At 30.3% G+C, this 72,089-nt stretch overlaps 5 protein-coding genes and 1 pseudogene across 8 annotated transcripts; 5 read left to right on the top strand and 1 right to left on the bottom strand.

Annotated features, from left to right (window-relative positions):
* The first annotated feature begins 5,291 nt into the window (after positions 1-5,291).
* On the top strand, positions 5,292-6,141 carry LOC114399619 (dirigent protein 1-like). The gene has a single exon (XM_028361822.1). The coding sequence runs from the start codon at positions 5,408-5,410 to the stop codon at positions 5,966-5,968; it is 561 nt and encodes a 186-aa protein (XP_028217623.1). The 5' UTR covers positions 5,292-5,407; the 3' UTR covers positions 5,969-6,141.
* Positions 6,142-21,395: 15,254 nt separating this feature from the next.
* Positions 21,396-22,251, top strand: LOC114399352 (dirigent protein 22-like). The gene has a single exon (XM_028361534.1). It carries the CDS (start codon positions 21,515-21,517, stop codon positions 22,064-22,066), a length of 552 nt encoding a protein of 183 aa, XP_028217335.1. The 5' UTR covers positions 21,396-21,514; the 3' UTR covers positions 22,067-22,251.
* A 950-nt stretch (positions 22,252-23,201) lies between these two features.
* On the top strand, positions 23,202-24,199 carry LOC114399406 (dirigent protein 22-like). Its single transcript, XM_028361588.1, has one exon. It carries the CDS (start codon positions 23,462-23,464, stop codon positions 24,035-24,037), a length of 576 nt encoding a protein of 191 aa, XP_028217389.1. The 5' UTR covers positions 23,202-23,461; the 3' UTR covers positions 24,038-24,199.
* A 5,037-nt stretch (positions 24,200-29,236) lies between these two features.
* On the top strand, positions 29,237-31,278 carry LOC114398432 (annotated as a pseudogene).
* A 6,791-nt stretch (positions 31,279-38,069) lies between these two features.
* On the bottom strand, positions 38,070-39,279 carry LOC114399573 (zinc finger protein GIS-like). The gene has a single exon (XM_028361772.1). The coding sequence runs from the start codon at positions 38,992-38,994 to the stop codon at positions 38,227-38,229; it is 768 nt and encodes a 255-aa protein (XP_028217573.1). The 5' UTR covers positions 38,995-39,279; the 3' UTR covers positions 38,070-38,226.
* A 19,043-nt stretch (positions 39,280-58,322) lies between these two features.
* On the top strand, positions 58,323-67,646 carry LOC114400034 (regulator of MON1-CCZ1 complex-like). Of its 4 annotated transcripts, XM_028362276.1 has the most exons (15): positions 58,323-58,476; positions 58,811-58,929; positions 59,276-59,377; positions 59,949-60,107; positions 60,204-60,415; positions 61,170-61,429; positions 62,117-62,270; positions 62,516-62,625; positions 62,719-62,806; positions 63,190-63,522; positions 63,598-63,672; positions 64,211-64,776; positions 65,117-65,225; positions 65,316-65,495; positions 67,064-67,646. In XM_028362276.1, the coding sequence occupies exons 5-15, from the start codon at positions 60,248-60,250 to the stop codon at positions 67,250-67,252; spliced, it is 2,232 nt and encodes a 743-aa protein (XP_028218077.1). In that variant the 5' UTR covers positions 58,323-58,476; positions 58,811-58,929; positions 59,276-59,377; positions 59,949-60,107; positions 60,204-60,247; the 3' UTR covers positions 67,253-67,646. The 4 variants fall into 4 exon arrangements, with proteins under 4 accessions (XP_028218077.1, XP_028218080.1, XP_028218079.1 ...); XM_028362279.1 differs by lacking the exon at positions 58,323-58,476 and having other exon boundaries at positions 58,911-58,929; positions 59,952-60,107; positions 63,190-63,471; XM_028362278.1 differs by lacking the exon at positions 58,323-58,476 and having other exon boundaries at positions 58,911-58,929; positions 59,952-60,107; positions 67,076-67,646.
* Positions 67,647-72,089: the final 4,443 nt, after the last annotated feature.

Genomic DNA, 72,089 nt, shown 5'->3' with positions numbered 1-72,089 from the left:
TCAGTCGGGTCTTCATCTAGGGAGAAAGATGACAACAAAGGTTTCAACTCGCATTTCTAACGAGATGAACGGACGAAGAAGAAGATGAACAGGAAAGTAAACAAAAATGTGAAATTTGCCGGCATGTATTCCGTTTTTCCTTAGTAAAGTGTAATTGTTTAAGTATTTTATTGATAATACAATATAATTTTTTTTTATAAATATGTTGTTAAACAAAAAGTCTTCTCATTTTTAATTATATTTAATGATATAAACAAACTAATTATATTTAGTAATATAATTATATTAAAAATAATTATATTAGAAAATTCAGATTTTAAATAAAAATATTCACCTAAAAAATATGTTAAGTAAATTAAATAATAAAACAAAAATAATTATATTTAATAATATCATTTTCTTTAAAAAAAATTAGAAACAAACTTATAAAATTTAATTTAATAAATAAGTAATTTTAAAACCAATTAAAAAAATTATATAATATAATATTTATATTTTATAATATTTTAAATTAAAAAAAACAAAAAGGAGAGAGAAAGTCTCAAGTAATATATATTGGAAATTAAATTACAAAGTAGTGTAGATTGGAAGAAAGCAGGAGAGAGAATATGTATTTACTGAAAAAAAAAAACTGCACGGATGCTCACTTAATAAGTGTTGCAAAATATTTTTTTATAATTTAAAATTTAAAATCAAAATATTTTTTTTATGAATTATGTTTTTAAAGATAATTGCTTTTAGAATTAGTTTATGTAAAAAACTAAAAACATCCCACTACTTATATTCCTATATGTTAAGAAGTTATATTTTACTTGGTCAATTTCCTTGGGTTACAAGTCTTTAACATTAAGAACCACTACTTATTTGTGTTTTTAAGTAAGAAATTCATCAAATGGATGTAAAAATTGTTTCTTTAAATGGTGAATTAGAAGAAGAAATTAATATGAGCCAACCTGAAGGCTTTGTAGAACCGGGTAAAGAAAAGAAAGTTTACAAATTTGTTAAATCTTTATATGGTTTGCAACAAGCTCTGACATAATGACATAAAAAGTTTGATCAAGTTGTTCTTTCATATGATTTTCGAATCAATAATAGTGATAAATGTGTGTATGTAAAACAATTTGATAATAATGGATGTGTCATTTTATGTTTGTATATGAATGACATATTGATATTTGGTAGTAATATGCATTTCATAAATGATGTGAAGTCTTTTTTGTCTAGTAATTTTGATATGAAGAACCTTTGTCTTGTAGATGTGATTTTAGGTATTGAGCTTATAAAGAAAAATGATGGCATGGTTTTAACCCAATCACATTATGTTGAAAAGTTATTGAGGAAGTTTAATTATTTTGATGTGAAACTGGTTTCTATTCTTTATGACTCATCTATTAAGTTAAAGAAAAAATTGACTAAAGGAATTTCTTCTCATAAATATTTTCAATTTATTGGTTCTTTGTTGCATTTGATAAACTTTTCTAGGTCTGACATTGCATATGCAGTTAGTAGATTAGAAAGGTATATTAATAATCATGATCATTCTCATTGGATTGTATTAGAAAGAGTTTTTAGATACTTAAAAGAAACCATTAATTATGACATTCATTATACATGTTTTCCTGTTGTTATTGAGAGATTTAGTAATGCAAATTGAATTTCTAATTCTGATGAAACAAAATTGAAAAATAGTTATGTCTTTACTTTAGATGGTGTTGCAATATCATGGAAATCTTTTAAACAAACTATTATTTCACATTCTACTATGGAAGCATGAATTATTGCTTTAGATACTGCTACTAGTGAGATTGAGTTTCTTAAAATTTTGTTATGTGATTTGTGGTTGTTGAATAAGCTAATACCTCTAATTTCAATGCATTGTGATAGTCAAGTTGCTATATCTAAAGTTACTAGCAAAAATTTTAATGAAAAAAATAAGACACTTAAGAGTGAGACATAAGTATATTAGAAATTTGATTTCTCATGGTGTTATTTCTCTTGACTTAGTGAGATCAGAAAACAATATTATGGATCCGCTTACAAAAGGGTTGACACGCCAACAAGTACTTGAATCGTTGAGGAGAATGAGACTAAAACTCATTATTTAGTTGCAACAATGGACACCTGTCTATGTGTAATTGGTGATCGCATGGATGAAGTTCAATGGGTAACAACGAAATTATTTGTTGACTAAAGTACACCAAAGTAATTTTTATAGAGTTGTTCCGTTTCTCATTCCTATATGATGAGGTGTATTATAAATTGTGACAATATTAAGGTTGTGGTATTTACATATGTGTATTTTTTGGTATTAAAAAAATACATCTTAATAAATCCGATGACAATTATTGTAGGGGTGAGGGTCACAAACCACTCTTTGAGGATTCACTTAGTGAGTGTGGTGGTGGAGCCGCCACTTTGAGATATGAGTTAATCTCTAAGCGACACTCATGAAACAACATACATGTGTAAGATCGTGTAATGCACAAACACTGATTAGAACCTAAATGAGCACCAATATTGTAGGGGTTGTGTACTAAAGTACGGTTAAATAAGATGTAGTTCAAAACAATTAAGTCTATACATTTTTCTTCGGTGAAAGTTCATATACATTAGCTATAAGGCTCAAACCCGGAAGGTTCCTTGTACTAAGATACAATATCACATACTCTTTCTTTTATGTTTCTATACAAATTGTGTTTTTTTAAACGTTTTTAAAATTTTTAATTATTTGGGGGAATGTTAGTAAATATTTGTTTTATACTTTAAAATTATAAAAATGTATTACTTATATTAATTCTATTTTTATAAAATAAAATATTTGTTTTAGAATCTATTATGTAAAACTAGAATTCCTATATTTTAAGATTTTGCTTTTAGTGAGTCAATTTGGTTTGTTAAGTGTTTTTTGTTTGCAGGTTGGTGGTTTCCAACGTCCAATAAGTGTGTTAGTTTTACTTTGAGTTTCTTGTGTTGTTGCATAAGGGTGGTCTATGTCTATATATATCTCTCCTCCTCTAGATAGAAACACAAGTAGAAACATAATTTGCATTTTTTTCACTCATAATCGAAACCAACGAGTTGTCGTATATTGAAACATGAGCGCAAATTTGTAATCAGATTTTCCTACTAGTAAAAACATTTATTCTCTAAGAATAACGTTTGCGAACTTCAATGTAAATTATTTAAAATTTCTTCCTTAAAAATTATTTTTCTTTGTATTTATCGTATCTTATATTGTATTATTAATCCATATTTTTTTTATATTCTAAAGTTATTTTGTTATTTAGATTAAAGTTTTGTATTTTCTTCTCATTTATTCTTTTTATTTTTCTAACAATAAGACACTAAACATTATTTAGATTAATAAATATAATTTAATCATTTATCACACGTAACTTATCTTATATTTCAGTTTCGAAAAAAAATAAAAATTAATTAACTTATTTTCTCTTCTTTTCCCCCCGCCGTTTTCGGCATCACTTCAATCGTACCCATCTGTTCTATATTTGCTTAGTTCTTAACGATATCCTCTCTTATGGCCAAATCCACTCTCTTCATCTGCCTTATCTTTTCTCTGGTCACGGGCACTTATTATTCAAGTTTAATCCCAACACTTCTGGGTTTTCGCGAGGAGAAGTTCACCCACCTTCACTTCTTCATCTATAACGTTGTGACGACCCCAAAGCCCAGCATGGTGTTTGTCGCCAAGCCCAACGGGAAAGCGAAGGATGCCCTTCCGTTTGGAAGCGTTGTGGCGATGGAAGATATTATTTGTAATAATTCTGAAGTTTGATTTATGGAAATATTATTTAACCTCAAAATGGATTGACCCTAGACTAATTGAGTATTAAATAAAATCTTAAGATAATTCTCAGTTATAAAAAAATAAAATATATTTTTAATCTCTTGAATATGTAATATTTTTTTTATCCCTCTTGTCGTGAAAAGTTATTGTCAAAAATCATTCTGAGAGGGATTAAAATAGTATATATTTTACAAATTTAAAAGACTAAAATATATAAATTTTAATTTGAAATTAAGACTTGAAAAGACAAATTCCAAATTTAAGAAAATAAAAATATATTTAAGCAACAAAAAATTATCATTAATATTCGCCGGAAAACAAATTAGCATTTGATCTTTATTTTGATCAGTGTTTTTTATTTTTTAATAAAAATAAAATGATAGAAAATTTTCTTATTTTCATATAATAATAAAATGAACCAAACACTTATGTACATGCTTTATTCACTTACAAAATAAATTTCGCAGCTTAACAGTTAGTTTTTTTAATAAATTTTTGTGAATATAAATTTTGTCTAAAAAATAAATTATTAGTATAACTATATAAATATCCATAAATAATAATATGTATTATATTAACAAATTAATAAATTTTTTATATATTAATTTCTTATGTTAATATAATTATTTATTAGATTAATCTAACATAAACATAATAAACTTATTTTTGGTATATAGCATAAATTTTATTTAAAATTAATTGTAATATTATCAATATGAACTTTATAATTTTATAAATAAAATTTATAAATTTTATATTGATAATATTATTTCTTTTAAATAAATTTTATACTAGAAAGAATAAGTTTATCATGTTGTGGAAAAGGGACAAATCTATTATTAATATATGAGTATCTTGCTTTCCTGCAACTGAACTTACCTGTGTAGACTTGTGATTGGTATTTGCCATTGCGCCATCACCTGTGTGTAAAATTCAACAAAGAAAGTTGCACATGTTTGAACTTGAATAACGGAACAGATTAATAAATTAATGAAAAGGTAAGGGCAGATGCAGACCGCAGACCCACCTTACAGCACGAACGGAAATCTCTTGAGCGCAGACTCACCTTATAATAATCGGAATACATGTGCACATCATTTAAGACACTATACATTCTCATATTTCAATTTCGCAAAATATGTACACATCTCTTCCTCTTATGTGCACAGACGCTCACATAAGACACTAAACATTGTTAAGATCAAGAAGTAGAATATTATATATATAATTTATACACATAAGTTTTTCTTATATTTCATTTTCGCAAAGAAAATTAATTAACTTATTTCTCTTGTTTTTTCCCCAGCGGTATTCAGCATCACTTCAATCGTATCGTACACATCTCTTCCTCTTGACATGTGTCAGATTTTTGTTTTTTCATTATTAGCTGGGGGGAAAATAATAGGAAAGTTAGTGTTGATTGAATTCTTCAGTTACAGTATTAGAAAATAATTGTTTAAGTAACCCTGAGTATTATATATATAGTTTGTCACAACTTAATGATTCTCACATCGAGTCCGAGAAGCATTCCTATAGCTAGTAGCGGGAAATCACTCTTCACTCTCTCTGGGCTATTTGCTTTCTTAGGGCATCTCCAGCAATATGGCCAAATCCACTTTCTTCATCTGCCTTAACCTTTCATTACTCTTCTCTCTAGTCACGGCCACTTACTACTCAAGTTTAACCCCAACGCTTCTGGGTTTTCGCGAGGAGAAGTTCACCCACCTACACTTCTTCTTCCATGATGTCGTGACGGGCCCAAAGCCCAGCATGGTGTTTGTCGCCGAGCCCAACGGGAAAGCGAAGGATGCCCTTCCGTTCGGAACGGTGGTGGCGATGGATGACCCTTTAACCGTGGGGCCCGATCATGACTCGAAACTTGTGGGCAAGGCACAAGGAATTTACACTTCAATATCGCAGGAAGAGATGGGGCTAATGATGGTGATGACGATGGCGTTCACCGATGGAGAGTTCAACGGAAGCACCATCAGTGTTTTGGGGAGGAACATGATCATGAGTGAACCTGTTAGGGAAATGGCTATTGTTGGTGGCACGGGGGCTTTTAGGTTTGCACGTGGCTACGCTCAGGCAAAGTTTTACTCTGTTGATTTCACCAAAGGAGATGCTATCGTGGAATACGATGTATTCGTCAACCATTATTAAGTCCTACGTACCCCTTTTATAGTGGAATACGATGTATTCGTGAAATAGGTGATAGCTGCTTAGAACACCTTGCATAAGACTTAAATTTCTTTGGGTCTTTGTTCTAAATTCCCTAATGTTATTTTCTTGACATTATTGTTAGCTAGTCCCTCCCCCTGATGTTTCCTTCTTAACTTTTTCCTTATTGTTAGCTAGTCCCTCCCTAATACTCATTTGAATGTTTTGGCCTTATATTTTAAGAAAAGGTTTTTTTATAAAAAAATGTTGAAAGTAACTAAAGAGATTTTAGGGTTTAGACTTTTTAAAGTTATCTTTAATCATATTTTTAATTTAAAAAATTACAAATTAAATTTTTTATTAACAATAATCAAGGACTAATTTGAAAAAATAAAATAATTAATGAGAATATGAAATATAATTTGATTGATTAACAAATTAATAATATCAAAACCCCCAAAATTCTCGGGACACCATAAGAACTCTCTATTTTTATATATGTTTGAATGCTCTTATTATAAAAAATAAGTTAATAGTAAATTTATATATAATTTTTTTCATCTAATAAAAAATTACTTAAATTCCTTTAACTTAAAATTAATTTTAAATTCAGAATTAAATCATTGACGTGAAATTAAATATATAAAAATTTATCTAAAATCTTGATAACTAATATTTTAGCAGGATTTTAGAGAATTCAACGTGAAAAAAACACTCATGTAATTGATGTCAAGAGTTATTTTAACAATAAATGAAATTAAAATTCTTATAATATTTATTTTTGTTACAAAATTCTATGTAACATATATGTAGATTGGTTTAGTTTAAGTCACTTTGAAAGCTAAGTAATGAAGTGAACACGGACAAACCATTGCTTAGGATTTGAATATTCATTGTCTACTATGCCTATTCATTTTTTTTTCTTTTCTATTTATTTCACTTTTTATTTTTTCTCTCTTAAAAAAATAAAAATTAATATGGCTAGTTAGTCCAAAAAATAATTTCATTGCATCTAATTCTTGAAATTTTTGAAAATTACTTCTTTAAGTCCTTTATTTAAGTCCATTAATATTATTTTGTTAAATCACCTGTTGTAGATAATATGATTGAGACTCAAACTGTTAAGATGGATGCACTTGTGGATGTTGTTCCTAAAATGAGGTTCCATTTTGGTAATATATAAATTGAATTGTATGTACTTGTTTAAGAATAGAGTTACAATTTGTTTTTTTTATTCTTGTAAAAGGCACACTGGATGCTAATGTTTGGAACAACTATTGTTGTAGATTTGTTTTTCATATTTTTGTTTAATTATTACTGTAAAAAAATGATAATATTTCAACTGATTTGTTTATAATATTTTGATTCTGTTTTTAAACAAAACACGAAAGAAGCTAAAGTCATAAGGCAATTAAGCTTTGCCTGGCTAACTACAAATAATATAAAATAAATATATATTGAGAATAATTAAGATCACAAATTAATTAATAATCATTTTAAAATATTAGATATATTTAACATTTAATTTAATAATATTTAATAATTTATATTAATTATTTTTATAAATAAAATAATAAAGCATTTTCACTCCTATATATATATATATATATATATATATATATATATATATATATATATATATATATATATAAACAATTAATTTCCTTGTTCCAAATTCCAATATAATGCTAAGAACCTGATTATTTAATTCATTCTTCCAATCCAATTTGACCAGGCATAGTGCACAGAGCCGCCGGCCGCCACTAGTAAGTTGAACAAGCATACGTGACAAATCAAGAGGGAAGATTCGATAGATACGAGGAGGGGTAGAAAAAAAAATGATTAATAAGTGAATTATTTAGTCAAGTATCTATCGTTAAATTTGTTTTTAATGCCATAAAAATATATTTATTAAGTATAGAAACTAAAATAGATAAATTTAAAAATTACAAAGATTAAATAAGTAATTAAATTTTTAAAAAATAACAACAGCTATAAATCATTAGTTAAGTACAACACAATAGTATAATTTCATGTATGCCACACTTCACAAGGCCATGGGAGCAAGAGGAATAACTCTGTTATTTGTATAATCTATTTTATAATTTCTATTTTATTTCTCATACGAGGAATAAAAATTTCATAATCGTTGCTCATTGATGACAAACTCCAATATTTTATTCCATCTTGTATTTTCTAATAATGTTTTGAGTGTCCTCTTACTTAAAAAGTTAGCATTGTCTTAATTCAAGATGATGAGATTGTCACACATGATAGAAATATATTCAAGTTAATTATTGAAAACTATTCATATGCATATTGAAAGTTAATGATGAAAGATCACCTCTACTAAAAGACTTTACAAGCCAATTACTAACAAGAACGAGGTAAAGGAGAAGTTTAACAAAGTTACTAATTGAGAGTTCCTAAATCAGACTGAGATCTAGAAATATATTGATCTAAACCTAGCTATTTAGTAATGACTCTACACACACCAATGCATATAAATGATGGAGAAAACTCAAGTTCATTATTCAAAAGAAGACATGCCTCAAAATAAAGGGAATCTTGTGTGAAGATTGGTAGAGTTAGAGATTATAGATGATCAAACACTAGAACACTTTCAAAGGACTCTTGAATTAATTGACAAGAAGTTGCACTAAAAAAAAAAATGCAATTTAGCACAAAATTGACTTACACAAATTGGTCTCAAATAGAGACCGATTTTGCAACCCTTTCTGTGTTAGACAAAAATAATTGTGTTACAACAACGACATTAGTTACTGATGTGTCAGTCACAACAAATTAAAACTAAAGTCGATTGCTAATTCGGTGGCGAATATATCATTAAAGGAAAATAATTATATGTAACGCTTTGTCACCAAACCTTTAGTGACTAATTATATTTAAGATTTCGTGACCGACATGTACAATTGCTAAATGTATAGTAAATGTACTTTGCAAGTGCGTTTTCTCTGTGGCTAATATCATCATAATAAATTTGGATTTGGAAATAAAGAAAAATATTAAAATAAAAGAATTAAAATTTTAAATATATTAAATATTAAAAACATTAAATATTAAACTATTTTACTATAATTATTCATATTATAATTTTAATTTTTTTTTATTAAAAAACATAAATAGATCTTATAATATGGTTTAGTTTTCTGTTCTAAAATGGCAGAGAGAACAAATTTGTCAACAAAAGGATCATATGCAACTTATGTTAGAGTATTTCAATATTAAGTTCCCATGTCAGGTTTTACTATAGCTACTACCCGTGTAGATGACATTTATGACGATGCCGATGATGTTAGAGTTGATTGAGTTGGAGGATCATTCATTACACTAGTTGGCAATATTTAACACCATGTTTATTTTTTATTTTATCAATATTTCATAGCTGCACTAGATGTCTCTTAGAAAAAATTATCAAACCAAGTTATAGAATTAATTTAATGACCAAAATTGTGACTACTTTTTGTTGCTTTTAGCGACCGAAACAACCACCACTTTGGTTTTACGAAATTAGTATTTATAATATTTTTATATTTCAGTTGTTGAAACTATTTAGTTGCTACACAATGACCAACATTATTATCAGAAAACATTATTTAAAATAACACAAATTAAACGTAGAGACCAGATTAGAGGTAGAAGGTATAGTGACTGATAGAACTCAAGTGCTACACAACCATTGAATCAGTGATCAACATTTTTCTTTTATTTTTTTACATTCATTTTAATTAAACCTTAGTGACAAATTAGAGACAGAACGAAGGTTTTGATGGTTGAATTGGTCCCTTGGCAACAAAACCACCAAATCACTAGCGATTGAGCAATTTTTATTAGAGATCGAACATAGTGGTCGCATGCAATGACTAACAAATATTTTGGTCACCAAATGTTTAGCGATTGGATTTTGGGACCAAATATGTTCGATCACTATTTCCGTCGCTGTCTAGATAGCTCGACATAACCAACATAGTGATCGATTTTCTTGGTTGCTAAAATGCATTTTTTTAGTGGTGTCTAATAATAATAATATAAATTTTTAATATAAAATATTAATTATATAATAAATATTTTATATAATTAAAAATATAAATAATAACACATTAATATTTTTGGTACACAACAATTTTATAAAATTCAAAATATAATAAATATTCATATCTATTACAAACAAAATAATAATAATATAATAATATTATAAATATAAATACAAAGATTTACATTAGTATTTGAACAAGACCCAAATAACATTAACAATTGATTAAGATTCAATAATGTTCAAATGTAACACTGATGATTATCCAAAGACTAATAAGACCTAAATGTAACACTGATGATTAAAGTATGCCCAATTAGGTTAAAGTGTAACTATGGTAATTGACTAATTAAGTAAGATCAAATAGAGCCTATGTGTGATACTAATGATCAAACAAGTTTCAACTACGCCTAACTATAATACTAATGATTGATCAAGACCTATAAGACTAACATGTAACATTAATGATTGGTCAAGGCTTAATAAGGCCTAAATATAACATTAATGATAAGCTAAGACCCAATAATGTTCAAATGTAACACTAGTGATTATCCAAAGCCAAATAAGGCTCATTTATGTATAGAATAATTTTACAATATCATTAATTATTGACTAAGACCCAAGTTTATCATTGACAATTGACCCAAGCCCAATTATAACACCAATAATTGACCATGACCCAATTAGGCTAAAGTGTAAGCCTGATGATTGATCAAGGTTCGATTATGCTAAAGAGTTACATTAAGAATTAACCAAGGCTTAATAAGACACAAGTGTAGTGCAAGAATTAACTCAATAATATATATATATATATATATATATATATATATATATATATATATATATATATATATATATATATATATTATAGGGACATGTACAATAGATCATATCTCTATCTTTATCTTGTGAAGTATAAGGAAATGTGTGTATAAGAGTGTATTAATATGTAGCTAATATTGGATGATATCATATTAGATGTGTCTAGATAATATCTTTTGTGATTTGATTATATTAGTTAGACACTGGACGATCTAGGCATCCATTGTGATTTTGATGAAAACAATGATATAAATTCATGTTAACTACTTTGTTGTGTGTAAAACTAACATGATTGATAACGGGAAACAACACAAGAAGAGACCTATCCATAAATGAATAACTCACCTAGTGGAAACATGAAACACTCATCCAATGCATCTAAACAACGAGTGGAACAAACATTTATATGAATTATATATTTATTCTCCCTTATATGATCTTGTTTTTAAAAGGAACATATTTGCGAAATCATCCTTTATTTCCTTTTATTTGATTAACGATCATATTGAGTTATGAATGACAAAAAAGGAAAGTTCTGATCGTATTAGACAAGGATGCGCAACAACCACTTAATTTAGGAAATAAGGATCAATTAGCACAATGATCATAATATTCAATTCCCAATATCTTCTCTAGAAGTGCAAGTGTCTTTCTACTTATAAGTACAACATCAAGGAATGAAGAATGTGGACAAACATACAAAAAAATAAAAAGAGAGTTGTGAGTTAAGAAACAAGAGAAGAAGAACAATTGAAAGACGCACTTAACATAAGAAAGTTTATCCTTTGTGTATACAAAGTATCAGTGAGAGATTAGAACATTAAGAACATTATTGTAAATCCACTCTTTGAGTGCTGTAAAAGAATCTTTGATTCTACCTCAAACTTTTGTTTGTTAAAGTCAGAAGTCCCTTAGTAACGGAATAATACTTGGGTGTTCTTATATTTAGGGGGAGTCTAAGGAGTGTTTCAGGAGTGACATCGAGAATACTTGTAAGTCAAAAGTGGCAGAAAAGAATACTAGTTGTAATCAATGTTGATTAGTAAAACTCTTTATTAGTTGGTAAAGGAGAACTAGACGTAACTCAGGTTGAGTGAACTAATATAAAACAAAGTATTTTTTACTGTTCTTCATTAGCTGATTAACAATATTTCATTGTCTATCACTGTCACACCTTGCACACTAGGATTTTCATTAAAAGATAAGCTTTCAACTCACCGGACGACAACCCACTTCTGTCATTGGACGGGGGTTTTACAAACTATTATTTCAACATCTTTTATTTTTCAAAGGTTTTATATTTTGACTAACACACTATTCATCCCCCCCCCCCCCCCTTGTAGTGTAATTTGTGCTATTTCACCCTAATTAAGGTCAAAAACTAGAAAAAAAATTGAAACAAAATTGAATACACCTGATTGTGCATATCATAATATCTTCAAGCCTTTCTTTCCTTGCTCAAAACATGATAAAAAAGGAATGAATCTTCCATTTTCGAAAGGTTTTATATTTTGACTAACACACTATTCAACCCCCCCTTCTAGTGTAATTTGTTCTATTTCACCTTAATCAAGGTCAAAAACTAGAAAAAATTGAATACACCTGAATATGCATATCATAATATCTTCAAGTCTTTCTTTCCTTACTCAAACCATGATAAAAAAGGAATGAATCTTGATCATCAAGAATCTCTTGTTGAAATGTAGAATGGTTCTCTTAGATGATCCTCAGAAAGTATTTTCAAAAGATAAGATCTAAACAAAAGTCACTTATAAGAATGAACAAGGGAAGGTATGTATATTTTAACAGAAAAACAGATTTAATTGATTAACAAATGGGATAATCGATTAATTCATTCAAATCCCTCTTATTTTGCATTCCTAGAAACTTGGTAATCAATTATAGAATAGAGTAATTGATTATCTTGTTTTACATAAAACTTCTCAAGCTTCTATGATTTATGATTTTACTTTAGTTGTAGCTATAAGGGTGGAAGTCTTTTTGTTTATGCTTGTGTAACTTTAACTGGTGGTGGGCCTGTTTTCGAGGGCTATTGGGTATTTGTAGCAGTTAAGTCATAAATATTTTATAACCCCCCATGTAAGCTTATCCCTTGATGGATTTCTTGAATCTGGTTATAAGTACTTCTGGTATTTGTTTTGCTGATTAAAAAAGAATTGGAGTAGCTTCATCTACATTAGTATTGTTGAGATCAATCAGCAGGAAAATGTTGACACTTAAAAAATATGTATCTGGGAACATTTTAATAAATGTAACTAATTAATTAAATAGTGCTAAAAGTCTTATATGTAGTACCCATATAACTATAATTAAGAAAACTCTCGATCTATATGATAAGCGATAAATGAATTAGAGCACTTCGATCATAAAAAGAAAATTTTATGTCTAAAGTATATTGTATTTTTAGGTAAAGTTGATTTCCGTATGAAATAATTTAAGTGTGTAAGCAACTTCATGATGGTCGTCAATTTTGCTGCTTCTGCAATCAGATAGTGGAAACAACACCCCACACCTATTGTTTTCTTGCCAATTTGCACAATCAGTCTGGTTATCGTGCTACTCATGGCTCGGTGTCAATCTGGTCCTGCCAGAATCAGTGGAGTTGCATTTCTGGCAGCATAGGGAGAAGGAAAGGGAAGTGGTATTGGTGGGGCATTTGGGCAACCGTATTATGGTCGCTGTGGTGCCACAGGAATGATGTTACTTTTAATGATCCTCAAGCTAGTTCTGAATATGTTGGGGACATGATTCTAATTAGATCATATATGAATGTCGCTAGCTAAAGGCTAAAGTAAAAGGTTTTTCAGCATCCTTTCATGATTGGTCCTCTAATCCTGCAGTATCCTTATACCAATTATGATTGTTATGTTAGTGTATATCTGCTAATGGCGCTTCGGGAACTTTTCGGAATGGCTATGTGGATTTATATGGCCAAATATGGATTCTGTTGGTGATAGAGAGCAGGTTCGGGTTTCTTTGTGGCTTAAGCTGTACTGCAAAAATATCGAAACCTTTGACCAATGGATATTTCCAGGAAATGATCCTATATGCTTCCTTCTACCAGATGGGATTTCTATTCCGTTGGGGGACTTATTTTGCAGCCATTATGTATTGAGTTTAAATCATGTGCTTGCTTTTGGTTTGCTCTTCTTATAGTGTGTTTGGATTAATTTGATGGTAAGAAATAATCAATTATATTTTTATGGTAAAAACAAAATAATAAATAATTACTTTTATTTGTTTACGGTACCATCAAGATTTTGAGAGAAATAAAATTGATTTTGAGTGTTATCCACAGACACTGAGAGAATCACTTTAATACTTGTGTAACATTCAAGCATAATGCTATGAGTCAGTTGCATAGTTGCCCCATCCTGATTCCTGACACTCCACTAACTTTGTTGGACATTCAGTGTGGTATGTAACTCCATTGGGGATTGCATGCGTGAAAAGTAATGAAAATTATCTAAAATAATCAGGGTAGGTCGAGTGTATATTAAGGTCTTGGGTAAAATTTATATTATGTTTTTAGACCAATTATATTGACATTTTTTTAGGATTTTAAAAATTTACACAATATTATGCTTTTTATTTATTTATCAAATAATAGATGATATTGTGTATTCATATTACCTAAAAAGTACATTTTAGTATATATATATTTTCCGTTGAGGGATTATTTCGATCATTACAGGTGTTGTTTGATAACTGCTAAATAATTATACTGTTGATAATAGAAAATAAAACAAAATTGTCTTTAAAAATAATTATTTATCAGTTATTTGTACTTAATCAATAAAAATTGATGTTTTTTCAAATCTTGACTGCAGATATAAAAACTGGATGGACTAAAAGCAAAAAGTTGTAGGAATGACAAAGAAAAAAAAAGAATCAAGCATCAAGCTCAGCCCAAAGGCTCGCTCACCGCGCAGCACGCGCTGAGCGCGAAGGAAAGCATTGGTGCTAAGCGTGTAGCACGCCCTAAGCGCGCAAGAAAAAGACAGGCGCTAAGCGCGTAGCACGCTCTAAGCGTGAGAACCAACACTGTGTTAAGCGAGAAGAGCGCGCTAAGCGCGCGTACGACAGTCCAAGTCCACTTCAGCAACTATAAATAGAGAGTCAGGCCAAGGGGAAAGCACACACCGAGTTTCAGAGCACTCTCATTGATACCCAAGACCTAAGAACTCTTCTTTAGGGAATTCTCTTCTTTCTCTCACCATTTTTTCTCTACTCCCTTCTTCCATCCCTTCTCTTCCACCAATTCTTATACCCTCATTTCAGTGTAAGGCCCTCAATGGCCATGAGAGGCTAAATCCCAAGTTAGGGTCTGGTAGATTTAAAAAGCCAAAGTAATGTATGATGTACTCACTATTTATCAATGCAACAAGTGTTTTTTATCCTATTGTCTTTTCTATTTATATTTCATGCATTGTTAATCTTTTCATTATTTTAGGGGTTATATACTCAACACAGAATTGATTGTTATGATTTAGTAATATATTAAAAAAACATTGATTAATATGAAGAGAGACCATAAAGTTGATAAAATAAAATAAAACAGATGAAAAAAAAGATAAAATATCACAATAAATGATGAAGAAAAAGATAACAAAAATAGATCAAGAATGAAAAAAAAATATTAGAATTTTTTTGTGACAAAAAAAGTTGATTTCAAATTGAGTAAACTAAGGATTTCAAATTGAAATTAAAATTCTTTAAAAAATAAAGGAAACTAAGAGTTTCAAACTAAAAAAACATTTTTGATTGTTATGGGTTAGTAATATATTTTAAAACAAAAGTGATTAATATGAAGAAGAGGAACCAAAAGTTGATTAGATGAAGAAAAAGAAAAGAAATATGATAATAGATGTTAATGATAGAAAAGATTAAAGATATAATAATAAATATATTGAATAAAAAGATAACAAAATAGATGAAGAAGGAGAATTAAAACAATGAACCACTATTTTCTTCTTGCTTAAAGGACAAGTTCTTTAAATTATAGAAAAAATGATTTCCTTTATTACTCTCTTCTTGTATAGAGTATGCAATCACATGTGATCATGGATAAATCATGGAAGTTTAGGTTGTATTAAATAAGCATGACAATTCTTCTTGCAACTCCGGGATCCCCGCGGGGACCGGGATGGGGATGGGGATGAAACTCCCCTACCCCCGCACCTAATTCGGGGTCGGGGACTATGCTCCCCACCCTGCAGGGTCCCCGTATTCCCACATATGTAGAATTTTACTTATATATACTCATAACTTATAATATGTATAACATAAATATAAGGGTTAATATAGTATTTTACTAGTAAAAAAAATACAAAATAAAATTATCATATATATAAGTAATATCTCACAAGTCACAAAGACACAAACATTACCCAAACCCTAAAACGCTGCATCAAACATTCAGACTTTGTTCTTTGACTTCTTTCTTCACCTTTGTTCCTTCTTCACTGCTTCACCATCGTTCCTTCTTCATTTCATCGTCAATAGTGACTGGTTTGGATAATAAGGGTGGAAGTGATTGGAGTTCTGACTTTTTAAAATATGTTCAAGAAACTTCTTCTGGTGATTGTGTTAAATCTGAATTGGATTTATACTTGGAGGAGCCTGTATTCTTTAATCAATCAAATATTAATAACTTTGACATTTTGAGATATTGGAAAAACATTGGAGTCAAGTATCCTACTTTGCAAAGGATTGCTAAAGACTTTCTAGCTATTCCTATCTCAATGGTTGCTTCAAAGTTTGCATTTAGCATTGGTGGACAATTTTTGACTCCACATCGTAGCAAATTAAATGAAGACACTGTTGAGGCATTGATGTGCTCTCAAGATTGGTTGCGTAATGAGATTGAAGGTAATAAATTTAATTATACTTGTAAGTTTTTCTTCTAAGCAATTAATTTATTTTAATGATTGTATAATTGTGTATTATTTTGCTCAATAGTTGACGATGCAGACACAACAACGCCAACGGTATGAAAATTTTATTATATTAATTCATGACTTTTTTATATTTTCTAAACACATATTTACATGTTTCATTGTGCAGGTTTGATGTTGAAGATGTTTCATTGCACTTGGATGGAAATATGAAGACTTGATTCAGTATGATGATGTTAATTTATTGTATGAAGACTTGTAATGTTATGCTAATTTTATTGTTTTTATTGTGTAATACTATAACATTAATGTATACTTAGATATTTCTTAGATGCTTTTATGCTTGTGTGATTTTATTATTATTATTATTGATTTATTTTGATATTTTTAGTCATGTTTTAAACTTAGAATTAAACCTTAAATTTATTATTGTTGAAAAATTGAGATAAAATAAAAAATTGTATTTTTTTTTTATAATTTTTAACATTTTTTAATGTAAAACAGGTCCCCGCAAGTCGCCATGGAAAACCGGAAACGAGGATGTGACAAAAAATATCCCCACCACGAAGAGCGGGGGACAAGGTCGAGAAACAAGATAAGGTTCAGGGACAGGGAGCATGGGAGTACTTCCCGCCCCCACCCTGGCTGTGTCATGCCTAGTATTAAATGTCTTGAGTTATTTCTTAGCATTTACCAATGCAACACCTAAATAACATGAAAACAATAGTAAAAAAAAATAAATCCGGAATGCATTGTTATCATTGACAATTATAATTTTCATCCTTTTGAATCTAAACAAAATGAATTTCTAAATAGCATGTAAACCAAATTACAACCAAAAAGATAATTATACATAGAGAGTAAAAACATGAAAATTCAGTAAAAGAAAGAGAAATACAAATAAAAATAACATATTGTTTTTTTTTTCTTTTGTGAGCAGTTTACCACGTTTGATAGCAAAATTGTGGATTGTTTAAAATAATAAAAAAATGTAGATAATTATTAGATTATGTATCATTTTATCTATTATCATAGATTTTTAGTTGTTGACACTTTGTTGACTATAACATACTTATTTTTACTATGTCAGGATATCTTCAACGGTTACGTGACTTTTTTTCATGGATTAAAAAAGTTCTGTCACATTTTCTCTTATTTTTTATTTTTTATTTTTTTAAAAAAAATTTAAAATAATCTTTTTTCAAAAGATAAAACTGCACCGTATGAAATCCGGTATTCACACCAACTATAGTTTAAAAAATGTCATGTTTTTATTTTGAAATTCCAAATTAGTTCACTATTCTATTCTTGTTTTTTTTAACCACTCTTATTTAACAATTGACTATTTTTATTTATTTTATTTTTAAAATTCAAAAATGCTATTATTTAAAAACTGCCAATTTTTTATTTTAAAATTTCAACTCACTGCTCTTTTATTATTAACTTTTTAAAATAAAATTCTTTGTCTCCCGTGCACTCTTTTTAGTATTTTCTTTTTATAACTGTCCAGTTTTCTTGTTTTTAATTTTAATTAAAATCAAACACTTAGTTATAGAGAAATAAGTCCAGACATTATGTTATTATCCATAAGTAATTACTTGTTAGATAGAAAAGAAAAGAGGGACAGTTAAATTGCATCGATCATGATTTTTTAACTTTTGTTTAATTTCTCTTTATTCATTTAATTTTAGATTTCTTACAAATAACTATTATTAATTTATACCCTTTTACACTATTATTTTGATTATTACTAATCCACTCTCCAAAATCTCGAAGTTTCATTAAGTATACATATACTCACAACAAACATAATCTAATCTGTGATATAAATTTGTGATAAATGATCAATTTTAAAGTGAAAAAACTATTTGCATGGAATTTTTAAATTATTATTGTCATACATATTTTTAATGGGCTACACAGTATACAAACTGAAAGTTAAAAATTGTCTCTGCCTTCCTAGTTTTTATTCAGCAAGGAGTTCAATTACTTTATTTTGTTGAGTGTTTTTAGATACTCTATGCTAAAAATTAAGAGGTAGAAATGTGCTATAGAATAACTTAAAAAAATAATCTAAAAAAATAAGCTCTCATCAACAAATCAAATTTAAATTAAATTGCATCACACACAAACAGTTATATGTTCTAACAATTGAAAGAGGGATTTGATTTGTTAAAAGTGAGCATGATTATTTGAGCTTTCAATCTGTATTAGACATGGTGTCTTCCTTGTTCTCTTCCAAGCACTTTTTTAAAGTTTCAACATGCATCATATGTTGAAATTCGTTCCTACACAATGGTGTCATCTCTTGCTTTTTATATCCATAAAATCAAATTTGATTAAATAAAATATTTGGCAATATGCACACATGTATTTGAAATTTGAATTAAGAATACCGTATTAATATGTGTGCTTATTGGTTACAAAGATAAATTGTCTCATTATCAGTGGAAGATATAATTAACTCCCTGCAAAATCTATATATAGGTCTAGTACCATTGCATAGCCCATGTGAGGCAAATCAATACATGATTTTTGTCTCTATCAAACCCGAAAATATCAAAGGTTGCCACTTTGACAACTAATCTAATAATAAAATTCTATAACTTAGCTGATTTTGGCAATAGCTTCCCATATGAGGGTCCCATGCTCCAAAATCTTCCATGGTTCCACCAATTTCCAATTTTTCTATCAAAGTCTCCGTCCAATTTCTTAAGTGACAAATAAACAAAGACAAAGTTAATATAATGACTAACTGATATGTTTACTTGCCTTGATACATAAAACAAATGCAATTTGCACCAGCTTTTGAAAATTATAACACGCCCTATAGGAATGAAGAAAATAAGCCAAGTACTTTATACTTGGTGCATTTTTGGTAAAACCAAATACAAAAACTAAGGGATATGAAAATTGTTACTTTACTTATAGTGAATCCCTCTCTCTCTTAATTGTTAAAAATAGTAAATATATGGTGTGTAAAAAGCAAAATAAAATAAAAGCTAACTAACCAAGCTTCTTTTGTGCATATTATAAGAGGGACATTTGTAAATGTAAAAAATAAATTAAATGTAACCCAAATTGCAGAAAACATAAGTTATTTTCATAGATCAAAGGGTAGAGTTTTCAAAGTGAAAGAAACTAACAGCAACATCATATACACATGTAAATAACTTGCATTAATTTTGCCCTTAACACTTAATCCAATCTATTTCCTATGCATATAGAGATGAACTTGATTAAAAAAGATGAATTATAACCCTAAAACCAAGATAAAAGTGTACTACGTTAGCAAAATAACATTTTTTTAAAACAAAAAAGAAAACAAATTTAAGAGTCAATCAAAACCGATAGAGAGATAAAAAAAAGTGTAACTAACAAAGAGATAAAGAAAGTCTTAGCCACACAAAAATGATGGTTTTCTTAAAAAAAAAACATTTAAAAGATAAAGGTGATTACTTAATTTCAAAGAGAGTAGTACCTTTGAACACAATGATGATACATGAGTAAAGAAAGACTGAATGTAGAGGAGTATATATCTACACAAAATCAATATAAATTTCATTGATAGAAACATGTTAATAGTAAGATATGTGTTTGTGTTGATGAAAACTCAATGAATTAAGAAAAGAAAAAAAGTTGATAAAGTGAGAGTAGGAGAAATATCGGATCATCCTACTTACCCGTAGATGAAGGGAAAGGATTAGAGTGAAAGTATGATACCAACTACAAATTGGTGCATCATTACATCCTCTTTCCATATTACATAGTCTCATATAATTGGTAACATGTCATGTTTGTGTTCAAAACTGTTCTTTCACATGAGTACCAATAGGTGAGTAATCATGTATGTATTGTGAGTTTGTAGAGTTCAAAATAAAGACTATGGGTAAGAAATTTTATTGCCGTTGAATTTCAAAGATATAATAAGAAATTTTATAATAATTAAGGGATAAAAATGTCTATATAAAAGTTAAGATTAAAAACAGTTTTCAAGTAAGATATCCCATTTATCTTAAATGGGATATTTCTTTTATCTATCGGTATAGATGCGAAATTTCAAAAAATCATAAAGTGTTATGTAATTTGCCTTAATATTTTTCAATATTTGATTTCTATAATTTTTCTTCATTTTCCATAATTTTAGCAATTATTATATTTTTTTATTAAGTCATACTTAAGTGTTTAATATTTAATATAATATGTAAAATTATATAAATATAAAATTATATTAATGCACTGATTATGAATACGAATATTAAGGTTTTACTATAAAAAATTTAGAAACAAAGATGTTTATTTTATCAAAATGATGTTTTATATGTTGAAATATTATATATGTAAACTTCTACTATATGACAAAATTAGCAAAATCATAAACTTCATTACTAAATTTAGTATTTATATTTTTTATTATCTTGTTATTATTATTATTATTATATAAAACAAATTACTAGCATTTTGTAACGTACATACAAACCTAACTTGACTTGTACAATACCTTAAGAGTAGCGGTACAAAAACTCTTGTAGTCTTGGTCCAAAAAGTTTTTCCATCACCGAAAGGTGCTCACGCTATTCTAGCAGGTCAATCATTCCAATACCTTACTTGCAGTTCTCCGCACTTCCTTCCATCACTCTATAAATATGGCTTATGAGTTATGATACTGTCTGAGGGACACAAAAAATTCTCTCTTTTCTCTGAGTCGCAGCTTTTACGTTTTCCTAATTCTTTGTCCTTAGCATCACCATCTCCATGGCCAACACCAAACACCTCACATTTACTTTCACCATCGTTCTCACGCTCCTCTTCTCATTCGCCACAGCAAAATCCCCAACGGCTTTGGGTGTCCAGAAGGAGAAGCTCAGCCACCTTCACTTCTTCTTCCACGACATAGTGAGCGGTCCAAAGCCCACCGCGGTGAGAGTGGCCCAGGCCCACATGACCAACACCTCCTCCACGCTTTTCGGGCTCCTGATGATGGCCGACGACCCATTGACCGTGGGCCCCGAGCCCGGGTCCAAACTCGTGGGAAAGGCCCAAGGAATTTACGGATTTGCGTCCCAGGAAGATATGGGTTTATTGATGATCATGAATTTCGCGTTCACCGAAGGGAAATACAATGGCAGCACACTAAGCTTGTTGGGGTGGAACGCGGTGTTGTCCACCGTGAGGGAGATGCCAATAGTTGGAGGAAGCGGGGCTTTCCGGTTCGCACGTGGGTATGCTCAGGCCAAGACTCACACGGTTGATTACAAGACAGGGGATGCTGTCGTGGAGTACAACGTCTACGTGCTCCATTATTAACTAGTGCGTGAAGATGTAGTATCGTTCGATCTCTGATTCTTTTCTTTACTTTCTCCTTTCTTTATTAGATGCTTTTGGAATAAGAACTTGTCTTATGCTTCGTGTGTGTTACTTTTGTTAAAGCTAATGGACTTAAGAAACTGTTATGACTGAAGAAAACAATTTAAGAAAATTAGTTTGCTTAACTTGATTTTCTTCTGGAGGTACTTTCAAACTATCAAGACCATAGATTTGATTAGGACTCGGATCATGAATGCATAAGATTTAGGGTTAGTGGTGGGTAACAATTTGATTAGAACTTAGATCGTGAAATATGTGCTCTTGCGTTAGGGTTTAGGGTTTTTAGTGGGTCAATTTGATTATAACTTATATCATGAATGCGCGTGCCTTTACTTAGAATTTAGGGTTAATAGTGGGTAACAATTTAATTAGGACTTAGATCATGAATGTGTGCCCTTGCCTCGGATTTAGGGTTAGTTGTTGGTAATGGTTTGATTAGGACTAAGATTCTGAATGTGTGCCTTTGCTTATGGTTAGGACCATGAATGTACAACACATAATATACTAATTAAAGCCTTTTATATTTACGACTTTAATTTTTATGCAAGATTAATATAGAAACTGTATATTGTTAACCTATAAAAAAATTACGATAAATATTACTTTTAAGATAATTATTACATAAGTCAATAAACTTATTATATATGTTAATTTGTGATTAAATAAAAAAAAAATCCTTCATATTGATCGAGATTCACTCTATAACGTGGGATCAAAAAGAAAAAATAAATTATTTTATCCCATATAAAAGTTATAAAAAAAATAGATTTTTTTTCCATCCTCATATCACAACCAGACACGGTAGAAAGAAAAAACTGCAAAATTAATATATTTTATCAGTGAATATGAAATCAATATGAATACAAGTATTAAGGTTTTATTATAAGAAATTTAAAAATAAAGATGTTTATTTTGTCAAAATAAAGTTTTATGTGTTGAAATATTGTATTTGTTAAATTTCTAAAAATGAGCATTATCATAAACCACATTAATGTGAACAAAATATTTTTGTATATATATATATGAGAGAGAGAGTGCAAACTAAAGTTGCTTGTACGATGGATGATACTATGATAATACAAAAAAAAAAAAAGTCTTGGTCTAAATGTTTCACTCCGTCACCGTCAATACCTGTGCGAAATTCACGAAGGATGTTCACGTTAATGCTATATTCTAGCAGGTCAAGCACTCCAATACTCCCACACTTCCTATAAACGGCTTATCATACCGTTGAGGCACTCCAAAAATTCTCACTTTTCTCAGAGTCACAGCTTTTAGTGTTCCCTAATTGTTTAACCTCATCATTAGTTACCACCTTCACCATCTCTATACTCTATGGCCAAATCCAAAAACCTCACATATATTTTCACCATCGTTCTCACCCTCCTCTTCTCATTCGCCACAGCAAAATCCCATAGTTTCCATCGAAGCATATCTCCAACAGCTTTGGGTCTCCAGAAGGAGAAGCTCAGCCACCTTCACTTCTTCTTCCACGACATAGGGAGCGGTCCAAAGCCCACCGCCGTGAGAGTGGCCCAGGCCCACATGACCAACACTTCCTCCGCATTTTTTGGAATTCTGGTGATGGCCGACGACCCATTGACCGTGGGCCCAGAACCCGGATCCAAACTCGTCGGAAAGGCCCAAGGAATTTACGGATTTGCGTCCCAGGAAGATGTGGGTTTATTGATGATCATGAGTTTCGCGTTCACCGAAGGGAAATACAATGGCAGCACACTAAGCTTGTTGGGGCGGAACGCGGTGTTCTCCACCGTGAGGGAGATGCCAATAGTTGGAGGAAGCGGGGCTTTCCGGTTCGCACGTGGGTATGCTCAGGCCAAGACTCACACGTTTGATTACAAGACAGGGGATGCTGTCGTGGAGTACAACGTCTACGTGTTCCATTATTAACCAGTCCATTAAGATGTAGTGTCGTTCAATCAATCTCTGATTCTTGTCTTTTTACTTTCTCGTTCTTCTTTCTTTATTAGGCGCTTTTGGAATTGTAAGAGCATATATCACGTAAAAGATCAAAATCTGATTTTAATTAATAAATCTTGGGTTGTCATATTATTCTAAATTGTTTTTTTATATTTTTTTGTTTTAATAGAAAATCAAAGTTTATGATGTAAATTTTTTTAGATATCATAAGACTCATTTTTTAATATTTATTTATAATTTATTTTAAAATTAATTAAAAATGATTAATTATATAGTATTTAAGGACAAAAAAATAATTCAAAAATAATAATTTTTAATAATTGAAATATAGTTAAAATATGTTTCGGTCCTTATAAATATAAAAAACATGAATGATACAATATAATTCTTTTCGATTCACATGCTAATCTTGTAATGTTCTTTTACAAAAATAATCTTATCATATTGGAGATCTAATCCCTCCCGCAAGAACAAATCTTGGTACACATGATAACAAAATCCATACGAGTGTGTTTGGATAGAGAATTTTAATTGAAAAAAGTAATTTATCAGAGAATTTGGATTTCTGAAATTTAGAATTCATTGTTTGGATATTTTTTATGAAAAATTTAAAATTTTAGAATTTTAAAACAGAATTTTAAACCACTAAAAATCTGGAATTTCAATTTCCTTTTAAAAGGTGAGAAATTAAAGAAACACGTATAACTAACATATCAACAAAATTTTTTCTTTTTTTTCATTCATTTTTTTCATCCTCATAATTTTAATTTTTTTTATCCAAACACAAAATTTTAAAAATAAAAGAATTTCAATTGAAGTATTTGAAATTTTGAAATTCTTAGAATTTTAAATTTCTCAAGAATTTTAAATTTCTTCATCTAAACACACTCTACCACCAGTATTCGCCTGAGTTCTTTTTGATTTTGATAGGAGATACTCATGTTGATCGAGTACGAGTTCAAGTTAAAGGATTATCCGACTTTTTTAAATGGGATCGGGGTTGAGGATGAGGATGTTACTAATCGCACTAGTATCCGTCCTGATGATAAAATTATTAAAATATTATTTACTACTTGTTAATTTTATTTTAAAATTTTTATATAATTTAAAATTCTTTTTTTGATGATTTTTATAGATAAAAGCACTACAATAAATTTATTGATATATAAGTAGTTAATAATAAATATGCAACAATCAATTTATTTTTTCTAAAATTAGATTTTTAATATAATTTTTTACAAAAAAAAAACTTATTTTATAAATTTGAATCGGAACGGAACAAAGACGGAGATATCTGATAGTTTTTACATGCAAATTTGCGTTAAAAATTTAAATGAGGCTGAAACAATTTGCTAATAGTTTTTTTTACTGACAATTTGTCAATAGTTGATGGCTGGATCTTGGTGAAATGCTTAAGTGAAGAAGCACTCAACAACACGCTATTTATAATTATTTCAGAATGAATTACATTTAAGAGCAATGAAAAAATGTAAGTCCTTAGGAAAATAATAAGACACTATACATGAATTAATTTGTTCATTTTTTTAATATACCAATAACAAAAACTTGAATAATTTTTCCAAATCACAATTTTTTTTAATAACTTGGCATGGGTGTATATATGATCATGCCTTTAGTGGCTAGTCTTCTCTGTGCAGCACCCACAAAGGTTACACCTTATTAGCACCCTCCAGAGAGCATAAATAAAGCCCAACAGAAATTGCCACACCAAAAAACCAAAGTCATACATTTTTACCCAGCTAATCATAACAGTATACTATCCCCACTAGATATATTAATACCATTATGCCTTTCATCAATTGCCAATAACTGCACCAAAATTCCACCGACACTTATTGCACCCCACCAACACCAACAAGAGCACAACACCCAGATCAAGACACCTTTATCCATTAGCAAGAAGAAAATTTTGTAGAATCAGTTGCTGACACCGCCAAAGTCTGTGCGCAATATTTTGGTGGTTCTGGTAAGCCATAAACATGGACCCAGTGACAGCCTCAGCCTTTAATATGACTCTCCACCACTCATTGCCACAGCAATGCCCCCCACTGTATTAATTCCAATACGTGACATACTCACCAAACTCTGCCTTGATACCTGCATGCCGATAGGAAGCACACAAAGGGAATCTTGACATGTATTTCGTTGCAGGTATTGTCTAACTCTGCTGTAACATTGATCTAATGTTATTAGACCAGACATAGAATGAAAAATGAAATCCCTTCGACTTAGCCTTGCTCCATTGCGAGGACCTCACTTTGATCAGCTCCACCATATCCTCCATAGCTTAAATTGCCATAATTAAAAACTATATCATTCCTCTGTAGCCAGATTGTCCAAATTGTTTCTAGCCATACATCAGACCACGCCAATCTCGCATCATTTCCCTGCACCCAACTTGAAACTTGTCAATAGGAGTCTTCCATCTTAATAGCCGTTTGAACTCCACACCACGCCGCACACTGATACCATACAGTTGCTGCCACCCTGCAAACCAAGAAAGGATGTGAGATTGTTTCCTCCCCCTCTTTACAGAGGGGGCATTTTGAATCATCTCTCGGACCCATAATCCCTCTGTGTTTAAGGTGGAACATAGTTGGAATTTTGGACAATGCAACCCTCCAACCAAAGACTAGAATTTTGGAAGGTGCTTTAAGCCTCCACAATTGTTTGAAGAAGTCGGACATTTGAAATTCCCTTCCATCTTGCAACACATCATATGCTCCTTTCACTATAAATATCTTATTATCCTCCCACCCCCAAGAATCTTCCTCTTCCTTTATTAACCTCACAGTTTCCAGCGCACTAAGTATATCACTTTTTAGCTGCTCTTCCCAGACAAAAAGGCTTCTTCACCATTTCAAGTCCCATCTCCATGTTTCCCCCTCTCATCTACCAACTTCATTGATGCGACAATTTGCTTGTGATGAGACCGCAAGCAATCTGCTATATCTGGTCCCGATCTCCTCTTGTCTCAACCCTACATCCTTCCAAAAAAGTGCATTTTCCCCATTGCCAACCCTTCTTTGCAATGCCTTCCAGAACCAATCCTGATGGTAATCATTTGAGCATACCTCACGAACTTCTTTCCACCATGATGATGTCCACCGATTACGCATAATATCCTCTCCTTGATCTGCTCTCCCTTTCAGAACCCTTGCCCACAAGGAATCTTTTTCACTAACAAATCTCCACACTCCTTTTGACCACATATTTGATGCCAACTTACCCAACATAATTTCTTTTTCTTCCTCTTTTGCTCCCCACAAGAGTTTCCTTTGAAGTTTATTGATGTCACTAATCACCCCCTTAGGCGCCTTGTGAAGGGAAAAATAAAACAACGGAAGAGATGATAGAACATGTTTAATTAGACAAATCCTGCCTCCATAGGATAGAAGCTTATGTTTCCATGAAGCCAGTTTCCTTGAGATTTTGTCTACTAGGTACTGGTTTCCATGTTTCCGCTCTTCTGAAATTGGCTCCCACAGGGATGCCTAAATACACAAAGGGGATTTGTCCATTCAAATATCTTGACATTAAATCCCTAGGAATATAAAATCCTTTTCAACATTCTCTCAACCATGAGCAATTGAGCATAGACGTTGAATATTCCAAGCTTGCAACAAATAAATTGAATTTGTGCTCCTCTTCAAAAATTAGGAAGATGTCAGCAAGTTGATAATTTGAATTAACAAACTCACTAATGATTTTTTTTGGATAGAAACTCTTTATAAATATAATGACAATAAATTTCTATATGTTTTTTCATCTCATAAAATACTACAGGATTAAAAACAACACAAGAGGATGCTTTATTTTCACAATACAACTCTACTTTTTGAACTTATTTCATAAAACTTTAACTCCTAAAGAAGTTGTTTGATCCATATAAGTTCAAAGGAGTTGCAACCTATAGTATACTGTATATTTTGTTGATATTTAAAAAGGTTAACATTTCTATTTAATTAAATTAATTTACTATTTATTAAAAACAAAAATTTGTTAGGTCATATCTTGTTCAGTTAAATTAGATCTCACCTTATTTTTTACTTGGACTTGGATAGTTTAAAAATTATATCAGTTTGTCAAAAAAAAAAAATCCTATCTATTCTTTATTCAGATGGTTTTAGTGAATTCTTGTATATCTTTTCTCTCTATTTTTACAAGATAAATCCTGAGTTATTTTCATCAGAAAAACTTTGCTAGTTTTGTTGTCCCAAAATATTATTGGGAAGAACATGTTAAATTCAATGGGACTTGTACATCACACAAATAAGTCCTTAAAGATAGTATGTCTAATACATGCTTCAAGCTTAATTTGTTGGTAACCATACATGTTGTAGATCATAATTTTTTTATTAGTCACACTACAAGAAATTAAAGCATTATTGATAAAATTTTATCACTATTGGTAATTTCTATCACTAATACTTGTGTCACTAAAATTTTATTGATGATTTTTTATAAATTACATGTAAATTGTTTTGTTATTATTGTTAAGTTTTTTTGTCATGTTGGTTTAAGTTTCTTGGATAATTCGTGATTGATTGTGATTTTGAACACAAAGAACAACATATTATACTTTTCACTAGATCAAGCAACTATATTTTGCTTCTTAAATTTTGAAAACATTTTTTATTTTATTATCTATATATAATTAAAATTTTGATATTTTCTCTCCAAATTTTTTTAGTTATCTTTTTTTTTTCTCTTCTTTTCATATATCATCTTAGTATTCTTTTGAAAACTTGCATTAAATTGTCAAAAGGTTCAAAGATAATTATCATTAGCGAGCTAAATTTTTTTTTTAAAATTAAAATTACTTAAATTTTTTCTAAAATCAATAATATTATAAGATAAATTGAATGAACTAGTTATCTTATATATTGAAAATTAAATATTAAAATTAATTGAGTATGAAACTTTAATAAATGATTTTTCGGCTCAAAAAATTACAAGATTTATATAAAAAATGAGAATTTATATAATATCAAGTTTGTTTAATAATTTTGTCTAATATTTCCATACACCACATTGAAAATATTGGATACCAAATAAGTTTTGGATGATCAGAAACATAACTTCAACGTGTCCTCAAAATTTATTAAATCTAATTTGGAATTGACATGTGATTAATCATTTAGCACTACTCATGTATCAAAAGAGAAAGTAAAAAATTCAAAGCTAACACTGACACGTTTGATCAAGAAATGGAAAAGAGATTCCACATAAAAAGGTTTTGGTTTCTCCGTCACCGTCTTGTGCCAACTGCCAAGTTCACGAGTTTTCACCTTATTCTAGCATGTCATCACATCACTCCAATCCAATTCTTCCATACAATCCACTCTATAAATGGCTTATAAAAAACTCACTCTTTGCTGCTCACAGCGTTTTACTTTTTCCTAATTTTTTGTCCTCACCTCAGCATCACCACCTCCACCATTTCCATGGCCAACACCAAAACACACACATTTTCACCATCATTCTCACGCTCCTCTTCTCATTCAGCACAGCAAAATCACCTCTTTTGTACCAAAGCATATCTCCAACATCATTGAGTCTTCAGAAGGAGAAGCTCAGCCACCTTCACTTCTACTTCCACGACATTCTCAGCGGCCCAAGGCCCTCCGCATAAGACTGGCCCAGGCCCACATGACCAACACTTCCGCCACGTTTTTTTTGGACTCATGATGTTTTTTTTTATTATTGTTATGAGCATTTCTTCTGGAAAGTAAAATTATATTTTATTGTGATGAAATACTTATTTTTAAACACAAAATTATTTTTTTACTGTTATGGAATATTTATTTTGGAAACAATTTTTTACTATTATGAAAACACCTAATTCGAAAGTTATTTTTAAAGGTTATAAAATGTTTATTCTAAAAGTTATTTTTTATTATTATAAAACACAGCACCTATTTCAGAAGTTATTTTTTTTATTATTATGGAGTGTCTATTCTAAAATGGTATAATATAAAAATTAAGGATAATTTTGGATTTTTAAAAATATAGGAGGTGTAGGACTCAAATCCTCTCGTGGTGGCTGACTACCTACTGACCATGGGCCCCAAGCCCGGATCAAAACTCGTTTGAAAGGCCCATGGAATTTACGAATCTGCAGCCCATGACAAAATGGGACTGTTGATGATCATGAATTCCGCATTCACTGATGAAAAATACAATGGTAGCACTGCGAACTTGAATTGATCCAAACTAATCTGAAAATTTTGGATTGAGTTATTTATGTATTTGGGTCAAAATCAAATTAAATTGATCAAAACCATTCATGTACATATTGGATTACGGATTTATATTTATAGATTCGATCAAAACCAAACCGAACTAATCAAAACCAATCAAAAAAAATTTGAGTCGTTTGGCTTGACTTTAAATGCTGCTAATATTGGGATTCTAGATGTCGAGACTGCAAGTGTTGAGACTATTAGTGTTGAAACTTTTTAAGGTATTATTTTCAGGTATATTGTTATTTGTTTTACCTTTTTCATATTTATTTTTCTGTCATGTGTATAATATTAATAGATTATATTTTGTTCATTTGTTTAAGCAAATTTGACTGTAACAAATTAATTGAAGTAAAGCTTATTACAATAAATTAGTTTGTATGAAATAATTGTAATTCATACTATTATAGTAAATCTTAGTAAATAATATTTTGTTTTAATTTGTATTAGTCTATTTTAGAATATTATGTTGATGATATTAAATGAATCAATTTTATCACTTTCAGACATTTGATCATATTGTGTTGATCGTATTAGATATTTGAATGAACCAAGATATAAAATAATAATTTTAAGAAAAAAAATCAAATTTAAATAAATAACCCGTTAATTCGAACCGAACCAAATCGTTCATAAATGAATTGAGTTGGGTTAAGTTTAAAAAAAAATTATAAAAACTGTATTGAACTAAATCGATTAAATTTAATTGGATTAGATCCGAATTTAACAAAAATCGGACAGAACCGTCCCACACGAACACTCCTAAACACACTCAGCTTGTTAGGGGGGAACACGGTGTTCTCCACCGTGAGGGAAATGCCAATCGTTGGAGGAAGCGGGGCTTTCCGGTTCGCACGTGGGTATGGTCTGGCCAAGACTCAGACGTTTGATGTCAAAACAGGGGATGCTGCTGTGGAGTACTACGTCTACGTGTTCTATTATTAATTAACCAGTGCTTGATCATGGTTCTACTACCATATCTGATTCTTGTCTTTAGTTTCTTCTCTTTTCTTTTCTGTTAGATGCTTTAGGAATAATAAGTTGTCTTTACGCTTCCTATGATTTTAACGTGTGTTGCTTCAGTTAAAGATAATGGCTTTAGAAACCATAACTACTTGCGAAATCAATGAATGATTAAAGTAGGATTTTCTTTACTTTTTTTTTTAGGAGTAAAACAAAAATAAAGTATCTTTTACTAGAAACAATTTTAAAAATATCAATAGGAGTGACAAACTCTCCTTACCTTCCATTAGGGGTGAAAATAGGTCAGGTCGGCCTACAGGGACCTACGACCTGACCTACATAAAATCTGGTATGAACTGACCTATTTAATTAAAAGGTTAGGTTCAGACTTTTTTAAAAACCTATTAAATTAAATAGACCAGGCTTAGACTTATTAAAAAGCCTTATAAGCCTGATAGACCGGCATATATATATATATATTATTTTTTGGATACCAATATATACTTACATTATTTTTTGGGTACAATTAATTTTTTTTTTGAAACTATCATACTTTGATTACACATTACTGCTCCATAACTTCTATTCATATTATCAAGTAAGACTTTAATTACAATTTAGGTGAGTCATGTGTCTCTTTATATTCCTACTCCAGAGTAAAGGGATATTAAATATTTAATGTGAAGAAGGCTTTTAAAAAGGCTATCTAACTCGGCTAGGCTTTTAAAAAGATCAGGCCGAACCAAAATAAAAGTCTTTGATAGGTTATAGGCCAGATTCAGGCCTCAAAAATTCATCGTAGACTAGACTCAGACCTTTTTTTCAAAGTCTGGTCTGACTTATTTTCACCCCTACCTTCCATATGAAAGCTAGAATAGTTATACTACATAGGAGCGTTTTTAGATGTTAGTAATATTTTTCAAGAATGTTTTTAGGAGTTTTTCTTAAATGAGAGCAATTTTGAATTCTTTTTAACTCACCGTCACTTTATATCTATCAATTTCATTCTTATTTTCAAATTAAATTTTAATATTTTTCTAAAATAATATCTATAATTAAAAAAAAAGGTACATGAGAGTATTTTTAAAAGCTATTATTCACCAGGAGCATTTTTAGGGTTTAGGAAAAAAAATAAGAAAAATAAAATAGATATAAAAAAGGAAGAGTCAAAATAAGTGAGAAATAAAATAATAAGTAATTTTGTTTGATTGAAGAGAGTTACAGAAGCAATGAGGAGAGAGATAAAAAAATGAATGGAAATAAATGATAAATAATATAAAAGTAAGTCCCATTAGTTTTGAATTTAACTCTCTCGTATATCTATTAAAACAAACACGACCCCTTTATTGGTATGGGGATTCTGTGCCCCATCCTAGATCATGTTCGGCTGTCACAGTTATAAAATTATTATCTCAAATATATTTTTAGTCTCTCAAAAAGATAAATTTATTTTAATCCTTTAAATTTATAATCAATCATTTTAATCCTTGTAATTTAAAAAAAAACCTTATTTTAAGCCTTCTATCCTAAATACTGTTAAATCAATAATTCACTTACTAACTAATGAACTACAAATCATTTATATCACAACCTACTTTAATTTGCATTTTTATCATCAAACACCATATCACATGTTTGTTTTCGTTCCAAAATATTCATTTTGACAAAGGTTAGTCGGCGGGCATTTAGGCAAAGGGACTAAACAATTTTTTTTTTCTATTCAAATTATAGGGACTAGATCAATTTTTAATTTTAAGGATAAAAACAAATTTACTTTAAATTTAAGGGACTGAAAACACATTATACTTTGACAAGATTCTCACAATTAGGCAACATATTATACTTTGACAAGCTTCTCACAATTGTTAATTTGACTCTTTAAAAGGATGAATTTCTATTGAAAATTCTCACAATTGACTAATTTATATGAATATTTCTTATTGTCTATACAAGAAGCCATTCATGATTATTGTGTTGAGAAACATATTATACTTTAACCATTAATTATAAAGAATGTGTTGTTATTTTAGAAAAATAATTTTGCTAAAATTAAATTTTAAATAAAAGGAAAAAGGACAAATAAAAAGGTCCAAAGAGTATGCATTCTAAGAAAGATTTGGCTTACTTATCAATTTCATATTTAAAATAAATAAATTTTAAATAATGTTGAAAAAGTAATATTTACCATATTAGGTAGTTTTTGCCATACATAGGATGTTGTTTATTGGAAGGCGCTAATATATAAGGTGTCTTGTGTGTGTCAATACTATGTAGGAGGTGCCAACTTGATAGGTGCCTTACAGATTTTCTAAAAGGAAGAGTCTTCTGTGTGGGCCTTGCAGATTTATATAAAAGACTAAAATTAAAATCTTTGAAGGATTAATATAATTTTTATTTTATTTTATATGGACCAAAAATTTATTAAGTCAAAATTATATAATTAAGTGATCCATTCCAAAGTTCTTGCATGTTCGAAGAATTTATTCTTCATCTGTGGACATATTCGTCATTTAATATACATTGGTATTATTTCGTTAATTAGTTGTGGGTGCTCAAGGCCAAGGGTTAATGTTAAAAGACTAAAATTAAAATCTTTGAAGGATTAATATAATTTTTATTTTATTTTATATGGACCAAAAATTTATTAAGTCAAAATTATATAATTAAGTAACCCATTCCAAAGTTCTTGCATGTTCGAAGAATTTATTCTTCATCTGTGGACATATTCGTCATTTAATATATATCGTTATTATTTCGTTAATTAGTTGTGGGTGCTCAAGGCCAAGGGTTAATGTTTCATGAAGGAACAATTTTTTTTTTCCCTCCATACAATATCTCTTCATCTTTTTTTTTTTCATGAATCAAGGTATCTCTTGTTGAAAGTGAAGAATTAATTTCAATTATTAAGATTTATTTAAAGAATTAATCTTTTTCAATAAATATCTTTCCATAGCACGAGTCACAATTAAACTTATAACTATATACTTAAGATACAAGATTATTTACTTTATTATGTTATACCATTTTGGTTAATAACTCTTAATCTAAACATTTGTAAACTTTAACTACAAAATAATTATGATGATAGCATCTGATGACCATCCTCATTAATTATATAAATGTCCAAACTTATGAACAAGTACAACACTAGCTGTTTGTTTAGCCGTTGCATTTTTGGGGGTCTTTTAGTTTAACCATTACTTAAGTTCTTTGTTCAAACGTACTGATTGCCTGAAAACAGTCAACAAATACGAGTTCTCCTGGCCCTGATGATCTTTGTCGAAATTGTGACAGTTAATATTTTTGCCACTGATTCCGCGATAGATGCTTACAACCAAAACCAAACATATTGAAACGTTGTATTGATTGTTTTCTTTTATGATTTTCCTTAGGAGATACCTAATTCCAACTTGGCATACATCACTGTAATAAATGCATAGTTCTCAACAGTATTCTAATACAATTATTAAAGAGAAAAATGCAAACTAAAACCCTAAAATCAGGGTCATGGGTGACTAAGAATGTTTAAAATTGAACCAAATGGTTTGTAAATCACCAATTCAATCCAAAAAAATTAAAAATCACTTAAACTGAAAATCACTCAAACAAAAAATTTAAAAAATCACATACTTTGTTACGGTTTGATTCAATTTTGAATTTTGTTATAAAAAATAAAAAAAATCACATATTTTATTTTCATATGATAAAAAATGATATACAAATAGTGTCAAAAAAATAATATTAAATATTAAATGATATACAAATTATTATTATATTACAAAAAGAGTTAATAATATTATTTTATAATAATATTAAATACTAAATAGCAGTGAAATTTTTAATTAAAATATGTTAAACAAAATTTAATAAAAAATAAATTTATTTTTAAAATAATATAATAATTATGTAAGTTTAGTTTATAAATTTTAAATTATGATAATATATTAAAAATATAAAAATGGTCAAATTGAACCGAATTGATTCTCAAAAGATTAATTTGATTTAATTTAAATTTGACGTTATGTTAAAATCAAATCAAACGATTCCTATTTTTATTTTATATTTAATTTGGATTTTTTTCTTCTAAAAATCAAATAAAAAACTGTACCGTAAACATCCCTGTGTGACTTGTCTATTGCTTTTAAAATGTGCAACACATGCAATTAGTTAATTTCGATATATATATGATATCAGGAGGATACTCATTGAAGTCACCACACGAGTTTCGTCCTGATCAATGCGATGTTTTGAAATGTTATCCTCTTTTACTTCCTTTGTTACTGAGACAGCACACTCGATTGAAGATATCAAATGCTTGTGGATAATCATCCTTTCTTATAAGTTTGTAGGTACGTAATTAAGGCAGTAAGTTGGTAGTATCTATTGTCATATAAATTTTGTGCTCCCAGTAATAGATCGATGATTAAAGTAGACACTGATCTCACGGTATTATACTATCATTGTTAAAGATACGAGTCCTCTTTTTCAGCTTAACTATTTAGTAGTTTCGGATTCAAAATCTGAATATGTAATTTCTTTGAATATTTGGAAGAAGAGAATTTACTGCTCTTAATATCAACAAGACTCAAGTAGAATTATCTTTTGGAAAAGACATTTGTGGTCTAAAAAAAATTGCATATCCTCAATCTCTTCAAGAAGGAATCTCCTAGTCCGACACATTTCAAATCACCACCACCAAAATCTAAGCCATCCATATAACATCTCTCTCTCTAGTTTCTATGTATATATCAGACACAAGCAAACGTACAGAAGATGTGAAAATAAAGATGGCAGTCTAATTACTACCATGTTCATTTGTTCCTTAATATATCCCTTTCTTAAGGGGTTGGTTTTGCCATTTTAAAGTCAAAAGCCCTCAGTTTATCACTGCCCCTGTATGATGAGATGATGATCTAATTAATTTGCGTTTGCATACAAGGCATTAATAAGTTACCCATGTCTCCCTAGTTATGGGACGTTAATCATCAACTTAGTAATTAACTCGTCGCTTCAATTTTGAATGATCACCTACCCATTAGTACATCAATTCTGATTGCATCTCGGGATCCTCCATAGCAGTTCCAAGTTTTCTACAACAAGTCGCAACATCAATCAATATAGTGTTACATGTTTAGTTGATAATTACTAAGTGATTAGAAGTTTGACCTTTAATTTTTTTGAATGAAAAAATATTTATTGAGGTTGAGGTTAGTTTTTAAGTAAAATTCAATATCTCAAAAATTAATTAATCATTAACTTTCGAAAAAGAAATAAGCATTGAATTGCACCCTTTGGGCTTTGTGTCAACTCCAGTCAACCTAAATTAACGGTAATGAACCCCAGAAGAAGCACTGGCATTTTCTGGCCAAAAAAGTCCCTTCAATAGAGATCAGGGTGAGATTGAGAAATAGAGAACTAGAGGACTAATTGTGTTAATTGGCTAGGGAATATATTGCCCACTTTGTCTCCGAAGCCCTAGGTCTCATATAGAAATAAGATTCCATATCTAGCATCTTACTTAGGCATAAAAGAGTAAAAAACACAATAAGCTGATAGGAACACATCCACACACCTGTCTTTTTCTCTACTTATATAAAATGGTCTGGAAACTAAGAAGTGAATTAGACCAAAAGGAGCATAAACGTATATATGAATATATGTTGGAGATGTTAATTTTGGAGAGCAATGGTGCCAGCAAATGACAATGAAATATCACTTTCTAATCTGCAAATTGAAATTAGAGCAGATATTATCAAACGTTGTCCACACTGCATTGAATCTGAACCCACCTCTGTCGGCACTATACCTGTCCCTGCAATGTGCTAGAATTACGCGCACACGTGTGTTCGGACAAAATGTTCATGCGCGCCCTACTGTTTTGTACTCTCTACATGATCCCCACACGAGTGGACAATTTTCTCAGCTAGCACAGGCCAAGAATGACGTGAGTCACTATGCAAAACGAAAGCAGTTATAGGAACTAGCTGGAGCTAGCTCCATGTACATATGATTCCCTCACTTTTTCACTCCAGTTTACAAAATCAAGAAAGACATATTAGTTAATGCATAAATAATAGTAGTATATAGTATTTTTATCAGTAAATAATAATATAGTTTGATTTTATACTAAAAAAACAATCAAATCAATCAATCTCTATACTCAGAATCATTTCCTATCCATTCTTAATTATGTGTTATTGGATTTGGACTAATTCTGGTCCCTACATGTTCTCAATTTTAGATGTTAGTTACAAATTAAATCAAGAATAATTTCACACACCGAAACTGATTTGAAAATGATAAATTGTAAAGTATTATACATATATAATGAATTAACGGTCTAATTAATTATATATAAATAATAAACAATAATATCATATATCTAAAAATAATCTTTTAGTGTAGATGAAAGTAAGTATGTTTTTTCCACATCCTCCAAATTTTACTATTTCCACATATACTTTCCTTTTATATGGTGGAGGAATGCTTCATTTTTCTAAGTAAATGTAGGTGAGGGTGGGCATGCATAGTATGAAATTTAAGGGTGTGAACATTATTTTTCAAGGAAAAAAACTAGTGATTATTTGACACTCCTAATTCTTTCAAAAATGACTTATTTGTGGTCACCACAAATTTAGTAGACATCCCTAGTAAGAGAAAAAAAAAACAGAAATAGAAGTATAATGGACTATATGACATGATAGAAGAAGAGAAATAGTATGTATTGATGGAATGTTAGATGTTGATAAATAGTGTTCAGACCAAACAGAAAGAGAGATAAAGAAGAAATTATATAACACAGTGATTGATATGAGAATCATCATCATAACTTTATCTTAGAATTACATGATAATAAGGATCCGAGTACAATAACACAGGATGAAAATTCTCAAATCATATATATACGAGTATATGTGTGTAAATATGATGTTACAGATGAAGATCCAAACTCAGATGGTCGTTTACGCTGGACTTGGGGTCATAATTACCAAACCGGTTCTGCGAACCGGAGAACCCCATCCTCGCGTTCACCATTTCCTCACCTGAAAACAAAGGCAAAGGATGCAACGAGCATTCACGGTTGAAAATAGGGTTACTTTGCGCATGAGCAGTTGTGGCGGCGGTGGGGATTCGCCACGAACCCAAAGGGCTTCCATTTATAGGTTGAAGTTGCTGATGAGAATAGGAGTTTCCGTAGAACCTTCCAATCATAGCGCTTGAAGAGTTGGAACTATTCCACGTTGGATAAGAAGAAGAGTAAGAGTAATTAGACATCGCCGTTGAACCGAACCTGTAGTTCATGAAGCTATACGCGTTTGCATCGGAGATCAGGGTACTTTGAAGGTGTCGTTTCGCGTGCTGGCGCTCTCGTTTGTGCGCGTTTTGGTGGCCGCCTAAGGCTTGGGAAGTGGGGAAGTTTCTGCAACAATAATGGCACTCGAATCTGCGGCTGCTCTCGGCGCCGTTGTTTTCTACGTTGTTGTTGTTGACGTCTTTGTTGGTATTATTATGTTGGGAAGGGCTAACGTTGTTGTTGGAGATCATAAACGTGTTGGAGGTGGGCGCGTCGATAAATTCATGGCCGAAGAGGCGAATGGCTTTGTCTTTGGAGGGTGGTGCGGGGCGGAGGAAGGGGAGCTGAGAGAAAGAATGGACGTTCATGAAGTCGTGGGTCTCTCTCTCAGTAGTGTTGTCCATATTGGAGAAAAGGAACTAAAGAAGAGTGAATGAAGAAGGGTAGTTTGAGTGAGTGAGAAATTGAGATAATGGGGAACTTGTGGAAGATGTGTGGGTGCTATGCTATGAAGAAAGAAAGGGAGAGTGGGGTCTCATTATGGACATTTGGGGCGGCTGATGTATCTCTAAGTGAAGCCTGACAACGCCACAAAATCTGATAATGGCTTTGGCTTCTCAAAGTACCGGCACAACCGATCTCTGGGGCCGATCCAAGGCCTAACACTAGTATCATTTCTTTCAAACTAGATAAAAACATGTTAACTCATTTCACAACGGCCATTGATGCAAATTCAATTTGCAAACAAACAAAAAGATAATAAATTTAAATATAAAATTTAAAGAAGATAAAAAATAAGAAGGATAAGAAATTTAAAATAAAAGATTAGGAGATAAAATAAAAATTTAAATGAAAAGATGATAAAAATAAAAGATAAAAATGGTGATGAAAGATAAATTGAGAATTTAAAATATGCTGGGACATAAAAAATATGTTGAAATATTAATGTGTTTCTCTATTTAACATTATTCTTTATTAGAGTTTAAGATGCATTCATTAGAAAGCTTTTAGTCTCTTAAGGATTGTCTATTTCTCCTTTATTTCCTATTCTTTTAATATCTCTTTATTTTTTACCTAGTTTTAATATATTTCATAATCTTGACCAAATTGATTTTAAAAAAATCAAATCCTTCTTATATATTCCCTCAAGTCTCAAACATAAATAAGAAAACTTTTTTATTTTTTATTTCAAATATAATATAATAAATCCAATTAACAAAGTCTTATTTAATGAGATTATCTTTAAAATACCTTTATTTAATAAGGTTAAAGATTTTTTTATATTTAATATCAAGTTCCAATGAGAAATAATTTAAAGAAAAAGTTTATTTTTAATTAGAAATGATAGAATTTATTAATAAAATTAACTAATTTTTTTAATAAGTGTGAAATATGTTTTTTTGTGTGCTTATAATTGAAATCGAAAGGAGTAAAGATTTATGAAATGAGAACAATTTTTTTTTAAAAAATGTGATAACTTTAAATTTTGAGTCATACAATCATACATAAAATAGTCAAAATCAAAAGTTACTCATCACAAACACTTTCATAGGAAACACTTTATTTTTTTCATACAAATCACACACACAAAAATTCAAGTAAACATATAGGATTGAATTATCTCACTTTCCAATATAATTACAAAGATCCCCACTTGATTAATTTCCCCATTCATTACAACTCACATGCAAATTAAGGAACCAACTTTAAAATTCATAATTTTTATGAATAATAAAATAACTTAATTCTGTTTTTAGCCTCTGAAATTTAAGGTGAATTCAGTTATGTTCTTTAAACTTTAAAAAAATCACTTTAGTTGTTCAAATATAAAAAAAAATAGTCCTTATGCACTACAAATCATTATAAATAGTAAATTTGGTGGATTAAAATATTGTTTTAGAAAAAATTGAGAGACCAAAACCGGATTAACTTCAAACTTTAGAGACTAAAAACATAATTAAACCTAATATAATTCATCATTTTTATATTCTAAGCAATATTGATCACATTTAAAGTATGAACTACCAAATTCAGTTTTAAATTATCTCTTTTCGTCATTAATTTCAAATACCCCACTTGATTAATTAATTTCCCCTTTCATTACAAGCCACGCTCATAGAAAACAGCTTTAGAATTCATATTCAATCATATTGCTCACGTAGTTTTCCCACTTTTTTGGTGGGAACATATTTTCAATTATTAAGGTAGCTGATATTGTTTGGTTTGATATCATGCAAGATAAAGCAATAAGTACGCTAGCTAATCACATCAAGGAAAAATTTTGAAGTCTTGCGGGCATGGCATAATCTTCTTCTCTGGATACGAAATTGATTTATTCTTCTTCTTCTTTTTATTTATTTATTTACAATGAAAATTTTACGAGCTGTTTGGACTGATCTTCTGTTTTAACGTTTTAAAATATTAAAATTTATAACCACCTTATGGTTTTATTTTTTTTAAAAATCGTTGTGAATCTTATAACTTTCTTTTAAAAAGTTAGTGACAACAACAATTCTTCTATAAATCAAATATTATATTCAGTTTTTATTAAGAAAAATTATGCGAATGAGAATAAATAAAAGAGTAAAACACGTTTTTGGTTCTTTTAAAATATTCAAATTCATCTAGTAACATAAGGAAGGATATCCCTGACCAATTAAGGAGGTAATGCTTACAAAAGTTTTAAACTTTCTTATCCTCATATCAAGAAAGTTAAGGAGAGAGATGCGCTGTTCCTTGATATCTTGTAGAAGTTCCAAATCTAAATTTCAATTGCTGAAGCATTTAGAGCAAATGCTTATTTATTCAAAATTTAGGAAGTATGGTGGTCACAATAACAAACAATAATTATAATAGTAATAAAAGTAATGGTAGAAAAAATAAAATAATAACAATAATATTAGTGGTAATGACGGTAAAAGAAAGAGATTTATCTTAAAAGAAAATTAAGAGAATTTCAACATCTAACATTTTAATTACATTATTTTTTTTTCAATTAAATAAAAAAAACTCAAAAAGTCATATTCCTTCTTAATTCCTGAGTAGAGAAAATTCAAACCTAAACTCAACTCCAATCAAAGCAAATTTTGTAGTTAAAGTTAGAACGAGCATGAATAGCTAGGTATCCGCGCGCGGGTCTAGCTAGAATTAATTCTCATGGCTAATGGTCAATCAAAATATGTGTTGAGTAGCATGCCAGATATTGGACATATATATATATGGCAGTGAATCAGTTGTTTGTCTTTGGTAAAAATTACAACAAGCATCACAGATAGATTTACCACCACTGCCACAGTACTTGGTATTCTCTGTAAACACACTTTTTTCTGTTCTCACGGTTTCATGTTCGTGTATTATCAGTCGACCACGTTAATTAATTCTTAACTTTAGAGCTCAGAAAGACTGAGAAAAATGACCCAACTTCTTTGGTAAAGTCCATCTCCTTCTCGATCTTCTCTCTTTCCTGGACCATAGTATATACGGTACTATTAGTTGGTGTCGGTTCTTTATTAATTTTTTGTTGGCTCCTTTATATCTGTTGCCGGATTCTGCAAAGTGGTCCTCAAAATATTGTGATTGTACAATTGAAATCACAGTACAAAATGGATTAGAATATGTAATCTGGCTCTCTATTTTTCTGCCTTTTCTCTCCCTCCCTCTGAGTAACAGTACATAACCTCTTCCATCTATACCTTTTTCTTGTTTTTCTAGACATCATTATATATTGTTTTCTTCTTCTTTTCTTCCTTTTTTTCGATCCTCTTCCTCTTCCCCTATATCGAGTTACTATTCAATGCCCTCTGTCTTTCACCAAGGTTTGAACCTAGGATCTGATCATGCATACTATTCCAAACCCCCTTCCAAAGTCTAATTTGTTTAATTTGTTGTTTGTTGTTTTATTTGCCTTCTCTTTATATTGATCATCTTTTAATTGTAAGTTGTTAGTCAACATTAATTAGAAAAGAAGAGTTCAATTAAATATTTTTCTCAAAGATAAGTCACACCCTCAAGCATACTTCCTTATACACTTTGATTACTAGCCGTAAATCAAGTATCACTTGTATAAATTAATACAGAGAACTCAGACTTAAGATCATTAAACTGAAACAACCCTAATTAATTCACACACTCGACAATCATATATATATATATATATATATATATATATATATATATATATATATATATATATATATATATGAATCCTCATATTTGCTATCAGTTATCATTGAAGACAATTAATTCTTCTAGCAAAGTAACACCCACAACCGGATTGTTTACTCATGTCAAGAAATTGTTTTAACTATTAGAGGCGAATTTTGCTTCTCATAAGTCATAATGATTCTCGTGAAGTCAAGTACATTTAATAACCCGAAGGGATAACTTTCTTACAGTCTTACTAGACTCGGCTTGGATTACTTTGGATAGCCAATATATTGTTCAAATACAGGTGAATCGGTGATCTTACTAGAGACGCTCATCATTTAGGTATCTGCATAATTATAATCATAATTAATAAATAATTAAATTATAAGTGAATATTATAATTATAATCATAACTAATTTTATATAATTAGCTATAATTTATATAATCAATTATTATTCCGATTATAAATAAATAAACTAATTATATAATAAATTATATCTCAAATCAATTATCTAACTGATTATGAATGAATAAAAATAAATTATCTAAATTTTTAAAGATATTATAGATCCAAACAACAGCCAATAACCCACTTGTTTTGTTTCTTGATCTTCTTTTATGCTCACTGTAAGAAAAAAAAACTGCCCATTAATATTGTCTCTCTTATAAGTTCTATCATTTGCTAGCTTAAAATTTACCCTTTTTTCTTTTTTTATTTATTGAATATAGTTACTTCTAATTCAGCCAGATTGGAGAAGAGAAGGAGGGTGATCCCTCTAATGAATTGTTAGAGGTTCTTGATATATAGTTGTAACTTGTAAGTGATTTTTTCATGGAATTAACTATCTGAGTTAATATATTTAATGTTTTGTTGTAGCTTTTTTTTCTTTATGCGCCTGCTTTAGTGGTGCATATTGACTTTTTTTTCTTCAAAAAGTTCTGGCTATTTAAGTCTGAATGGCATAGAATCAGGCCGGTATTAAAGCTCAAACAATCCTTATTGAACTAAAAAAACATACTTACAGAAGTATTTAGAAATTATTTGTCAAGTCCTCATATAATAACAGAATTTAAACTCACGTATTTATAGAATAATAAGCCACATCCTTATCATCTGTACTATCTTCATTGCTCCTAGACTCTTTTATATAAACCCCGATCTACTGCTTCCGTTTTTTCATAAGTCTACACCTTTCTTTGCCATCCCCAGGATATGTCACTATTCATGATTCTTTCTCTCTCATAGTCAGGCAATTATTTTCTTATTCCGGGCTAGTTGTCAAGATAATGATCATTGAACTTCTTTCGAAGAATTGAAGGTAAAATATCTACCCGGTGCAATTTGATTCCATTGACAGATTTAAATTTGCATCGATCTCAAAATTAAAGTGGGCCTTCTTTCTATACGTCCTTTGAATATCTCCTTTAATACTATAACAACAACAGGAGCAACTACCCTTTGTTCATGCATGCAAACTTTTCTCTTTGACAACTAAGATCACCCAACAAGCTCCAAGAGCCTTCCGAATACCTGGCCTTCAACAGCTTGTCCTTTGGTGCTCAACTATTAGGCGAGCTCTTGAAGCCGCTGGGAAGGCATGCACTCTAACAATTCCTGTTTTTGATTTTTCAATGGGCCAAATGTGTTTTAATGGTTCACAAAACCTAAACTTATTATATTTGGAGAAATTGTTACACCATTAAGCGCATTCTTTGACTCATTTGAAGACCGGGAACGAGGAAAAACTTGAAGATTCATCACCTGCTATTAGACCTTGAAGAATTCGGTTTCAAATGGATACTTCTATATATTTTTTTGTTCTCTTTGTTTTGTACTTAGTGACTTTATGAGTTACTAAGTCCTTCTAGGTTAGGTTAGGGTAAACCATGATTTAAGCTGATAGTAATTTATTTCTCTTTTAAATCCTTCTATTGTTATGTGGATTTAGTTATTGAATTTGTGCTTAATGTCTTTTCATGATTAACACTTATTTAAAAAATTATCCGTTATCTAAGTCTTGCAATTAGAAAATTGGAGTTTAGACGGTTCCAATTCAATAGCCCTACAATTCTTAATCCTAGAGTAGGAATAGATTGTATACATCCGTGTAAACTTCCTATGCCTAATGGTAGTTAATTTGTAATTTTGGTCGCCTAAGGGATAGGGGTTAATAATTAGGATTAAAGAGTTTACCGCCTAAAGATTTGTGGTTAAACTAAATTAGAGATATTGGATGTGGATCATATAATAAAATTGATTTAGAAACGAAAGGGATTAATCCCTTTTCAATTAAGTGGATTTCAACACCTAACATTTTAATTTCATTCTTTCTCTTTTCAATTAAATAAAAAACTCAAAAATTCCTATTCTTTCTTAATTCTTAAATCAACAGAGTAATTGATTGATTTTATCATTATTAAACCACAATCCTTATGGATACGATAATTCTTTCTCATCTTTTTATTACTCTGTACCATTGATAGTGATACATTTATTGTGATCTCAACTAGTTTTTGGTGCCATTGTCGTCGGAGAGGAGATTGTGTTTCTAATAACAATTTCATTACTAGTTGATTACTCGGTTGATTATTTTTTCTATTTTCTTTTTTTGTTTTTATATTCTATTTTTGTGTGTGCTTTATACCCTTACTGTTTACGGTTTTATTCAATTTATGCGATGTTAAGAATCAAAATAACTTTTCCTTTTTCTGATTCAGAGATCGAGAAAGGAAGGGTTTCTCAGGAAAAAATAAAAAATACATGGAAGCTTTTAAAAATAATAATAACAGTAAACAGAAAGCAACAAGAATAGGGGTGCAAGACGTACAACTGATTTAAGTGGCATAGAAAACACGAGAACCCACCATTTCTCCACCTAAAGGATAAAAGGCTTTGGTTCTTGGTAGACATGGATGGAACCATAAAGCGTACACAAACATGTAGTTTAAAAAAATAACCACACACAATTAATATATATGAATGAACCTAACATAAGACCATGATGGATATGTACCCTTTTTCTATATGTAAGACCCTTAATTGTCAAATATTAGAATAAGAATTGTCCTTTGAACTGCTTAAACTTTAAACTTTAAACTTTGAAGCTTGAAGGATACGATGTCAATATGTCACTGTTGTCGGAAACTGGAGGGTTTGGACCACAAAGGGCATCTTTTCACGTATTCAATTGAATTAGCATTGTGGATCCACTAAATTATGTGATATATACATTACTTGGTCTCTTTAATTTAATTTCTTTCTATCAATAATTATTTTCCATTTGCCTATAAAAAATATATTTCCCATTCAAAAATGAGTTTTTTTTTTATTCTGACAGTTAACTTGCTGGATTTTTTTCTGTACCGAAAAAAGGCAATTTTACCCTCCTATTATAAAATGTTTTTTCTACTGGGCCGCAAAAAAAAAAAAAAAAATCACTCATATAAGAAGAAAAACTAACCATGCAATTACAAGCTAGAATCGGGGAAATATATCCGTGAAAAAAAAATATAAAAAACATTGTATAATTCGTGATTATTATATTAATGAAATGTTTGATTGAGGAAGATTTGATTTTACTTTATCTTCCAATTAATTGAAGCCAGATCAAAGAAAAACCAAACTAATTAACGGTATTTGTTGGGGACAAAAATGATTAGCAACCCTAGCTCGTGAGTTTACAATCGCAACTCCAACAAAGCAATTAACTTTCAGGTGTACAAATAAACCTGTGGCAGAAATTTGTACCAAAAGGGTATTAATTCCTATCATTCTATACATGTTTTGCGAAGCATACCCTTTGTAGGGCTTGAACACCAGCACTTTAATTAAGATGTTTTTCGTAGGTATATTTGGATATTTAACGATTTCCGAACTTACTGGATAAATCGGAATAAACGCAGCTTTAAAAAATAGTGCTGATTAATATAGTTTGGAGATGTAAGGATTGAAGTTTTTTTTTTTTTGAGATGTGTAGTGATTGAAGATGCTACTCAATCTTTTTGCTAAAAAATATCAGCTACCTGCAGGATACTTATTTAAACACATGTACAACTAAAAATCTTTTCTTTTTTTTTTGGTTACAGAGCACAACTAAAATTCTAACTACATATTTGATATTTGGATTAAAGTTAATTTGTAAACTTAATTTTGAAGAAAAATATGTTATCAACTCAAGTATAATAAAAAAAAAACAAGTTTGCTATAGGTAATTTATGATTTTATATTTCTTTATTGAAAGATATGTTTGATAAAATAAAAATTTTGTTTTCATAATACTAATCAAAAGTACTTTTGAATGTGTAATTTTTAAAAAATTATAAATTTTAATTAAGCAGAAAACACATGATGGGTAAAACAAGAACAAATTCTCCTAACAGAACACTAAATTTTAATTAAAAGAAACTTTAGTATTCTTTTGAAGTGAAATAAGGTAGAGTAGAAGTTTTTTTTCTTTCATAATACCCATTTTATTTTGACTTTACTCGCATATAGAATTACTAATTAGCAAATCTTTTACTACCAAATTTGAATGTAATTGTATTTTTAAAAATCAACCAGCTTAATATTTTTGTGTCTTACACGAGTATTGAATTCATATTTTATAATTTATCAGAATCATATTTTTATATTTTTAAATTTTAAAATATTATTAATTATTTATTATCAGTAAATATTTAAATACATTTTTATACACACATGTTCCAAAAGATTATTATTATTAAGAGTGTTGTCCTAAATATAAGATCACCTTTACTTTAATGTTTTGCATGTTCTCTTTTGATTTTATTTTTAAAAAAATGATTTATCTTTTTTTTATCTGCATTATTGATAGAGATATCTAATGATTTTGTCGATTACTAGTCATCATCAACAAGTAACATATGCCTTAAATTAAATTAATTAAACATGCTACAGTTGTGGTATACAAAATTATTATAAGGAGTAAGTTCAATTTATTAAAAATAGTGATAAAATTAATAGAATCATTTAGATATATTATAAGAGACATATATTTAAGGTAATAATATAAAGTAATAAAATAATTGTTTATTGATTTGTGTTTTTTTTAAAGAACGATTGTTATTGGCTTATTAACTCATAAACAAATAATAGTATTTAGAGTAATATATGTTGTTATTAATTACAATAATAAAAAATATCATAATTATAAATAATATTGTATAATGTTCAACAAAACACATAATGTAAGGTAATAGAAGAATAGAATGGGTTGCCTAAAAAAAGAAAAGAATGGGTTACATAAAACACGTAATTAATAAATAACATTTTATAAAATTTGAAAAATTGATTATCTAATTATAAGTATGAACCTTTAAAAAAATTATAAACGTGAATAGATTTGAGGTTAAATATTAAACATATACACGTGTAATTAGGCCAATCAATTTGTAAAATACAAATTCATTTAACTAATTGATATATTATTAGATTCATTTACTATAATTATTATTATAGAAAATTAAAAAATAGAATTTATTATGAGAGAAAAAAAAATCTAAATTTATAATTAGATAAAAAATAAAACAAATGTATTAATATATGATTATTAATTAATTTATAATATGAATTAATCAATTAAATTAGAATTGATTGCATTTTGAAATCGTCAGATTGGTTGTAAGTAATTAACTTATCATATATATATATATATATATATAGAGTAAATTATTGATTAAGTTAGAATAACCTTTGTTAACTATTAACTGATTTATATGTTTAAAGATATGTGTGATGACATGAATAGGATCACAAGCCAAAAACATGGTATGAACAACTATGCAATCAGCTAAATATAGCCCAATCCATTGCACTATTGTGTTTCTATATTTTTAATCTTTAAAAATATGATAATTTTTTTATTTTATAGTTTCATTAAATTTTATTTATTTTGAGGAACCAAAGTATATTTTAGCTACGAATAAGACTCAACACAATTAATAGATAGTTTTATTAATTAGAGTTTTGATATCTGACTATAGAACAAGTTTTATTGGAAAAAAGTTGTATCCATTTTGATACCTCTCCCCCAAAAAGAATTAATCTTTTACTGATAAACGTACAATACTCTTGTGGAGACTAAAAAACTTCTAAACCAAGAAAATGATACTAGTAATAAAAAAGAAAAAGCATCAAAATATCCAGCGAAATATTATCGGGTTGACTCCCCAGTTCATAATCTTTCACATAATTAGTTTCTATCGACTTATCATTTCATTCCGGTGAATTTTCATTGATAAATTCCAAGTGGCTGGTCATCTGTCTTATTGATAGAGATATACAGTTCCTGTGTCTTGATTTCACACGTAATTGCAATGTGAAGAGAATCATCATGGCTTCAACAAGTTGGTCATCGATCATCTTTCATTAATTGAATTATTGTTTAAATTGCAAATCGATATATCTTCTTAACACCCTACTACAATAAAAACAAGTTTGAAAGATTTATGAATATATAATGGACTTGAGTATTAATTACCAAAAGTATGTATATTGTTGGGTTCCTCAGATATATTCAATGAACATTTTACCGAATTTCCTTAGTAACTTTCATTCACTTGTCGCTGTTTATGGCAGATCATGTGAGGGAGACGAAGGGAAAGAGAAAGAAAGAGAAAATCATTCAAATTTGTATGTTCTTTGAGTTTGACATTAAAAGTGGTACAGAACAGTATCTAAATTTGGTAGTTGTAAGTTAACGACGTTCACATGATTGATGTCTCCTTTCATTTACTTCAATGACTGAAAATTGGTCCACATCCATAATTCAAGATGTTGACACTAGAGATTGTTCTAGTATAATATTGACTACTAACTATATAATCATTATCATTAATTATTCTATGCATAATTCATTGATACCTAAATCTTTAGTGACCAGGATGTTTTATATATGTTTTCTTATCAACAATATCAATTAATTATACAAGAACAAAGAGAAGTGACAATCTAGTTGTAATATTTTTCGTAAATCTTTTGCAGCTGTCAACTTTTCTTTTTTTTTTTAAAAATAATTATAGAAGAAAAACAAAACTGGATAGCTTTTGTAGTTTTATTAATATATCTTTTCCTGGCATTAAGATTCTAATTAATCAAATCATTAGCATGAAACACCACCTTAATTAATTGAGATAAGATTTCTTTCCTCTGGGAAAGATCATCTTCCCGACAATATCATTGATCCTGTGTCAATTGACAAGTGGTACCAGCTTTTTCGTTTGTTTACATTGTCATTTCCCCTTCTGAGCAAATAATCATTTATGTTTGCATTTGGTGCTTACAACGTCTTTCCTGTAACATATAGTCCACTTGAAATTTCTTTCGTGTCCCTGCAGCTGCACTCTCATGCAGTAGATTTTGTTGGAAATGCTAAGTCAATTAGTGATATGACTCAAATAAAGATAACATCAGAATTTATTATGATAATTGTTGCTTGCTTATCTCATCACTTATTATTGGGTCTTTATGACATTATTTGTAGATGTTCAATTTTTTATGTAAGAGGAATTTAAAGATTCTTTTTGGTTAAGTCTAAATTTAAATTCTAAATTCTTAAGAGATTAATTTGTAACATTTGCTCATGTATATATGTACATAAGTATTTTTATGTGTAAAATAAACTCAAATTTTAAGATGTTGTTAGGTCTATCAGATCATCATTTGAATCACTTATAAATGTCTTAATTAGTTTTTGGCCTGAAGGAGGATTTAGAGATCCTTGGTGGTAACTCAAATTTTAAAGAATTTGTAAGGTAAGTATTTTTATGTGTGATAGTAAAATTAAAAGATAAAAATGTACTTGGTAGGCCAAATGCAGCATACATGGCTTAATTGAAAAGCAGTGGTCTTTCTCTGTTCTATGACTGTGCCTTGCCTTCTGGCATTTTTAAGTGGTCCTAGATAAGCAAGCAGACTCTGTCGCCCAGTGCTTTAATCTTCCTCCGTGACTTTTCTTCACAATAACTTATTGACCTTTTCTTAAATGTTTAATAGGGTAGAGGACCCCTTTGATGGAAAGTGGGTGAAACAAAAGCCATCTTCCTAACCCCCACAAATAGACAACACATGCATCATCATAACGCATCTTCAAACTGTAAAGCTAAATGAAGCACAAACCAGGAAATGAATCATAACTAGTCCATTCTATTTATATTACATATTGAAATAATGGCTTTGCCACGACACACGTCAGCTTTATTTTTTCTATTTCTCGTTCATTTCTCCATACTTTTTTCATTGATTTTCCTTAGTTTTTAGTTGATATTGTGATTATGTTATTATTAATTAAATACTATTATATAATAACCCTTTTCAATCTAGAACATGACCTTCCGAACTAGTCAATTTTATTAACTCCTCAATTGTGTGAATCACCTCTGTCTACAAGACGCTCTAAGTAGGTAGGACAATACATGTATTCATATCAACTTCTTATTACATAATCATCACGAATTGTATATATGGATTTTTTTTTATCTATATGGATGAATTTAATGTATAATATCTTATATCTTATTGTATTTATAAATTATTATTTTGGTAAAAAAAAATAAAACAATGCGACTCATTACGAGTACAAAAGTCAATGCACTAATTCTAACTAAACACATATTCCGTTTTCATATATATATATATATATAGTGCATGACCCGTGCCATCACGGATAAACATTACTCATGAAGATGAATATTATTATTATAAAATATTTACAATTAAATTATTTTTTTATTTATTTCAATTATTAATGATTATTATTCATTATATATATAGTTGACTATAACTAGTTGACTATAATTTTTAAAATATAATAAATGAGAGAAATAAAAAATAAGTACTTGTTAAGGTATTAATTAAATTATTGTGAAATATTTCAGTCAATCTAAAGTGAGATTTTTCACTTATAAAAAATAGATTTAACAAAATACTTTTATGAAACAACATTTATTAATATATAAATTAAAAATTGATCATTTCTATAATAGAAGGACAAAATTTCGACGCATGCAAAATGCAAGGAATAAAGTGGTCATTTACCCTTTTAAAATTGAAGTTAATCTATATAAATGCAACCAGCGCCAATGATAAAACGTATAGGCCATATATGAATCCAACTTTTATATATGCCTATAGATCAGTAACCAAAATACTTTAAATAAAATAATCTTAAAATATATAAGTTGATTAGTGAACAATACTATAAATATTTGAAATTTTTAATATGTAAAAATTTGTTATGAACTAAAAATAATAATAATTTTGTGTTAGATATCAATAATGTATAGTATAGTAAATTTTAAATTATTAACTACTAATTTTAAATATAAATAGTTGGTTCAAGATCTGATTAATTATTATATTTAAATAAAACATGAAACAAAATAAAAATAAAAGTTGAAATTATGATTAATATTTTATATTATATGTTAAATTTTATAATGTACTATTTCGTTATGACTTTTTTTCTTTAAAATTCATTTCATCACTTTTAATTTAATGATCTTTTCTATAAATTTAAAAAAAATTATAGCAAAAAATTATTATAATAAAGAAATCAAATGATCGTGTTTGCTTTTAGTTAAAGTAATTAAATTACCATGATTTGAACATTAACGTTAATTAAAAATGAGTATTAATTAAAATTATTTAATTATAGTGAACAATGAAATGAATAAAAAAATATTTAATTCAAGTTATGGTAATTAAAAAATTTAATTACTTTAATTAATACCTAACGTTATATTATTCTGATTTCAAAACTTAAGAATGCATATATTGAATGGATTCTTTACAAATTGCTTCAAGTCTTTAAATAAAGAATAAAAATCTTAGTTTTGTACTACAAACAAATAAATTTAAAAATTCCTTTTAAAAGTGGCTTGGATATATTCTAAGTAGTCATCAAATTATTTTACTCTTAGGCATATAACAACAAATAATTTTGACACACACACAAAAATCAGGTTACATAACAAAATACGTGCGTTTGTCAATCACACATCCTTAGATCCTTCAAAAAAGGCTCATCTTTTCCTATAAAATCTAAAATCCAAATAAGCATACAAACTTTCAAACATTTTTAATCTATCAAGCAAATCCTAAGATTTCTATAACATCCTATGATACCATAAAAAATTAATAATTAAAAAATCAAAATAAATTGGCGATGAAAAACATTGGACAAATATGAAGGAAAAAAATGTAAGCAATACTTAGTTGTATAGCCAATTAAAAAAAGTTTCCCACAATTTCATTGTTTCTTCTTCTCTTCTTCTGTTCAATTCTGATAACAATATTATTATAAGAAAAGAAGAAATTCGGGATTGAAAAAACATGTCTCACATCCTGTCCCTCCAATCAAAACATGCCACATCATTTAAAAATTACATGCAGGTTCATCCCTAGTTCTACACTTCGCAATAAACCATGTTCACAGTTCACGCCATAAACCACACGCCCCTCTTTCTTCCTCCGCCCAAACAACCATGCCTCACATGTCGCACAATTCTGGATACCACCGAGTGGGTGCTCACCAAAACCTCGCTCATGTGTTGCTGCAACTATAAATGCACCCATTCACGCACCACCTACGATTGCGTCGAGCTCAAACCCATTGCAACTTGCAAGTTTGTTTGTTTTCCAATGAGGCCTCTATCTTTGAATGTGAATTGACGAGATCGAGAAGCCTCTTTTTCCTATTGGAGATGCAGTGTTTACGCTTCTTGCAGTTGTGATTAGTTGGATCCGATTCGTCTTCGGCAAATGGGCTTTAATTGAGAACCACGAACGAGAGTTTTTTGCCGCTGTGAATGAGAGTTTTCTACCGCTGTTTTCGCAACACCATGGTCAAACAAAACGATCGAAATTCTAAAATCGATGGAAAACCCCGAAGGTGAGAAAAGGGAGCAAAGTGAATGTTGGATATATAATTAAATTGTGCACAGTTTTGGTATGTTGTGACAATGATGCGGTGGGTGGAGAGAGGGAATCGTGGGTGCTTTGGCAGAAGAAGGAGGAGGGGCGTGTGAAGTGTGAAGTGTGAAATCAGGTCGAACCTATGTGTAATTTCTAAATGACGTCACATGTTTTTATTAAAGGGGGCATGATGTGAGATACGTTGGTGAGACAGGTGACTTTAGTCCAAAAATTAGATCTCTACCATTTTTCTATTAGATAACAAAAATAGAGGCAAAATGTAATGTCATGGTTTATTTATTTTTATTTTTTGGTGTGACTTAATGTTTAATTATTTTATTTTGTAAGATAGAAATTTGAGTGTTATTTTTGTTATTGTTGTGGTGGTTGACTTTATATTTATATGATTGTTTTGAGTGGTGTATGAGTGTTGGTAGGCTTAGGCATTTTTGGGCCCAAATAACTAAGTGGTTGCAAAAATATGTTGATGAGAAGTGAGAATAAAAGAAAGGGATAATTTATTAGCAACGAATCAAATATTTCAGTCACCTTCTTTCTCACGATACCAATTTCAACGTTCACACTCAAACTTCTCCACCCTTTTTTTCTTTTCTCTCCATTTCCTATTTGTGCTCAAAATCTCTTCTCCTTTGGATCTTACATGATGAAACCATCCATGGCAGCTTGATTCCTCAATTCATTTCTTGATTTCATTGGTAAGCAATAATTCATTATCCTTTTAGTTTTCTTTAGCTCAATTTTCCTCTTTCTTGCACGAGCTCTTGAATGAATCTGGTGTTAGAACCTAGCTTGAAGTTGTTTTGATGTTGGCCTAGGGTCTACTGTTTGGTTAAAAATCACAAGTGGAGGAAGTTCACTTAGAACTCACCAAGTTCATCTTGTACCCTTCTCTTTCAAGAGCTTGGAACCCTAGGGTCTAATTTATGTAAGGGAAGCTTGCACCATGTGGTTTATGGTTTGCATTGAGTTTTGATGTTTTTATGAGGTTTGGTTGTTGGATTTTGAGTGTTTAAGTTGTTTTGTTCGTTTTGGGGTGTTGAGAGGTAAATTGGGGGGGGGGGGGGTGAATTGCTCTGTTTTGAGGCTAATTCGCAATTTGTAGAGTTCTACAGTCTTGTTCAACGAGTTACTCTCGCTAAGTGAGCAAATCTCTTTGATTAAGAATTGTAGAAATCTTACAAGTCCCGCTAAGCGAGTCATTCTCGTTGAGCGAACAAAGCCCTCTGATTAGAAAATTTTGTTATTTCCTAAAACTTGCTAAGCGGGATATTCTGGTTGAGCAAGCAAATCCCTTTGCTCTTATTAGAGATTTTAGTAATTCCATAAAATTCACTAAGTGAGCAAACCTCACTAACAAAAAAAAAAGATTAGAATTCTTTAAGCGAGACAAACAAGTTTGGCTTAGCCAGAAATGTTGGTTGAGCGAAAATTTTAAGTTATCACTTATTTTACTTCGGCTATATAATCCCTATCATAATTATAGTTGTTTGTCTTTCAAATAATGCATATGAGTAATTGTGACATTAGCATAGAGATAGACTGTCTAGTACTATAAACCTTGAAAAGAAATGATGATGTGTAAGAGTGTAAAAAATGTCTAGTTGAACTTATGAAATTGCTAGATGGATTCTTGGGTGTGTTGTTAAGAATGAGAATGAATTTGTAGTACCATATTGGTATGATGAACAACGTATACATGACACTAGATGTAGGTATGCATGTAAGTTGAGAGTGTTTGGTGGGCTCTCAACCTAATGTTGGGAGCTTTTGTGGTGGCTAATGAGAATGAGCTTATAGATTAGATGAGTGAGAAAACTCCTATTTATAAGCATTTTTTTCAAGGGACTGTCTCCATAGGGTCATTTCAAGGGACTCGTTGAATGGCCAAATAATTGGATCATGGTAAGAGGTGGAGCTTATGGGGACTGCCCAAAAGTTATAAGAATCTCCATGGAGTCATGTTCGCATAACATTTCATGATGCATGCATATGTAATTAATGTGTGAAATTGAGATCATTGTATCACATGCTTGATTTGATTTGGGAATAAATGATTTGTTCAAGCTTTTGTTTTAAGCTATCTCTTTATGCTTTTATCTTTTATATTACAATTTCTTTTATTTAAGCTCACCCTTGCTTTTGTGTCTGTGTTATGTTGTATGACTATGATGATCGTGTTGGACACGGGAGCAAATGAAATTGAAGCTGCTGGAGATTGTTTGCTTTCTTGAAGACATAGAACTCAAGGATAGACTAGGATAATATATATATATATATATATATATATATATATATATATATATATATATATATAAAACTTTAGTTTCACTAACGGAAAAATTACTAACGGAAAAATTATTAAAAAAACATGCAAATTAGTTGAAAGGGAGATTTTAGTTTCACCAAAAAAGTCAACTTTTTAATTGATTTAATTTAAACGTTTTATGATTAATATTTATAGTATATCAGTCTATTATAAAATTAGATGACTATGATAATTATAAATTAATTGATTGCAATCAATTATCATTAATCGAATCTAATTACGTCATTTGAATTCATGCTCATTTTTTATAAATTAATTTTTTAATTTAAAATTAAAATTAACAAAAAATTAATTACTTATAACTTTAAAAAAATATTACGTGTCAACGTTGCTTTTAGCAAAACATTATATACTATAGATAAACATTTTTTTTTAAATTGACGCTTTGTTGTTTCGAAAAATAGCCCTATTGCTCACTTAAGAAAATTGGCATATAAGATAGATATGATATCACCAAATGGTGAGTTAATTGTTAGCCTCTGTCATAATCATCATGCATTTCCTTTTGAACCATTACCTATGCATCACGATGAGTTGCGAGTCAAGAGAAGCCAATAGGTCTTTGATATTGATGGCTTTTGTGTGGGCAAATCCAACATTATATAATTAACCCTAATTAGTTAGTGTATTAAATTGATAGGAAGTTTCTAACAAATAAAAGAAGAATGGTACATTAGTCAATTGTGACTCGGTTATGTAGCTTAATCAATGCTTTAAAATTCAAATCTTGATATAGATTATGCGTTAAATATGAAATTTTTTGTCATTCATTCATATTAATTTTACTCAATCCAAACAAAATTGTCATCTTATCCTTTCTTTCTAAAAAAGGACCTATGATCGACTAAAATTGTATCACAACCCCATCACTAAAATAGTGACACTAATTTGTATTTCTTCGACTCAAATGAAGAATGGGTGTCAATTTTCCTTTGAGAGGATTTCCCTCTCGATCATATTAGGAAGAACATCAAAAGTGACTTTCAGAATCGACATCAAATTCTTTTAGAATTTATTTACAGGTGAATTAGTATCGAAGTTGCAATTATGACTGAGTTTTTTTTTGTTACAATAATGATTGGGTTTAAGGCAGTCATAAAGCATGTTATAACTTCTAACTATATCCCATAAAGAATCAAGAGCTAGCCATTAGACAATTCTCATCGTAAATTTGCAACAAACGAAAGAGATAAGAAAAGCCATATTGCTTTTTACTTGTATTTTGTTTGTTCAGTATCATTGGCAATTATTGCCTTGGAAACAAATACAGTGTGATTTGGTACCTGGCTTTATATGAAAACGGTATCAAAATGTTTACATAGGCGACATTGCCACTAGTCCATTCTATTTTTAGCAATGGTGTGGTTGGATTTGAGATTTCCTCTTTTTCTAAATTGCAATCCATTCTTCCATTGGTTTCACTTTTAAAACGACAAAATGTCAGAATTCAATGATTCAATCCTAAATACAGCAATTGACTAATGTTGGCATATTAGTTTTTTCTTTTAAAATTAATTTCCATGATTGATTTATTTTTTTCATTAACCTTTAGATATTTTTTTACCTCATATTTCCTATTGATTAGTTGCAAAGAAAGGTATTGCTAACATTTGCAAGAAGTCTCAATATGAGCAACATTTGTTGGGTTACAATAAATTTAGGAAAAAAATGTTAACAATTAATACACTCAAACATACCTTTTAAATATACCCTATAAAAAACATACTTTTTTAAATATATTTTATTATTAGTTACAAATTTATATAAGGTTTTACTTATTATTTTATGAATTCCACATATAATTTTATACTAACTTTTAATAAGTTTTAGTGAGGAGTATGAAAGTGCATCCAACTAATGTATTATCAGCTCTCTTCTGGAAGTCGGAATTCTTAAATACCATTTTTTTGGACCGAATCAGTAGTTTAGGTCCATTTGGGTCAAAAGGTCCATTTTTAATTGGGCTTAGCAGGACGAGCCCAAATATCAGCGGCCACCTGGGCCCACAGCGCAATGCCACGGATTTTCTTCCTACTCCAATATACCATTCATTTTTTCTTTAATTTCGATATTACTAATTTGTAAGTTTTATATAGATACGACTAATATATTAATTATATTAAAAAATAATTAATATCATTATATATAATACTAAATTTTTTAATATATATTTAATATACATATAAATTTATATAATAAATTTTATAACTATTAATTATTAATCTATACTGTATGTAAAAATACTTTTTATTTTTTCTTCTTTTTGCTGGATATATGAGAAAATATGGAAGAAAATCTCCGCCACTGGTAGGTAGTTCCACTGAAGCATCGTTGTTTATCCATTATTACCAATAGAATTGAAAAGAAGAATCTATATATATAATATAATATAAAAGCTCGCTTCGTGATCAACGATTAATTCTGTTGTTGCAGAATGCATATGGCTAATTCCTGAGATGGTAAACAATTTCTCTCTCACATTTCCGTTGTTTCCTATTCGCTCTTTACAGGAATACATATACGCTTTATGCAGATTCTCGATTTTCTTCGTCTGGTATTTTTTTTTCAATTTCTATTATTCTCGCTAGATTAGGCGCGAAAGCGAATTAGGGCGAAGGTACCTTAGGGGTTTTGATCTTATTGTTTACTGAAATTCCCTGTGTGAAACCTATGTGATTCTAGAAATTTGAATCATTAGTTGTTATTGTTTCAGACTTTCAGTAAATCTAAGCTTCTTTGAAACTTGCAAATACTAATATGTTTATAATTTTGTTTTGTTTTATTTTTTGGTAGGTAACAGTTGATTTTCGTTTAATTGGGGCTTGTGTATATTTTGCACTGTTCTGAACATGAAGGAAAAGAAGAATACTGCCTCTACTCTAAAGCGCATTTTAGTGAATTGTTCATCTCAGGTTTGATTTTGTTTTAGTATGCCAACAACAGCAATGTGCTTTTGGTTTTGGGTTTCATGATGAAATTGTGTGTAGAACGTTTACGTTACATCGTTTTGGTGGTTAGAATCCTATGCAGAATAATTTGTAGAATTTGTTTGTACCTTCAAGTAAATGTTGACTTAATTTTAGTTAGATAGATGCTTTAAAAATGTGATTGAGGTGTCAGGTAGTTGGTAAGGAGATAGAATGGGTTGTATAATAGGTGCTTGCCTTTTCTCTTATGTTTTCTCTGTTTTATCCTTACTATTGTCTGATAGTTGGACGTAAACATAAACATTGATTTGGTTAAGATCTCATCAAATAGGCAAAAGCATACGGGAGCTGTGTTGCAGCGAAGGTTCCAGACATTGAGCGTGATATGTGTGTGAAGGAATTTGCGGCACTAAAAAGTTGTATGCAGAATATGGTATTGTATTCTACAATTTGCTGGGAATAAAGTCTTTAGTTTTGCTCTGGCTTGGCATTTCAGCTATAAGGTTCTTTCTTACATTTTAAGTAAAAGAAAGACCTTTTTTTTCTCTTCGAGCAATATTCTGGAAAGACATTAGAGAAACCTTTTTGTGCAATTCATTTAGGGCCTGTTTGTTTGAGTTTTTCTATGATAAAAATGCTTATTTAATAAAAATGTATGTTTAAAAAAGTTATAATAATTATGTAATTCTTTTGGAAAATAAAAAAGCAAAAAAATAAAAAAAAATGTTTGTTTTAGTGTTTTTATAAGGAGTTAATTATAATAGCTTCTGAAAAAATGCTCTAAGTAAAGCTGTGTTGCTGTCAAATGATCGCTTTTTTTAAACTTAAACAATCATACCCTTAAATGGATCATGACTTTTGAGAGTTAGAAGCTGTTTCTGATTATATATATATTGCTTTTCCCTGTCTGTTGCTAAAACCTTTTTGTTGTGTCTACAGTATAATTGTTACCCTTCTTTTGCTATTTCTAATAAATATATTATGTTTCAAAATATTTCTCCAAGAAGCTCAAAAAGAAGGTTTAAGTGAACACTCTCTTGTTTCCTTGTTCTGGGGGCTGCTGAAAGCAAACTAGAAAGCTTGATGGTTATGAATAGAAGTTTTTATTAAAGTTCTCAATCATAAGTCTGAGAGGAAGGTCCTACAACTTTTTGGAGGCAAAGGTTTAACCTTCAGCACTTATATCTCTTGTTAATCATAAATGCATTAGTTTTACCTTTTACTGTCTAGTTTAAATAATTTTGGGAGTTTTGCTGCAGTTGTTATTTTACATCTGCCACTCATTGTGTAAACGGGACTTAACATGTCTGGAAAAGCATCAACTTCAAAGCCTAATATAGGTCTGAGTGGATCTGATGGTCTTTCACATGCTTACATTCAGTATCCGCCACTTCGGTGCAATGTTCCTGGATCAAGTGGATTATTTTATGATGATGGAAATAAGTTGCTACTCTCTCCAACAGCTGACCAGGTACTATGATACACAGTTATCAATCTCAGATAGCAACAGTGGTAAGCACGAAACACTATAGCGGGATAGCAGGAAGCGGAATGAACACTATTTTAAGTATGATAACAAAAATCTAAATAATTTATAATGTGCTTAGAAATAAATATGCAAAAGGGCCCAAAATTAAAGAAATTCATGATAAATAATAGGTCACAGTTTATACACAATCGTCATCAATTTAGGAGCGATAAGAACATAGGGAAAAATAACATAACAAATTAGATAAAAAAAACAGTAGATTTTGAATTAGGAAGTTTAACAGAAGAAGAAAGAATGGAACAAAAGGAAAAAATAGTTTGGTAAAGTGAGAAAGAACATAGGTCAAACTAGAGGTAACTTTTTGTGGAATAGTAAAAAAAAAAGGGTTTCAAATCCTATTATGAGTTTTGAAGCATATATCATGGTAGCACCACTATATAGAAAATGAAAAGCAATGATTTTGGTCACAATGGGTGGCTGGCTGCTATTGGAAACCACTCCGCTATTTGAATCCTGTAGCAGCCTAGGGCTTCTCCGCTCTGCTACTCCAATATACCATGCTATTGACTACTAGATTGTGATTTGTGATATGCTTCATATATGTACTGTTTGATGAATATAATGTGTTATATATCCACCTTTTTGAATTGTTTCAAAATGATGATTCATTTCTCAATTTTTATACTTCCTTGTTCATCACTTTATCATATTGTGTGCTTGTGTTTGTAACGTTTAGGTTTTTTCATGGAAAGTTGGTCCCTTTGATACTCTCATTGATCCAACCACTGATTCAATAAGTGAAGGCCCTATCATAGCTATTCGGTATTCTTTAGACACAAAGGTAATAGCAATCCAACGTTCAAACCATGAGATACAGTTTTGGGATAGAGAGACTGGGGGGACTTTTAGCCATAAGTGCAGGCCAGAATCAGAAAGTATACTTGGATTCTTTTGGACAGATAGTCAACAGTGTGATATTGTTCTTGTTAAGACCAGGTAAGGTTAGCTTATTTACTTACTCTCTGTTGATCTTATTTACGTTGTTTGATGATGCTTTTATATATCCTGATTGTTAAATTCAGAATAGACCCAACAAATCCTAACATAATGCTCTAATATAGTAGTAGTACATTAAATTGTCGTAAACATGTCAGACTCCCCAAGTATTTGTTAGGATCCAGTTGCAAGGTATGGGGCTTGAGTCTCACATTGGAAGTATGAGATTCTAGTGTGGGATTTATAAGTCCTTGCACCCTTCAACTATAACAACTAGCTTTTTTGTGTGGATCTCCCAACGTTCTTGTCAATTGGAACCAAAGCTTTTCACCATGTCTCTTAGTTGCAAACGAGTGACTTGAGTTGGTGATAGCATTGTAGTGTTCGCTTGAGACTAGTTAAAGGACTAGTGCACAACCAGCCTGAGCCCACGTGGGCACTAAGACTCCAGAGTGTGGTAGGATGCTAGGATCCAATTTGTAGAAATGTGACTTGAGTCCCACATTACAATTATTAGATTTTAGTGTGGGGTTTATATGTCCTTGAGCTTTCCAACAATGACTAGCTTTTGTGGTGTGATTTTCCAATTTTTTTTATTTTTTTATTTTTTTTTATCGATGTTTCCATTTCCTCCTTTTTTTATTTTTTGAGTATAAGGATATACTAAATTACAAACTTCCTCAACAGTGGTCTAGACTTGTACGCATATAATTCAGAGTCAAAATCACTGCAACTGGTGCAAACAAAGAAACTGAATGTGAGTTGGTATGTTTACACCCATGAAAGTCGCCTGGTTCTTCTTGCTTCTGGCATGCAGTGCAAGACATTCAATGGATTTCAGGTGAGTGTGTATGGCTTGCTTCTTTTTCTTGTAATTTTTAGATCAAGAAGATATTTACCTTGAAGAGTAGTAATGTGTTCAAAATACGATTTGATATCATTACACTATTGTTCAGAAAAGAGTGACATGTATCAATGCAGCTTCTGTAATAGTGCTTGTTGTGACTCATGAGTATTAATGTAGAATATCAACTGATATTTTTCCTGTGCTATTTCATTTGGCTAATACATCAATGCCTTTCTTAGATTTCATCTGCAGATATTGTTCGCTTGCCAAGATTTGAGATGGTTATGGCCAAATCTGAGGCAAATAGTAAGCCTGTTTTAGCAGCTGAAGATGCCTTCATTGTCACCGTGTATGTATTGGCTATTTACTTCATCAAACTTAGGCCTTTATAATTAATATAGCTTCCTATTTAAAGTTTTATATCTTTAACAATCAACCACAGTTATGGTAGGATATACTGCTTGCAAGTTGATAGAGTTGCTATGCTGCTTCATTCTTATAGGCTATATCGTGATGCAGTGATTCAGCAGGTTGGTCTTGCTCAAATTCTGAATGGTTTTCTATTTCAATTCACTCCAAATTTCTTGTTTAAAATAACAAGCCTGAAAACTTTTCTAAACAAATGCCCACTTTCTGTGAAGAATATGTTCCCCTCTATTTTGCTTTGGTGATTATTTAACATCAATTATGGTATATGATCTTAAACAGATAAAACTTATAAAGAAAAAGTATTTTTTGAAGCATTTTTAATTAAATGTAGGTACAAATCAGTGCTAGTTCATTGTATGGTTTTATTATAGACAAACAATCTGTAATAACTCAATAGATATCAAGAATTAAATCATTATACTTTAAGAAAATCACATATTGGGAACAGTAAGATTAATTATGTTTATCTTAATACTATTTGCAGGGCTCTTTACCAATTTATTCCAACAGTATTGCCGTGAGTGTGGTCGACAATGTACTTCTTATTCATCAAGTTGATGCAAAGGTTGTTATACTTTATGATCTGTTTGCAGATTCTCGAGCACCAATATCTGCACCGCTTCCTTTGCTATTAAGGGGTTTCCCCAGATCCAGCACTTTATCTCAATCTAGTGGTAGAGAAAGTGAGAGCACAGACGGTAATGTTTTGAGCAATCATGAAGCAGTTACATATGCCAATACATGGACTTTTCTAGTGCCTGACCTCGTATGTGACGTGGCCAATAAGTTATTGTGGAAGTTCTATTTAGACTTAGAGGTCAGTTATTTGTTCATTTATGTGCCAATACTGAACATAGGTGCCTTCTCTTTCATGAATAATCCTATCTTGCAGGCAATTTCTGCTAGTAGCTCAGAGGTCCCATCAGTATTAGAGTTCCTGCAGCGGCGGAAGTTGGAAGCTAACAAGGTATCTTTCTCCCTGCTTTATTATTCCCGTGCTTCTAATTGATTAATTCTTCAGGCTGCAATATTGCAGCAGTTGCTATCTTCTATTTCTTTTTAATTTGGTCAACAAGTTTGCTTTGCTGTAATTAGTTTGTAACTAGAATTAAGCCCAGGATGTGTATTGAAAACTTTATTTATAGGAGCTGCTACTACAGTCCCAGTAGTTTGCTTATTTCATATATATGCTGAATGCTGATTGAGATCCCCAAATTTTGCTAGTTTTATCAACTTGCTGGAGGATAACCTCCCACTTCTAGATGTTGCAGGTTTAGAATTTGAGAAAGGAAAGTACTAAGTTAAAAAGCCTTGTGTGTTGATATATTTTTTTGCATCCTGGGTTTAACCTAGTTAGTACAATAAAGTTTTCCTGATATCACTTGCCAGTTGCCACCCTCAGTTGTCCTTTGGCATTGATTTATGCTTGAAGTTCTTTTTATGTATCCCAGATTTGCATAATTAGTGCAATAAATAATTAATTTCACTTCATTTTCACTTTTCAGGCTAAACAATTGTGCTTGGGTATAGCACGTGCACTTATTCTAGAGCATAGGCCTGTGCCTGTGGTTGCCAAGGCTGTAAATGTACTAGTCACCTCATACTCCCATTCAATTAAAACTGGTAGCTATTTTAAGGGACTGAAACCAGAGAAGTCATCAACTTCTGTTGTACAAAATACTGGTGCTGAGGTATCTGCTATCGAAACAGATGTAATTGGAAAATCAATCATCCATGAATCTACGAGAAGAGTAGACAGTGGATCTCTTAATAAAGCGTCAACTGTTTCAAGTTTGGATTCTGAGGATGAGTCCCAGTCTGCAAATCCAAAACACAGTTCAAAGGAAGCCCAAGTGGAGGGTGAAGTGAATAATGAGATATCTCTGAGCACTGGAGCTCACAGTTCTTATGTTATGCAATCATCTCTTCAGTCTGGGCAAGAGGAATCCCAACTTACTTCTGCAGCAGTTTCGCCAGACGAGATGTACAGCTTTGTCTTTTCTCCTGTTGATGAAGAGATGGTTGGAGACCCTTCTTACTTGGTTGCTATCATTATTGAGTTCCTTCACAGGTATGCTATTACTCAAGTTAGATAGTTGTTCAATGACTCTGACTGCATTTGATAGGTTTGCTCTAGTTTCTAATGGATTTTAGTTTGGTCCACTGTCATTATATCATAATTTGTAAGTAAAGAAGGTGAGTCCAGAAAGAATAGAAATCTAATCACCCTAAGCCAACCATGGACTTGATTTAGGATATGATGTAAACATATATTAGGTCAGTCATACCAGGTGTCCACTTGAAATGATGTATATTCATGGGCTTTTGTGCTATATTTTTATTGATCTGATGAAAATTTTACTTCCACTATTGAGTGGGTGCCCCTCAACACTCTTTATTAATTGTTACAGTGCAAATTCAGAGAAGATTCGTATACTCCCAAATGTTTATGTATTAATAATTCAACTAATGGCCCGCAATGAACATTATGCAGAGCTCGGGTTGTTTGTCTTAAACAAGGTTAGAAAATTCTCTGTATAAGTGGTGGGAAGCCTTTATAGGTTGAATTATGATTAATTTGATTCTAAGATTTGTCTCTTTTTGTTGCAGATTCTGGAGTCCTCTAAAGAAGTTGCACTACAACTACTAGAGTCTGGCCGCCAGAATGCCCAAACTAGGAAGCTTGGTCTGGATATGCTAAGACAACTTGGTTTACATCATGATTATGTTTTACTGCTTGTGCAGGATGGATACTACCTTGAAGCCTTACGATATGCACGGAAGTACAGGGTAATTCCTACTGTGCTGACTCCTGGTATAGGAAGTAATTGCATATTATTTTATATAATTAAGAGAGCAGGGAGTTGATGGAAAACTGAGGACCGGTGTTACACTTTTCTCATATGTACTCATTGTTGCTGTAGAAATTTCATTCATCCAGTTTTCTCTGTATGATAGTTTATTATTCGGTGCATCTGGAGAAAGATAGTCCTTTGCTGCAAATAAAGTATCAGTGTTTTACTCTTTTTAAATACAAAACCCAATTAAACTCTTCCCTAATGGTAGTGGTTAGGTGCCTCCAGATTCCCCTGGGGGCTGCTGACCCATGAAAGATAGAAATCTTATAGACTCATGTAAGTGCTTCACACTGAGAAGACAAACATAATAACAGGCAAAAGATGCCACCTTGAAAGGGAGCCTGAGTCCTGACCCCCTATGCTATAAAAAACTACACTCACTGTATTGGTAGGTTTTATGGATATTGGAAAGGAAACCACACCAGTGGCCAAGGCTTCATCACCTTGATAAAAGGGTTCCTTTGTAAGAAGTGGGTCGAGGAAGCCTCAGCCTCTCAATGATAAATAACCAACAAGGCCACATCCCCTCCATTGACCTGATCTTGTAGCTAGCACTGCCAGTTCGAAGGCCAACCATGTATTAATTGAAATTCAGGTTACTCTTAATCAGAGAGCAGGTGTCCCGCCCAGATCTTGTATATGAACCTCATCCTGGGCTATGGAGAAAACGTCACCCCCAGAGTCCAGATCACCTAGCTTAAAACCCCACTTACTTCTATAGAAAGATCCTCCGAAACCTCAACCATTATTTTCCAAGATCCTAAGCCAACATTCATTGCAAATTCAGATGGATAAATAAATGGAGATGTACTCTTGCAGCTTCATCAGAGCACTCTATTTAACATGGACTAGATAAAGATATTTTGACTAATGAGTGCCCATAACTGAAGGATTGTCTGAAATTCTTTCTTAGTTCTGCATATGCTCACATCGGCATGTCTCCCAGCTATTTCCAAACCTCGGGAATGTAAAGTGACCCTTACCAACACGCTTAATAGTCTAGTAAATAACTGCATGGCTACATGTTACAATGCAAATTAATTTAGTTGAAAGGATTGAACCACGTCACTTTCTTTGGGATGAATTATTATATTTCTATATGATGGTTATTACTTATTTTGTTATTCACTGCATTGAAACTTTGCTGAGCAACTATTTTTGATAATAAACAAAGTGTTGAAGTTGTTGGTATGGTTGGCGAGATTGTGGTGCTGGTAGATACTTTGGAAACAACTAGTAACGCAGTTATTTTTTATCTGAGCATGCACAAATAAAAGACGATGCAATTTTCAAATTATTGATATATCTTGCAACTATTATGTATTTTTCTATTTGAAGTAAATGGTTAGTTTTAGATTCCATCTGATGTACAAAATCAAATATCAAACTACTTCGAGTAGTTGTACTGTTGAGATTGAGTATATAGGGAAACAAGTATAGCAATGTTTGTGTTTATGATTTTGTTTAAATTTCACAAGCCTAAAGCTAACTAGTTTACAGAATTACTTTCAGGTGGATACGATCCGGCCATCATTGTTCTTAGAAGCAGCATTTGTTTCCAATGACTCCCAACATCTTGCTGCGGTTCTAAGATTCTTTACAGATTTCCTTCCTGGCTTCAAAAACACCTCAGACCATAATAGATACTGCTGCATACTGAATGAAATGAACTCATCCACGACTGTTTGAGAAGTAAAAAAATGGGAGAAATTTTAGGTCATTATCATTGGGTATTCTTGTTCAACCGTGTCGATTACCTCATTATGACATCCGGTTTCTATTAGATACATAATAGATTTGGTAATAGTTTCATGTTGTAGGTTAAATAAACGTCCTCCTAGTTAGATTAGTTTTAGATACTGTCATCTAAATGAAATTCTTTACATTGAAATTTACTTTGTTTAAGCTTTGCGGGTGTATTGCATAGTTGTCTAATACTAAATTTTTGGAGGGAGAGGAGAGTACAATGGAATTTCGCTCTCGTCAAGATGCTAAGATTTCAGAATGGAACGGAATATCATTATTCATGTAATTTATTTCATGCCTTTATTTTTAGAGCCAAATTAATCTTTTGGTTCGTTAATTTATTTTTGTTTTTTTATTTACTCTTATAACTTTTATTTGTTTTATTCTAGTTCTTTTAACATTTGGTATTTTCTGTAAGTTTAATTCATTAATAACACTATTATTTCCTCTACTTGTCAAAGAACCACCACTAGAGAAAGTTGCCTCTAACACGACTTTTCTTTGTTAGAAACTACCATTAAAATTCTTTTCGTGACCTTGCTTCATGCATTAGCTACTAAAACTATCATCGCCTATCTTCGCAACATTCCATCAACTAAAGCTTAAAATGTTCATGTCAGATCATACAAGATATACATGTTAATCAAACAAAATTATTCAATTATATATCTTTAATACGATCGTTCTATAAATTAGACTTGAATATCAAATATTGATAGAATTTTCCATGTTTTTCGTACTTCTCCAAAATTATCAAATACCTATAAAGTCTAATTCACGATTCCTAACTAAGGAAATAATTTAAATAATTTGTAATATTTTTTAGAATAAAAAACTGAATCAATCTGATGACCGATTCTCAGTTCAATCAGTCCAACTAACCAGTTGAGTCAAATTCCGAAAATACGACTAGTAAATGATACATTATTAAATTAAGGATTAAGGGTTGATTATGAGAGCTCAGAGAAACAGTCATAGCTCCTCAACTCGAAATCGAAGAGCTCGGAGAACTAATTCTTCAACACAAAACCAAAGTATTAATTAAAATCCTATTACTGGATTTGAATTGGATTGTTGGCAAAAAAAAGAGGCATTGGATTGACAGGGCAAGCATGCTGAAGCTTTCCAGTACCAAAAGGTGTGTTCTAACTATATATTGGATCTCAATTAAAAATTTGATAAAATTACATAAAGCTATAGAATAATCTAATCATATTCTTATACTTTAATAATTGAGGTGCTAGTATTGCATAAAAAAAGTTAAAAAAATCTCTTACTTGGAAAGCATATCAGAGGTTTTTTTTTCTCATATACACCTCTCTCCTATAATTCTTTAAAATACACCACTTTCAAAATAAATACTTGAAATGCGCAGTTGGTGAGAAGTTGGGATGGGGGAATCCGACTTTTCTACGGTTTCAATTCCATTTTTTATTTAAAAAATTAATTTTTTATTTAAAAAACCTAAGTTTTTCTAATTAAAAAACTAAAATATTTTACTTAAAAAAATTATTTTTTTTAATTTTAAAAAATTAAAGTTTTTTTAATTCAAAAAAATTATTTGTTTTTAAAAATTAATTCACTTGTTTTTTTTAATTTTTATTTTTTCATTAAAAAAATAATAAAAAATTTTAATATTACTATTTTATTAAATATAATTTTTATGTTTATATTATTTTTTTTTAAAAAAATGATAATATTTTTTGTTTAACAGTTTATTTATACTAAAATACATTACATCATAAATAAAATACATAAATAATAATAATATTTTTCTAAGAAAAAGCTGAAGATGAAGATATGGTGAGACAATTTTTTCTATTATGACCTTGTTGCAGACAAATTCCATAATGTTTTCTAGTATTTCCATTCATTTTCTTCGTTCATCTCACTAGGAATGCGAGTTGAAATCGGATTTGCACTCCTCATTCTCCTTGGATTAAGACCTCACTGATCTCATTCATATTTTTGCCAGGGGATCAATAAACCAAATAAGTGTTTAGTCTGATATTCACCTCAAATTAAGAGTAAAAAATAATAATAAAAACTATGTTTTCGACCTTTAAAATAATGTTTAAGTTGTCATCTTATGTAATTTATAAAATTTATCTCCAATACATGAAAAATATATGTGGCAAATTTATTTTATTGTTTGCACATCAAAGAATAAAAAAAAATATTGTGTAACAATTTCATGAAGAAGGACCTTAAATTAAGAGTAAAACATAAAAGAAAAATTATGTTTTTGATCCTTAAAACAATATTTAAGTGGTCATCTTATGTAAATTATAAAATTTATCTCCAATACATTAAAAATATTTGTGGCAAATTTATTTCATAGTTTTCACGTCAAAAAATCCAAAAAAAATATCGTGTAACAGTTTTATCAGGAAGGACCTCAAATTAAGAGTAAAAAAATAAAAAAAACACTATGTTTTCAACCTTTAAAACAATGCTTAAGTGACCATTTTATGCAATTTATAAAATTTATCTCCAATACATTAAAAATATCTCTGACAAATTTATTTCATAATTTTCACGTCAAAGAATCTAATAAAAACATTGTGTAACAGTTTTATCAAGAAAGACTCCAAATTAAGAGTAAAAAAAAAACTATGTTTTCGACCCTTAAAACAATGTTTAAGTGACCATCTTATGCAATTTATTAAATTTATCTCCAATACATTAAAAATATTCGTGGCAAATTTATTTCATAGTTTTCACGATTCAACCTGTTTTAAAATTATTACTACTTGATGCACTGCCCTTTATCGTATCTCGAGACCATGTGTTAGACAAACTCACATATCATTTACCAATGCATGTGACTAAATAGTGAACACCTGCTTGCAACCGACAAATTCTATAAATACCACTATCAGCTGAAGACATTCATAGAACTTTCAAATATTCATCTCAACCATTACTACAATGTGTCACGTAACTGCATATGTTTGTGTTTACTACAATGACCAAATCTGCAACACTAATGAGGGCACCACCTTCATTAGTAACAACACAAAAACTTTCATGGTCAACAAGGTTATAACCCTTACACAATTGTTTGAACTTGTTCACCAAAAACTAAACATTAAACCACACCAACATATCCAACATCTCCGCTTTCAGTGCCCTATATTTGAGTCAGGACAACCATATATGTATACATGTTTTATTCTGGGAGATGATCCTGACGTTCGACAAATGTTCAACATTTTTTACAACCCAGCACTACCATTTGTGGAGTTATTTGTCACAATTTGTGACATCAATAACCTACCAAACAACCAACATGACTCAACCTCCAATGTTGATGACCTATTATATGAACACGAGAGTTGTTGGGTCAAAGACCATAGTAGTGATAGTGACTCTTCTTCCGGGCCGGAAGGATGTAACATGTCTTCTTCCTACAAACCAATATTCAAACAAAGTTAGTAATCTGGGGATGATCTGAGTGTAAGTTCTTTTTGTTTTGAGGTTTTCCCGTGGTGTGCTATGTCGGTGTTTTTTGTTTTGAGGTTTTCCCGTGGTGTGCTATGTCGGTGTTCAGTACTTTAACATTATGTCATTATGAGTTTGCATTGCCTACTTTGTTTCGTAGTTGTTATTTGTAGTACTTAATTTAGGTAATGAAACAAATCATTTGTTTCAATTTATGTTAACAATTTGGTCCAAAAAATGTCAACCACTAAAACACAAACACTTGGTTTTTATAAGTTTGTGCAAATTAATCAAGTCTCTATTATTTGCAAAAAACTGACACTGAATTGACAACTCACAATTTAAATTCAAGTCTAAAAGTAATACTGGATGCCTAGTGCATCAGGTACCAAGATAAAATCATAGTCAAAATTGACAACACTTTACAATTTATCTACGTCTTTGGAAAAATAATAAATACTTCACCAACAAAACTGACATTTAATTGACAACTCATAATTTCAATTTAAGTCTAAAAGTAATAATAGACGTCTAGTGCACCAGGTACCAAGGTAAAATCATAGTCAAAATTGACTGCACTTTGATTTACCCAAGTCTCTAAAAAAATAATACATGTTTCACCAATAAAAGTGACATTGAATTGACAACTCACAATCTAAATTCAAGTTTAAAAGTAATAATGGACAGTCTGATACAGCAAGTAGTAGGGTAAAATCACAGTTGAAATTGACAACACTTTACAATTTATCCAAATCTCTTAAAAAACAATAGATGTTTCATCAACAAAACTGACATTAAATTGATAACTCATAATTTAAATTCAAGTCTGAAAGTAATAATAGATGTCTATAAATAGCACCAAACACCCTCAATACAACCACACACTTCCACACAACATGTCTTTACAAACCAAATTGAATCTCAATATTATGACATTCTTGGAAGAAACAAGCACTCAGACTATTTCTAACTTGAGATTAACATTCATTTTTTTCCAAATGGATCAATCATTTATAATTAAATTGGTGTTTATTTTCATTGTCCCACTCCAATACCAATGCAATTTCCTAATGAGTGTTCTTTTGAGACACTTAAGAGTATAATGCACAACACCCTTCAGCTAATCAATGACCAATTTGTGGATGAAATCTACTACCAATAACCATCCATAGATGTAGGTCATCAATCTTTTTTTCATTCTCTGTAATTGAAAAATGATGATGATGTTTACACAATGTTAATGTGCAATGAACAATACTCATGTGTTGGTCCTATAGAATTATTATGTACCATCAACAAAACACTCGATGATATATTTAACCTATTTTGATCCACC

This window comes from Glycine soja, chromosome 19 (assembly GCF_004193775.1).
Source record: "Glycine soja cultivar W05 chromosome 19, ASM419377v2, whole genome shotgun sequence".
In the NCBI taxonomy this organism is placed as follows: domain Eukaryota; kingdom Viridiplantae; phylum Streptophyta; class Magnoliopsida; order Fabales; family Fabaceae; genus Glycine; species Glycine soja.
The sequence above is the reverse complement of the archived record's forward strand: the minus strand, read 5'-3'. Positions and strand labels throughout refer to the sequence as shown.

What these genes read in the sequence shown, in the direction of transcription:
- LOC114399619 (XM_028361822.1), top strand. Translation starts at nt 5,408, where the DNA reads ATGGCCAAATCCACTTTCTTCATCTGCCTTAACCTTTCATTACTCTTC.
- LOC114399352 (XM_028361534.1), top strand. Translation starts at nt 21,515, where the DNA reads ATGGCCAACACCAAACACCTCACATTTACTTTCACCATCGTTCTCACG.
- LOC114399406 (XM_028361588.1), top strand. Translation starts at nt 23,462, where the DNA reads ATGGCCAAATCCAAAAACCTCACATATATTTTCACCATCGTTCTCACC.
- LOC114399573 (XM_028361772.1), bottom strand. Translation starts at nt 38,994, where the DNA reads ATGGACAACACTACTGAGAGAGAGACCCACGACTTCATGAACGTCCAT.
- LOC114400034 (XM_028362276.1), top strand. Translation starts at nt 60,248, where the DNA reads ATGTCTGGAAAAGCATCAACTTCAAAGCCTAATATAGGTCTGAGTGGA. An exon ending in AGTTCTATTTAGACTTAGAG is followed by an intron (nt 63,523 to 63,597) that starts GTCAGTTATTTG and finishes CCTATCTTGCAG; the next exon opens with GCAATTTCTGCTAGTAGCTC. An exon ending in GATATGCACGGAAGTACAGG is followed by an intron (nt 65,496 to 67,063) that starts GTAATTCCTACT and finishes ACTAGTTTACAG; the next exon opens with AATTACTTTCAGGTGGATAC.